This window comes from Salmo salar, chromosome 10, assembly GCF_965601325.2.
Source record: "Salmo salar chromosome 10, fSalSal1, whole genome shotgun sequence".
NCBI classification, from domain to species: Eukaryota; Metazoa; Chordata; class Actinopteri; order Salmoniformes; family Salmonidae; genus Salmo; species Salmo salar.
Genome location: NC_138300.1, coordinates 52,622,822 through 52,694,910, shown reverse-complemented (window position 1 = coordinate 52,694,910; position 72,089 = coordinate 52,622,822). Strand labels below are relative to the sequence as shown.

The 72,089-nt window shown below is 45.2% G+C and overlaps 2 protein-coding genes across 4 annotated transcripts; both read right to left on the bottom strand.

The window, feature by feature from the left end:
- Window positions 1-41,422: 41,422 nt before the first annotated feature.
- LOC106560578 (prohibitin-2) lies at window positions 41,423-50,814 on the bottom strand. Its single transcript, XM_082957070.1, has 10 exons — window positions 50,667-50,814; window positions 49,648-49,780; window positions 49,473-49,557; window positions 47,846-47,925; window positions 46,733-46,917; window positions 46,222-46,351; window positions 45,926-46,029; window positions 43,922-43,999; window positions 43,491-43,567; window positions 41,423-42,282 (listed from the first exon to the last, which is right to left on the bottom strand). The coding sequence occupies exons 1-10, from the start codon at window positions 50,685-50,687 to the stop codon at window positions 42,261-42,263; spliced, it is 915 nt and encodes a 304-aa protein (XP_082813196.1). The 5' UTR covers window positions 50,688-50,814; the 3' UTR covers window positions 41,423-42,260.
- A 233-nt stretch (window positions 50,815-51,047) lies between these two features.
- Window positions 51,048-71,009, bottom strand: pde6d (phosphodiesterase 6D, cGMP-specific, rod, delta). 3 transcript variants are annotated; one of them, XR_006756969.2, is made up of 7 exons: window positions 70,619-70,949; window positions 55,446-55,534; window positions 53,571-53,696; window positions 51,979-52,084; window positions 51,606-51,666; window positions 51,338-51,437; window positions 51,048-51,227 (listed from the first exon to the last, which is right to left on the bottom strand). XR_006756969.2 is itself a non-coding variant. In XM_045687905.2 (6 exons), exons 2-6 carry the CDS (start codon window positions 70,684-70,686, stop codon window positions 51,585-51,587), a joined length of 471 nt encoding a protein of 156 aa, XP_045543861.1. In that variant the 5' UTR covers window positions 70,687-70,718; window positions 70,910-71,009; the 3' UTR covers window positions 51,338-51,584. The 3 variants fall into 3 exon arrangements, 2 of the variants coding, with proteins under 2 accessions (XP_045543861.1, XP_082813197.1); XM_045687905.2 differs by lacking the exon at window positions 51,048-51,227 and having other exon boundaries at window positions 51,338-51,666; window positions 70,619-70,718; window positions 70,910-71,009; XM_082957071.1 differs by lacking the exon at window positions 51,048-51,227 and having other exon boundaries at window positions 51,338-51,666.
- Between the last annotated feature and the right edge of the window lie 1,080 nt (window positions 71,010-72,089).

The following is a 72,089-nucleotide window of genomic DNA, read 5'->3' as shown; positions in this document are numbered from 1 at the left end:
GCTGCCTTGAGGTTGACTGTCATCTTGCACTGGTTCAAGCATAACTAAGTAGAGTTACAGGCTACTGATCCACACATTCAGTTCCAAGGTCCAAGTCAGACCCACTAAACTTAGAAAAAATTGTTCCAAAATGGTCCCTTTGGCTGTCCCCATAGGAGAACTCGTTTTGGTTGCAAGTAGAACACAATACAAAAAAATATATAAATAAATAAATAAAACAATGCATGAAATGAAATGTATGCATTCACTACTGTAAGTCGCTCTGGATAAGAGCGTCTGCTAAATGACTAAAAATGTACAAATGTAAAAAATGTAGAAACCTTTTGGGTTCCATGTAGAACCCTTTCTACAGGGGGTTCTACCAGGAACAAAAAAGGGTTCTTCTACCTGGAACCAAAAGCTTTCTCCTATGGAGACAGCCAAAGGGACCCTTTTGTAACCATTTTTTCTAAGTTTAGTGGGTCTGATGTTAACTTGATTTGGACCTTGAACTGAATGTGTTGATCAGTAGCCTGTAACGCTGTCCTTAGTTATCCTTCAACCAGTGCCAGATTTCAGTCAACCTCAAGGCAGCCGCTGAGTCCACCCCAAGTGCTCCTAATTTCCATTACAACTGTGCCATTTCACGTTTGGAGTGGAACCACCAACTGTGACCAAACAGCATCCCTAACGAGCTGTTGTGGTGTGGGATTATATTTCTGGACATTCATTCATTAAATGTTATATTTATTTAGTCAGGATAGTCCACTCAGTACCCCTAACAATTGCCACTGCTCTCCAGTGAGTCCTTCTTACCCATCAGTATCCACATATGGGCTATGCACATGACCTTGTTTTTTTTTTAAACATTTTTTTTTACAGTGAGTAGAGAACAGAGTTTATATCAGAGGTGAGGCTGCTGAACTCCCAGACCACATCAGACAACCGTCGTTTTTTTTCATCCAACAGTAGGCATTGGGTGTAATAAAGAGAGATAAGCTACTGTCTGTGTTGCCCGCCCCCCACCGACTCTCCCACACAAACTAGCCGGGCTGCTCGTGGTTTTGGGGGGAGAACCTCTGCAGTGCGTTGCACCCCCGCTGTCTTTGTCCTGAAGGGTTTCCTTCGCGTTTTTAACCGTAATGCACAGCTATTTATCGGATAATGACCGCATGTACACTAGGCTAGATAAACTAGACTAACTATCTGTAAACGGCGACAGATTCGTTCATATGGAGGCCTAATACATTATATTATAACATTATTTCAATGCGTGGTAACACGTGTGGAAAATAACTGTTAATATGCAGGTAAAACAGAAAAAAAATGCATTTCTTCTGAGACCGAATATGTGTAGGCTATTTTCAGACAGTCTCAAATACTGAATGTAATGCATTCTCTGATTTAAAATAATACAACAAATATATATATTTCGATTGTATAAAAATCTTTATTTGGGTGTGATTAGTTATCGGTTGTGTGAAAGTGCATAAAACAGATGCAAAATGTAAAGAAATCATATCCTAAATGTTATATTTCTCTTAAGAAGAAAGAGGAAAAGGCAGAACAAAATGGAGTTAGGTCCAGAGCGCAGCGCCACCAGTAGAAAGAGCTGCATCGTCACTTCTTCCTCTCCGCGGTAATAGTGCAACAAAGGCAATTCGTTGTTCCTCCATGACAGGGTGCAAGAACAGGCATCTTTAATGCGAAATGGCGGACGGTGGAGGAGGCAAGGACAGAAATTTGACACTGCGCATTCAAAGCTGCCTGGCGGCGAAAAAAAGACACGGAGCTGGATCCAACAGTGGATTCCGGACTGCCTCGCCGATGCTTGTTCAGTGTAGTCTGCAGTTCCTGAACTGCCCTTGCTAGTCCGTTTTTTCACTATTAGATAACAGTTTGAACATAAACTCAGCTGCCTTTATGTATATTTAAACAGCTACCACATAATGAAATACAGATGAGGTCAGGACATATATGAAAGCAATTCAATGGACACAAGACAACAAGACATTTTTCACAGCACTATACTCTATTAATGGTGACTGATTCTAACTGTATGTATTTACAGTGTTGTCATGCTTTATAGTCTGCTCTTCCCAGGGATGATAGGCATATGAATAGTCCTGTTAAGTAAAACTAACAAGCTGCTACTGTTGTGTTATAAATACTCTATGCACCATCGGGGACTGGGACCCATAGGTAGTCATGACAAAGGTGACCTTTACAATGTTATTAACACCACTGAACAAGAGGGGCAGCTGTTTGCTTTACACCTACGCACGCACGCACGCACGCACACACACACACACACACAGACACACACACACACACACACACACACACACACACACACACACACACACACACACACACACCACACACACACGAGAGTGGGAGTGAGAGAGAGTTGGGGTGGGAGTGAGAAAGTGAGTTGTGAAAGTGAGAGGAATGTGTGAGAGAGAGAGTGAGTTGTGGTGGGAGAGAGAGGAACGTGAGAGAGAGAGAGTTGTGGTGGGAGGGAGAGGAACATGAGAGAGAGAGAGTGAGGTGTGGTGGGAGGGAGAGGAATGTGAGAGAGAGTGAGTTGTGGTGGGAGAGAGAGGAACATGAGAGAGAGAGAGTGAGTTGTGGTGGGAGAGAGAGGAACTTGAGAGAGAGAGAGTGAGTTGTGGTGGGAGAGAGGGGAACGTGAGAGAGAGTGAGTTGTGGTGGGAGAGAGAGGAACTTGAGAGAGAGAGAGTGAGTTGTGGTGGGAGAGAGGGGAACGTGAGAGAGAGAGAGTGAGTTGTGGTGGGAGAGAGGGGAACGTGAGAGAGAGAGAGAATGAGTTGTGGTGGGAGAGAGAGGAACATGAGAGAGAGTGAGTTGTGGTGGGAGAGAGAGGAATGTGAGAGAGAGTGAGTTGTGGTGGGAGAGAGAGGAACGTGAGAGAGAGAGAGAGTGAGTTGTGGTGGGAGAGAGAGGAATGTGAGAGAGAGTGAGTTGTGGTGGGAGAGAGAGGAACGTGAGAGAGAGTGAGTTATGGTGGGAGAGAGAGGAATGTGAGAGAGAGTGAGTTGTGGTGGGAGAGAGAGGAACATGAGATAAAGAGTGAGTTGTGGTGGGAGAGAGAGGAACGTGAGAGAGAGAGAGAGTGAGTTGTGGTGGGAGAGAGAGGAATGTGAGAGAGAGAGAGAGTCAGTTGTGGTGGGAGAGAGAGGAACATGAGAGAGAGTGAGTTGTGGTGGGAGAGAGAGGAACTTGAGAGAGAGAGAGTGAGTTGTGGTGGGAGAGAGGGGAACGTGAGAGAGAGAGAGAATGAGTTGTGGTGGGAGAGAGAGGAACATGAGAGAGAGTGAGTTGTGGTGGGAGAGAGAGGAATGTGAGAGAGAGTGAGTTGTGGTGGGAGAGAGAGGAACGTGAGAGAGAGAGAGAGTGAGTTGTGGTGGGAGAGAGAGGAATGTGAGAGAGAGTGAGTTGTGGTGGGAGAGAGAGGAACGTGAGAGAGAGTGAGTTATGGTGGGAGAGAGAGGAATGTGAGAGAGAGTGAGTTGTGGTGGGAGAGAGAGGAACATGAGATAAAGAGTGAGTTGTGGTGGGAGAGAGAGGAACGTGAGAGAGAGAGAGAGTGAGTTGTGGTGGGAGAGAGAGGAATGTGTGAGAGAGAGAGAGAGTCAGTTGTGGTGGGAGAGAGAGGAACATGAGAGAGAGTGAGTTGTGGTGGGAGAGAGAGGAATGTGAGAGAGAGTGAGTTGTGGTGGGAGAGAGAGGAATGTGAGAGAGAGAGAGTGAGTTGTGGTGGGAGAGAGAGGAACGTGAGAGAGAGAGAGTGAGTTGTGGTGGGAAAGAGAGGGGAACGTGAGAGAGAGAGAGAATGAGTTGTGGTGGGAGAGAGAGGAACATGAGAGAGAGTGAGTTGTGGTGGGAGAGAGAGGAATGTGAGAGAGAGTGAGTTGTGGTGGGAGAGAGAGGAACGTGAGAGAGAGAGAGAGTGAGTTGTGGTGGGAGAGAGAGGAATGTGAGAGAGAGTGAGTTGTGGTGGGAGAGAGAGGAACGTGAGAGAGAGTGAGTTATGGTGGGAGAGAGAGGAATGTGAGAGAGAGTGAGTTGTGGTGGGAGAGAGAGGAACATGAGATAAAGAGTGAGTTGTGGTGGGAGAGAGAGGAACGTGAGAGAGAGAGAGAGTGAGTTGTGGTGGGAGAGAGAGGAATGTGAGAGAGAGAGAGAGTCAGTTGTGGTGGGAGAGAGAGGAACATGAGAGAGAGTGAGTTGTGGTGGGAGAGAGAGGAACTTGAGAGAGAGAGAGTGAGTTGTGGTGGGAGAGAGGGGAACGTGAGAGAGAGAGAGAATGAGTTGTGGTGGGAGAGAGAGGAACATGAGAGAGAGTGAGTTGTGGTGGGAGAGAGAGGAATGTGAGAGAGAGTGAGTTGTGGTGGGAGAGAGAGGAACGTGAGAGAGAGAGAGAGTGAGTTGTGGTGGGAGAGAGAGGAATGTGAGAGAGAGTGAGTTGTGGTGGGAGAGAGAGGAACGTGAGAGAGAGTGAGTTATGGTGGGAGAGAGAGGAATGTGAGAGAGAGTGAGTTGTGGTGGGAGAGAGAGGAACATGAGATAAAGAGTGAGTTGTGGTGGGAGAGAGAGGAACGTGAGAGAGAGAGAGAGTGAGTTGTGGTGGGAGAGAGAGGAATGTGAGAGAGAGAGAGAGTCAGTTGTGGTGGGAGAGAGAGGAACATGAGAGAGAGTGAGTTGTGGTGGGAGAGAGAGGAATGTGAGAGAGAGTGAGTTGTGGTGGGAGAGAGAGGAATGTGAGAGAGAGAGAGTGAGTTGTGGTGGGAGAGAGAGGAACGTGAGAGAGAGAGAGTGAGTTGTGGTGGGAAAGAGAGGAATGTGAGAGAGAGAATGAGTGAGTTGTGGTGGGAGAGAGAGGAACGTGAGAGAGAGAGAGTGAGTTGTGGTGGGAGAGAGAGGAATGTGAGAGAGAGAGAGAGAGAGAGAGTGAGTTGTGGTGGGAGGGAGAGGAACGTGAGAGAGAGAGAGTGAGTTGTGGTGGGAGAGAGAGGAATGTGAGAGAGAGTGAGTGAGTTGTGGTGGGAGAGAGAGGAACGTGAGAGAGAGAGAGTGAGTTGTGGTGGGAGAGAGAGGAATGTGAGAGAGAGAGAGTGAGTTGTGGTGGGAGAGAGAGGAACATGAGAGAGAGTGAGTTGTGGTGGGAGAGAGAGGAATGTGAGAGAGAGTGAGTGAGTTGTGGTGGGTGAGAGAGGAATGTGAGAGAGAGAGAGTGAGTTGTGGTGGGAGAGAGAGGAACATGAGAGAGAGTGAGTTGTGGTGGGAGAGAGAGGAATGTGAGAGAGAGTGAGTGAGTTGTGGTGGGTGAGAGAGGAATGTGAGAGAGAGAGAGTCAGTTGTGGTGGGAGAGAGAGGAACGTGAGAGAGAGAGAGTGAGTTGTGGTGGGAGAGAGAGGAACTTGTGAGAGAGAGTGAGTGAGTTGTGGTGGGAGAGAGAGGAACGTGAGAGAGAGTGAGTTGTGGTGGGAGAGAGAGGAATGTGAGAGAGAGTGAGTTTTGGTGGGAGAGAGAGGAACTTGAGAGAGAGAGTGAGTTGTGGTGGGAGAGAGGAATGTGAGAGAGAGTGAGTTGTGGTGGGAGAGAGAGGAATGTGAGAGAGAGAGAGTCAGTTGTGGTGGGAGAGAGAGGAACTTGTGAGAGAGAGTGAGTGAGTTGTGGTGGGAGAGAGAGGAACGTGAGAGAGAGTGAGTTGTGGTGGGAGAGAGAGGAACGTGAGAGAGAGTGAGTTGTGGTGGGAGAGAGAGGAACTTGAGAGAGAGAGTGAGTTGTGGTGGGAGAGAGGAATGTGAGAGAGAGTGAGTGAGTTGTGGTGGGAGAGAGAGGAATGTGAGCTGTAGTTTCACTCATGTCCATACAAGTCGTGTTTTCCTGATAAGAGCAGAACTGTGGCACTGCTGATTTCCTGTGAAAATGAGCTTCCTCTAAACAGAGTACAAATAAGACATTCTAAATGGAGAGGCGTGCCTTATCCCCGGGGGCGACGTGTGATGATAGCCTTCTGTTTACTTACTTCAACACAGTTGGTCAAAGTTAATTGTAAAGTGAGGTAGCCCTACTCATGTGAATGCATCCTACTCCTACTGCACACACATGCATAGGCTAAGACATTGTTGTGTGACAGAAATCTCATGAACAGCACACAGCTTGTCTGTCTCCATCGCTGTCTCTCATCTAAGCACACTCCTTCGTCTCACGCCTTTCTCACTCCTTCTTTCAGTAAATAGTTGTTCTCAAGTTAATTTGGTCACCGGGGCCTACTCCCATACAGCTAGCCTTGTCCTCCCCCTCCCATCCAGCCTGTATACGTCCCTGACCATACATGGGCCTTGCTGAGAGAGAGAGAGAGAGAGAGAGAGAGAGAGAGAGAGAGAGAGAGAGAGAGAGAGAGAGAGAGGAGTGAAGGAGGCAACTACAAGAGAAAGTGAGAGAGAGAGAAAGGAGGGAGGGACTGAGAGTCAAACAGGGCTTCACAGGGCGAGGACTGTAGTACTGTACCACCACCACAGGACTGTTGTACTGTACCCCACCACAGGACTGTACCACCACCACAGGATTGTACCACCACCACAGGACTGGAGGACTGTACCACCACCACAGGACTGTAGTACTGTACCACCACCACAGGACTGTAGGACATTACCACCACCACAGGACTGTACCACCACCACAGGACTGTAGGACATTACCACCACCACAGGACTGTACCACCACCACAGGACTGTACCACCACCACAGGAATGTAGTACTGTACCGCCACCACAGGACTGTACCACCACCACAGGACTGTAGGACTGTACCACCACCACAGGACTGTAGTACTGTACCACCACCATCGGACTGTAGGACTGTACCACCACCACAGGACTGTACCACCACCACAGGACTGTACCGCCACCACAGGACTGTAGGACTGTACCACCACCACAGGACTGTAGTACTGTACCACCACCATAGGACTGTAGTACTGTACCACCACCACAGGACTGTACCGCCACCACAGGACTGTAGGACTGTACCACCACCACAGGACTGTAGGACTTTACCACCACCACAGGAATGTAGTACTGTACCGCCACCACAGGACTGTAGGACTGTACCACCACCACAGGACTGTAGTACTGTACCACCACCACAGGACTGTAGGACTGTACCACCACCACAGGACTGTACCACCACCACAGGACTGTACCACCACCACAGAACTGTATGACTGTACCACCACCACAGGACTGTAGGACAGTACCACCACCACAGGACTGTACCACCACCACAGGACTGTAGGACTGTACCATCACCACAGGACTGTAGGACTGTACCACCACCACAGGACTGTACCACCACCACAGGACTGTAGGACTCTACCACCACCACAGGACTGTACCGCCACTACAGGACTGTAGGACTGTACCACCACACAGGACTGTACCACCACCACAGGACTGTACCACCACCACAGGACTGTACCACCACCACCACAGGACTGTAGGACTGTACCATCACCATAGGACTGTAGGACTCTACCACCACCACAGGACTGTACCACCACCACAGGACTGTAGGACTGTACTACCACCACAGGACTGTACCACAACCACAGGCATGTACCACCACCAAAGGACTGTAGGACTGTACCACCACCACATTACTGTACCACCACCACAGGACTGTAGGACTGTACCACCACCACAGGACTGTACCACCACCACAGGACTGTACCACCACCACAGGACTGTAGGACTGTACCACCACCACAGGACTGTACCACCACCACAGGACTGTACACGCACCACAGGACTGTAGGACTGTAACACCACCACAGGACTGTACCACCACCACAGGACTGTAGGACTGTACCACCACCACAGGACTGTAGGACTGTACCACCACAGGACTGTACCACCACCACAGGACTGTACCACCACCACAGGACTGTACCACCACCACAGGACTGTACCACCACCACAAGAATGAACAGTTTGAACTCCTGTCAGAGAGAGAGAGAGAGAAAGTTGCGGGTGGGCCGCACAAACCCAAGACAGATTGTGTAAAACTATATTTTACAGTGTAACATGTTGGCCAATTGTAATAATTCCTTATTACACTGTACTACACTGTACTAGCATTCCTGATAACTTTTCAACTCAGCAATAGAGTACCAATATAATACTAATATCTCCCACATAACACTGCGGCAACACCTGCAGCGAAACAACAACAGAAAACATCAGAGGGAAAGGTTCTTCGTTGGAGGGCTCAATGCCAATATTCTAAATGTGAACGGCTGAACACTGAACAATACCTGTGATGGCAACACTTTGTGAACAGTCTTTAAATGTCACTTTGAAGAAGATAAAAAAACGTTTCACGGAAAAAACATTTGTAAGCGGTTTTAAGGTTTAGGGATATCACACAGTGCCTTTAGCCTAAGCTTCCTGTTGTAAATAAAAGTAAAAAACCTTTGACCTTTGCAGTATTTCCTTCATTGTTTTCATCAATTGAATGGAGATAACAGAAAACACCAATATTTGTTTTTCCATTTGCAACATGATACACAATGTATTCTATTGTGCACATTTTTAATTTCGTCACATAATTTAAGGACTTATGTCTCTATTGTCCCATAGGGCGGCGCACAATTGTCCCACGTCGTCCGGGTTTGGTCGGGGTAGGCCGTCATTGTAAATAAGAATTTGTTCTTAACTGACTTGCCAAGTTAAATAAAGGGCAGCAAGGTAGACTAGTGGTTAGAGCGTTGGGCCAGTAACCGCAAGGTTGCTAGATCAAATCCTCGAGCTGACAAGGTAAAAATAAGTCTTTCTGCCCCTGAACAAGGCAGTTAACCCACTGTTCCTAGGCTGTCATTATAAATAAGAATTTGTTCTTAACTGACTTTCCTAGTTAAATAAAGGTTCAATAATAAAAAATGTTACACACTGGAAGTTGACCCAGTTGGACTGTTTCTAAAGCAGAGCAACACAGCTGGGTAAAGGTAAAATCCTCTTTCTTTTCAACTGTGTTTTTTCAGGCTGCTGATTCATAGATGAAGAATGTGTGTTTTCTCCACCCTGTGAAGATAGAGTGGAAGATTAAACATCAAGAGTGAAACATAACTGACATTCACGAATTGGATTAAAATATACAAAACACTATCACGTAAAAAGTAACAGTTGAATAAGTATATTACATTAATTGATGCCAAAGTAGACTCCATTTACCCTGATTTACTGTTTCTCATATGATAGAGGAGGGATTAATGCTTTTTTAAATTTTTACCTTTATTTAAACTAGGAAAGTCAATTAAGAACAAATTCTTATTTTCAATGACAGCCTACCAAAAGGCAAAAGATCTCCCGCAGGGACGGGGGCTGGGATTTAAAAAATGAAATAAAAAAATGAATAACACATACAGTTGAAGTCAGAAGTTTACATACACCTCACCAAATACATTTAAACTCAGTTTCACAATTCCTGACATTTAATCATAGTACAAATTCCCTGTCTTAGGTCACTTAGGATCACCACTTTATTTTAAGAATGTGAAATGTCAGAATAAGAGTAGAGAGAGTGATTTATTTCAGATTTTATTTCTTTCATCACATTCCCAGTGGGTCAGAAGTTTACATACACTCAATTAGTATTTGGTAGCATTACCTTTAAATTGTTTAACTTGGGTCAAACGTTTCGGTTAGCCTTCCACAAGCTTCCCACAATAAGTTTGGTGAATTTTGGCCCATTCCTCCTGACAGAGCTGGTGTAACTGAGTCAGGTTTGGAGGCCTCTTTGCTCGCACACACTATTTCAGTTCTGCCCACACATTTTCTATAGGATTGAGGTCAGGGCTTTATGATGGCCATTCCAATACCTTGACTTTGCTGTCTTTAAGCCACTTTGCCACAACTTTGGAAGTATGCTTGGGGTCATTGTCCATTTGGAAGACCCATTTGCGACCAAGTTTTAACTTCCTGACTGTCTTGAGATGTTGCTTCAATATATCCAGATAATTTTCCTCCCTCATGATGCCATCTTTTGTGAAGTGCACCAGTCCCTTCTGCAGCAAAGCACCCCCACAACATGATGCTGCCACCCCGTGCTTCACGGTTGGGATGGTGTTCTTCAACTTGCAAGCATCCCCCTTTTTCCTGCAAACATAACAATGGTCATTATGGCCAAACAGTTCTATTTTTGTTTCATCAGAACAGAGGACATTTCTCCAAAAAGTATGATCTTTGTCCTCATGTGCAGTTGCAAACCGTAGTCTGGCTTTTTTATGGCAGATTTGGAGCAGTGGCTTCTTCCTTGCTGAGCGGCTTTTCAGGTTATGTCGATATAGGACTCATTCTACTGTGGATATAGATACTTTGTACCTTTTTTCCTCCAGCATCTTCACAACGTCCTTTGCTGTTGTTCTGGGATTGATTTGCACTTTTCGCACCAAAGTACGTTCATCTCTAGGAGACAGAACGCCTCTCCTTCATGAGCGGTATGACGGCTGCATGGTCCCATGGTGTTTATACTTGCGTACTATTGTTTGTACAGATGAACGTGGTACCTTCAGGCGTTTGGAAATTGCTCCCAAGGATGAACCGGAGTTGTGGAGGTCTACAATTTCTTTTTCTGAGGTATTGGCTGATTTCTTTTGATTTTCCCATGATGTCAAGCAAAGAGGCACTGAGTTTGAAGGTAGGCCTTGAAATACATCCACAGGTACACCTCCAATTGACTCAAATGATTTCAATTAGCCTATCAGAAGCTTCTAAAGCCATGACATCATTTTCTGGAATTTTCCAAGCTGTTTAAAGACACAGTCCATTTAGTGTATGTAAACTTCTGACCCACTGGAATTGTGATACAGTGAATTATAAGTGAAATAATCTGTCTATAAACAATTGTTGGAAAAATGTATTGTGTCATGCACAAAGTAGAAGTCCTAACCGTCTTACCAAAACTATAGTTTGTTAACAAGAAATGTATGGAGTGGTTGAAAAACGAGTTTAAATGACTCCAACCTAAGTGTATGTCAACTTCTGACTTCAGCATGTAAATGTAGGACAAAACACACATCACAACAAGAGAGACATCACAACACTACATAATGAGAGACCTAAGACAACAACATAGCAAGGCAGCAACACATGACAACACAGCATGGTAGCAACACAACATGGTAGAAACACAGCATGGTAGAAACACAGCATGGTAGAAACACAACATGGTAGAAACACAGCGTGGTAGAAACACAGCATGGTAGAAACACAACATGGTAGGAACACAGCATGGTAGAAACACAACATGGTAGGAACACAGCATGGTAGAAACACAACATGGTAGAAACACAACATGGTAGAAACAGAGCATGGTAGAAACACAGCATGGTAGAAACACAGCATGGTAGAAACACAACATGGTAGGAACACAGCATGGTAGAAACACAACATGGTAGAAACACAGCATGGTAGAAACACAACATGGTAGAAACACAACATGGTAGCAACAGAGCATGGTAGAACACAGCATGGTAGAAAAACAACATGGTAGCAACACAACATGGTAGAAACACAGCATGGTAGAAACACAACATGGTAGCAACACAGCATGGTAGCAACATAACATGGTAGAAGCACAGCATGGTAGAAACACAACATGGTAGCAGCATAACATGGTAGAAACACAGCATGGTATAAACACAACATGGTAGAAACACAACATGGTAGAGGCACAGCATGGTAGAAACACAGCATGGTAGTAGAACAGCATGGTAGCAACACAGCATGGTAGAAACACAACATGGTAGAAGCACAGCATGGTAGAAACACAACATGGTAGCAACACAACATGGTAGAAACACAGCATGGTAGAAACACAACATGGTAGAAACACAACATGGTAGAAACACAGCATGGTAGAAACACAACATGGTAGAAACACAACATGGTAGAAACACAGCATGGTAGCAACACAGCATGGTAGCAACACAACATGACAACAGGAGGGTTACACACAGTGGGTTGCACAGAAATAGTACAATACAACTAAAGAGGAATTTCAAGGTTTTTCAAGGCCCTCCACCTAAAAAAATAATAATATCACTACTCTGGCTATAGGCCTGCTCTCTGTCTAGGCTCAAAACAAAGGCTTGTGAAACCATGATGCAGTGAGCAGGAAGAGGACTGGAGCAGGAGGAGGAGGAGTGCAGGAGCAGGAAATGCCGCTGAGAGGTTAAGTCAGCTCAGCTAATGCTCCTTTTAGCCTGTCTAATTGACCTTTGTTGCCCTTGGATTTTCTCCCTGGGAAGAATACAGTACTGTAGCTACAGTAGCTGTGCTACCATACTGCAGCAGCCGGGGGAACCACGGTAAACTTCATCGGAGGCTAGTGTGATGGATGATGCGTTGTGCTTATTGGCCGGCTCTGTGATGAATCGATTTAGTCCTGATATGAGGGATCACATGACCAGCCTCTCAGAGACGCCTTCCCCTTGTCTCTTTATCAACCCCGCTCTCCCCCTTGTCTCTTTATCAACCCCTCTCTCCCCCTTGTCTCTTTATCAACCCCTCTCTCCCCCTTGTCTCTTTATCAACCCCTCTCTCCCCCTTGTCTCTTTATCAACCCCTCTCTCCCCCTTGTCTCTTTATCAACCCCTCTCTCCCCCTTGTCTCTTTATCAACCCCTCTCTCCCCCTTGTCTCTTTATCAACCCCTCTCTCCCCCTTGTCTCTTTATCAACCCCTCTCTCCCCTTGTCTCTTTATCAACCCCGCTCTCCCCCTTGTCTCTTTATCAACCCCTCTCTCCCCCTTGTCTCTTTATCAACCCCTCTCTCCCCCTTGTCTCTTTATCAACCCCTCTCTCCCCCTTGTCTCTTTATCAACCCCTCTCTCCCCCTTGTCTCTTTATCAACCCCTCTCTCCCCCTTGTCTCTTTATCAACCCCTCTCTCCCCCTTGTCTCTTTATCAACCCCTCTCTCCCCCTTGTCTCTTTATCAACCCCTCTCTCCCCCTTGTCTCTTTATCAACCCCTCTCTCCCCCTTGTCTCTTTATCAACCCCTCTCTCCCCTTGTCTCTTTATCAACCCCTCTCTCCCCCTTGTCTCTTTATCAACCCCTCTCTCCCCCTTGTCTCTTTATCAACCCCTCTCTCCCCCTTGTCTCTTTATCAACCCCTCTCTCCCCCTTGTCTCTTTATCAACCCCTCTCTCCCCCTTGTCTCTTTATCAACCCCTCTCTCCCCCTTGTCTCTTTATCAACCCCTCTCTCCCCCTTGTCTCTTTATCAACCCCTCTCTCCCCCTTGTCTCTTTATCAACCCCTCTCTCCCCCTTGTCTCTTTATCAACCCCGCTCTCCCCCTTGTCTCTTTATCAACCCCGCTCTCCCCCTTGTCTCTTTATCAACCCCTCTCTCCCCCTTGTCTCTTTATCAACCCCGCTCTCCCCCTTGTCTCTTTATCAACCCCTCCTCCCCCTTGTCTCTTTATCAACCCCGCTCTCCCCCTTGTCTCTTTATCAACCCCTCTCCCCCTTGTCTCTTTATCAACCCCTCTCTCCCCCTTGTCTCTTTATCAACCCCTCTCTCCACCTTGTCTCTTTATCAACCCCGCTCTCCCCCTTGTCTCTTTATCAACCCCTCTCTCCCCCTTGTCTCTTTATCAACCCCGCTCTCCCCCTTGTCTCTTTATCAACCCCTCCTCCCCCTTGTCTCTTTATCAACCCCGCTCTCCCCCTTGTCTCTTTATCAACCCCTCCTCCCCCTTGTCTCTTTATCAACCCCTCTCTCCCCCTTGTCTCTTTATCAACCCCTCTCTCCACCTTGTCTCTTTATCAACCCCGCTCTCCCCCTTGTCTCTTTATCAACCCCTCCTCCCCCATGTCTCTTTATCAACCCCTCTCTCCCCCCTTGTCTCTTTATCAACCCCTCTCTCCCCCTTGTCTCTTTATCAACCCCTCTCTCCCCCTTGTCTCTTTATCAACCCCTCTCTCCCCCTTGTCTCTTTATCAACCCCTTCTCCCCCTTGTCTCTTTATCAACCCCTCTCTCCCCCTTGCCTCTTTATCAACCCCTCTCTCCCCCTTGTCTCTTTATCAACCCCTCTCTCCCCCTTGTCTCTTTATCAACCCCTCTCTCCCCCTTGTCTCTTTATCAACCCCTCTCTCCCCCTTGTCTCTTTATCAACCCCTCTCTCCCCCTTGTCTCTTTATCAACCCCTCTCTCCCCCTTGTCTCTTTATCAACCCCTCTCTCCCCTTGTCTCTTTATCAACCCCTCTCTCCCCCTTGTCTCTTTATCAACCCCTCCTCCCCCTTGTCTCTTTATCAACCCCTCTCTCCCCCTTGTCTCTTTATCAACCCATCTCTCCCCCTTGTCTCTTTATTAACCCCTCTGTCCCCCTTGTCTCTTTATCAACACCTCTCTCCCCTTGTCTCTTTATCAACCCCTCTCTCCCCTCTTGTCTCTTTATCAACCCCTCTCTCCCCCTTGTCTCTTTATCAACCCCTCTCTCCCCCTTGTCTCTTTATCAACCCCTATTTCCCCCTTGTCTCTTTATCAACCCCGCTCTCCCCCTTGTCTCTTTATCAACCCCTATCTCCCCCTTGTCTCTTTATCAACACCTCTCTCCCCTTGTCTCTTTATCAACCCCTCTCTCCCCTCTTGTCTCTTTATCAACCCCTCTCTCCCCCTTGTCTCTTTAACTCTCTCCTCTTGTCTCTTTATCAACCCCTATCTCCCCCTTGTCTCTTTATCAACACCTCTCTCCCCTTGTCTCTTTATCAACCCCTCTCTCCCCCCTTGTCTCTTTAACAACCCCTCTCTCCCCCTTGTCTCTTTATCAACCCCTCTCTCCCCCTTGTCTCTTTATCAACCCCTCTCTCCCCCTTGTCTCTTTAATTCGCCCCCTTGTCTCTTAATCAACCCCTCTCTCCCCCCTTGTCTCTTTAACAACCCCTCTCTCCCCCTTGTCTCTTTATCAACCCCTCTCTCCCCCTTGTCTCTTAAATTCGCCCCCTTGTCTCTTTATCAACCCCTCTCTTCTCTTTTTCTCTTTCTCTTCATGCCTTACAGTACGTTTGTAGAGAAAATGGAATGTGTAAAAAACATTTTAAGAAAAATCGATTTTGGTGTGTATAACTTACTGTACAGTACCAGCAATTATCCTGGCTAAATAAATCAAATGAAAATCCAGGCCTGCCGTTATGGTTTCTCTCAGTAAATCCAGGCCTATCCTCATGGTTTCTCTCAGTAAATCCAGGCCTATCGTCATGGTTTCTCTCAGTAAATCCAGGCCTATCCTTATGGTTTCTGTCAGTAAATCCAGGCCTATCCTCATGGTTTCTCTCAGTAAATCCAGGCCTATCGTTATGGTTTCTCTCAGTAAATCCAGGCCTATCGTCATGGTTTCTCTCAGTAAATCCAGGCCTATCGTCATGGTTTCTCTCAGTAAATCCAGGCCTATCGTTATGGTTTCTCTCAGTAAATCCAGGCCTATCGTCATGGTTTCTCTCAGTAAATCCAGGCCTATCGTCATGGTTTCTCTCAGTAAATCCAGGCCTATCGTCATGGTTTCTCTCAGTAAATCCAGGCCTATCGTCATGGTTTCTCTCACTAAATCCAGGCCTATCCTCATGGTTTCTCCCAGTAAATCCAGGCCTATCCTTATGGTTTCTCTCACTAAATCCAGGCCTATCCTCATGGTTTCTCTCAATAAATCCAGGCCTATCCTCATGGTTTCTCCCAGTAAATCCAGGCCTATCCTTATGGTTTCTCTCAGTAAATCCAGGCCTATCCTTATGGTTTCTCTCAATAAATCCAGGCCTATCGTCATGGTTTCTCTCACTAAATCCAGGCCTATCCTCATGGTTTCTCCCAGTAAATCCAGGCCTATCCTTATGGTTTCTCTCAGTAAATCCAGGCCTATCCTTATGGTTTCTCTCAGTAAATCCAGGCCTATCGTCATGGTTTCTCTCACTAAATCCAGGCCTATCCTCATGGTTTCTCCCAGTAAATCCAGGCCTATCCTTATGGTTTCTCTCAGTAAATCCAGGCCTATCCTTATGGTTTCTCTCAATAAATCCAGGCCTATCCTCATGGTTTCTCCCAGTAAATCCAGGCCTATCCTCATGGTTTCTCTCAGTAAATCCAGGCCTATCGTTATGGTTTCTCTCAGTAAATCCAGGCCTATCCTTATGGTTTCTCTCACTAAATCCAGGCCTGTCGTTATGGTTTCTCTCCAGATAATCCTTTCTCTGTATTAGTACGATGACCCACATCCACTCTCATTAATATGTGTCACACAGGCTGTAAATGTGTGTGTGTGTGTGAGAGAGAGAAAGAGATAGAGAGCGGGCCTGCTTTATGCATAGTATGACAATGCCAAGTGTATATGTTTGAATCTGCCATCTCAGATTCGTTGTGCTATAGTAGACGTATAAATGAATATTATGTCAGTTCCAGTATCGTGGGGCATTATTTAATAAACAATCCCTCCTTTACGGTTAAGATGTCATATTGATTCTAGATATTTATTGCTCATCGCAGCAGGAATTTGTTGTTTTTCTACTGTATCAGTAAAGTTTGTATATTTTTTTTATACTAATACTTCACGCCACAAACTGATACAAAAGTCTGTGATAGTATTGCAGTAGAGTCTATAAAGTAATTTATTCAGTTTCACAGCGTTTTCTTCCAGTGTAATGCACAAACCGTGGCATAAGGAAGTGAAACTGAAATTACTTGACATCCCACAATTTTATGTTCATTACAGACTATTACAATTAACTTTTAATTTTTTTAATTTAAATTTAAATACATCATCCAATAAAACAGGCGATGTAGGCCTTGTGACTCGTACACAGCCTTTTCTCTTAATGTGCTATTATCAGTCATTCACATGGCAGAGTACAACACACAGAGAATGGTACTTCCTGTTCATTTAGAGAAGAGTGAACAAAGACCTGGGGAACTGTAGCCTGCCATTAACCTCATCCGTCCACAGTCTAACGGCACTTTCTGGCTTCGTATTTGAAACATGCGTTCGGTCCATTTTCTTTCCAATTGTACATATTCTAAACAATGCAGCCTCTCTCTGCTTGCAGTATGTCTAATAGTATAGTTAACTATGGACCTCCAGTTTAAGGCATATAGTGAGAGTATGCAGCTGTCTAACTGGCATTCATGCTGTAGGCCTGTGAAGGGGAAGTAATCAATAGGCCAAAGGGAATTTAAAGAGGCAGAATCTACCCTAAAGAAAGCCCCAGAAATGTTCTGAAAATAGAAATCCCTAGAACAGGGGTATTCAACTCTTACACTACGAGGTACGGAGCCTGCTGGTTTTTCTGTTTTACCTGATAATTAATTTCACACACCTGGCATCCCAGGTCTAAATCAGTCTCTGATTAAAGGGGAACGATGAGAAAAAAATGCAGTGGAACTGGCTTGGATGTCCAGAGTTGAGTATGAGGGGTCTAGAAGGTAGAAAGTTCAGGTTTAATTTTCTTTCGACCTCAGTTCATAGAAAGTACATTGTCTCTGACTATACTGTGATATATTAGTAAGCTGAGCTTTGAGCATGCATACAACTGCATACAATTGTATCACTCTCACTTCCATTTTCAGTATGACAGCAGAGGAATTCTAAAGAGCTCTTTTATGTGTTAATGTCTATGAGACTAACGGCTAAACCGTGACACTTCTGTATCAGGGAATTTCTACTGATAATCACCTTGACTTCCACTCACTTCCTCAGAACGTAAAGAAAAAAAACCGGCTTGCATTACTTTGAGGTAAATTTGTGGATGAAAGGATGTATTGTCTATCTAGTCTAAACCCATGTTTTGTACCCACCCAAGGCATGCTTTAAACAGCATGTCGTTTACAGAGAGCACCTATATATTGTGATATGTATGATATTTATGTCACATCAGCTGCTGCAGGAAGAGAACTGGTGTGTGACACAGGAAGAGTGCTTGTCTGCAGCCTGCTGGGTGCATCTCAGAGACGCAGCATCTCACAGACGCAGCCTAGTGATTCAGCCTAGTGATTCAGCCTAGTGGAACCTAGTAAACATGCTTCAGTGGGCTTTCAGAGGCCATCTTCACATCACTGTGACAAGCACACTGACAGCTGGAACAGAGAGGAGAGGGAGAGAGGAGAGAAAGAGAGGAGAGAAACAAGAGGGGAAGAGGGGAGAGATGAGAAGAAGAAGAGACAAGAGAAGAGACGAAGAGAGGAGAGAGAGAGGATGACAGAGGAGGAGAGAGGAAAGAGATAGGATCATAGAGGAGTTGAGAGGGGGACAAAGAGAGGGTAGACAGAGAGAGAGGGTATTCAGAGAGGGTTGACAGAGAGAGAGGGTAGACAGGGAGACATCACTGTGACAAGCACACTGACAGCTGGAACAGAGAGGAGAGGAGAGAGGAGAGAAAGAGAGGAGAGAAACGAGAGGGGAAGAGGGGAGAGATGAGAAGAAGAAGAGACAAGAGAAGAGACGAAGAGAGGAGAGAGAGAGGATGACAGAGGAGGAGAGAGGAAAGAGATAGGATGATAGAGGAGTTGAGAGGGGGACAAAGAGAGGGTAGACAGAGAGAGAGGGTATTCAGAGAGAGAGGGTAGACAGAGAGAGAGAGGGTAGACAAAGAGAGGGTAGACAAAGCGAGGATAGACAGAGAGAGAGGGTAGACAGAGAGAGAGGGTAGACAGAGAGAGAGGGTAGACAGGGAGAGAGGGTAGACAAAGAGAGAGGGTAGACAGAGAGAGAGGGTAGACAGAGAGAGAGGGTAGACAGGGAGAGAGGGTAGACAAAGAGAGAGGGTAGACAGAGAGAGAGGGTAGACAGAGAGAGAGGGTAGACAGAGAGAGAGGGTAGATAGAGAGGGAGGGTAGACAGAGAGAGAGGGTAGACAGAGATGGAGGGTAGACAGAGAGAGAGGGTAGACAGAGAGAGAGGGTAGACAGAGATGGAGGGTAGACAGAGAGAGAGAGAGAGAGAGAGAGAGAGGGTAGACAGAGAGAGAGGGTAGACAGAGAGGGTTGACAGAGAGAGAGGGTCGACAGAGAGAGAGGGTAGACAAAGAGAGAGGGTAGACAGAGAGAGAGGGTAGACAAAGAGAGAGGGTAGACAGAGAGAGAGGGTAGACAGAGAGAGAGGGTAGACAGGGAGAGAGGGTAGACAAAGAGAGAGGGTAGACAGAGAGAGAGGGTAGACAGAGAGAGAGGGTAGACAGAGAGAGAGGGTAGATAGAGAGGGAGGGTAGACAGAGAGAGAGGGTAGACAGAGATGGAGGGTAGACAGAGAGAGAGGGTAGACAGAGAGAGAGGGTAGACAGAGATGGAGGGTAGACAGAGAGAGAGAGAGAGAGAGAGAGAGAGGGTAGACAGAGAGAGAGGGTAGACAGAGAGGGTTGACAGAGAGAGAGGGTCGACAGAGAGAGAGGGTAGACAAAGAGAGAGGGTAGACAGAGAGAGAGGGTAGACAGAGAGAGAGGGTAGACAGGGAGAGAGGGTAGACAAAGAGAGAGGGTAGACAGAGAGAGAGGGTAGACAGAGAGAGAGGGTAGATAGAGAGGGAGGGTAGACAGAGAGAGAGGGTAGACAGAGATGGAGGGTAGACAGAGAGAGAGGGTAGACAGAGATGGAGGGTAGACAGAGAGAGAGAGAGAGAGAGAGAGAGAGGGTAGACAGAGAGAGAGGGTAGACAGAGAGGGTTGACAGAGAGAGAGGGTCGACAGAGAGAGAGAGGGTTGACAGAGAGAGAGAGGGTAGACAGAGAGAGAGGGTAGACAGAGAGAGAGGGTAGACAAAGAGAGGATAGACAGAGAGAGAGGGTAGACAGGGAGAGAGGGTAGACAGAGATGGAGGGTAGACAGAGAGAGAGGGTAGACAGAGAGAGAGGGTAGACAGAGATGGAGGGTAGACAAAGAGAGAGGGTAGACAAAGAGAGAGGGTAGACAGGGAGAGAGGGTAGACAGAGATGGAGGATAGACAGAGAGAGAGGGTAGACAGAGAGAGAGGGTAGACAGGGAGAGAGGGTAGACAAAGAGAGAGGGTAGACAGAGAGAGAGGGTAGACAGAGAGAGAGGGTAGACAGAGAGAGAGGGTAGATAGAGAGGGAGGGTAGACAGAGAGAGAGGGTAGACAGAGATGGAGGGTAGACAGAGAGAGAGGGTAGACAGAGAGAGAGGGTAGACAGAGATGGAGGGTAGACAGAGAGAGAGAGAGAGAGGAGAGAGAGAGAGAGAGAGAGAGAGGGTAGACAGAGAGAGAGGGTAGACAGAGAGGGTTGACAGAGAGAGAGGGTCGACAGAGAGAGAGAGGGTTGACAGAGAGAGAGAGGGTAGACAGAGAGAGAGGGTAGACAAAGAGAGGATAGACAGAGAGAGAGGGTAGACAGAGAGAGAGGGTAGACAGGGAGAGAGGGTAGACAGAGAGAGAGGGTAGACAGAGAGAGAAGGTAGACAAAGAGAGAGGGTAGACAGAGAGAGAGAGGGTAGACAGAGAGAGAGAGAGGGTAGACAGAGAGAGAGAGGGTAGACAAAGAGAGAGGGTAGACAGAGAGAGAGGGTAGACAGAGAGAGAGGGTATTCAGAGAGGGTTGACAGAGAGAGAGGGTAGACAGGGAGAGAGGGTAGACAGAGAGAGAGGGTATCTGACAGGGAGAGAGGGTAGACAGAGAGAGAGGGTAGACAAAGAGAGAGGGTAGACAAAGAGAGAGGGTAGACAGAGAGAGATGGAGGGTAGACAGAGAGAGAGAGGGTGGACAGGGAGAGAGGGTAGACAGAGATGGAGGGTAGACAGAGAGAGAGGGTAGACAGAGACAGAGGGTAGACAGAGAGAGAGGGTAGACAGAGAGAGGGTAGACAGAGAGAGATGGAGGGTAGACAGAGAGAGAGAGGGTGGACAGAGATGGAGGGTAGACAGAGATGGAGGGTAGACAGAGAGAGAGGGTAGACAGAGAGAGAGGGTAGACAGAGAGAGAGGGTGGACAGAGAGAGAGGGTAGACAGAGATGGAGGGTAGACAGAGAGAGAGAGTAGACAGCGAGAGAGGGTAGACAGAGAGAGGGTGGACAGAGAGAGAGAGGGTAGACAGAGAGAGAGGGTAGACAGAGATGGAGGGTAGACAGAGAGAGAGGATAGACAGAGAGAGAGGGTAGACAGAGATGGAGGGTAGACAGAGAGAGAGGATAGACAGAGAGAGAGGGTAGACAGAGAGAGAGGGTAGACAGAGATGGAGGGTAGACAGAGAGAGAGAGTAGACAGAGAGAGAGGGTAGACAGAGATGGAGGGTAGACAGAGATGGAGGGTAGACAGAGAGAGAGGGTAGACAGAGAGAGAGGGTAGACAGAGAGGGAGGGTAGACAGAGAGGGAGGGTAGACAGAGAGAGAGGGTAGAGAGAGAGAGAGGGTAGACAGAGATGGAGGGTAGACAGAGAGGGAGGGTAGACAGAGAGGGAGGGTAGACAGAGAGGGAGGGTAGACAGAGAGAGAAAGTGAGATGGAAGATGGAGAGCGAAAGAGAGGGAGGGTAGACAGAGAGAGGAAGTGAGATGGAAGATGGAGAGAGAAAGAGAGGGAGGGTAGACAGAGAGAGGAAGTGAGATGGAAGATGGAGAGAGAAAGAGAGGGAGGGTAGACAGAGAGAGGAAGTGAGATGGAAGATGGAGAGAGACAGAGAGGGAGGGTAGACAGAGAGAGAAAGTGAGATGGAAGATGGAGAGAGAAAGAGAGGGAGGGTAGACAGAGAGAGGAAGTGAGATGGAAGATGGAGAGAGAAAGAGAGGGAGGGTAGACAGAGAGAGGAAGTGAGATGGAAGATGGAGAGAGAAAGAGAGGGAGGGTAGACAGAGAGAGGAAGTGAGATGGAAGATGGAGAGAGACAGAGAGGGAGGGTAGACAGAGAGAGAAAGTGAGATGGAAGATGGAGAGAGACAGAGAGGGAGGGTAGACAGAGAGAGAAAGTGAGATGGAAGATGGAGAGAGACAGAGAGGGAGGGTAGACAGAGAGAGAAAGTGAGATGGAAGATGGAGAGAGAAAGAGAGGGAGGGTAGACAGAGAGAGAAAGTGAGATGGAAGATGGAGAGAGAAAGAGAGTAGCAGCCAGTAATATTAGAGCCTCCAGAAGAGAAGACTGATATCAATTTCAATTCAATTCCATTTTAGGGCTTTTTTGTCATGGGAAACATATGTTCACATCGCCAAAACAAGTGAAATAGATAATAAACAAAAGTGATCAGAAATTAACAGTAAACATTGAATTCACAAAAATGTCAAAGGTCATATTATGGCTATGTACAGTGTCTTCCCTTCTCTCTTTCTACCTTCTCTCTGTCTACCCTCTCTCTTTGTCTACCCTTTCTCTCTGTCTACCCTCTCTCTTGTCTACCCTTTCACTTTGTCTACCCTTTCTCTCTTTCTACCTTCTCTCTGTCTACCCTCTCTCTTTGTCTACCCTTTCTCTCTGTCTACCCTTTCACTTTGTCTACCCTTTCACTTTGTCTACCCTTTCTCTCTTTCTACCCTCTCTCTGTCTACCCTCTCTCTTTGTCTACCCTTTCTCTCTGTCTAACCTCTTTCTTTGTCTAACCTCTGTCTCTGTCTAACCTCTCTCTCTGTCTACTCTGGCCTCCACCCTTCCCCCTCCACCATTCCCCCTTCCCCCTTCCTCCTCCTCCACCCTATAGCCTCCACCCTTCCTCCTCCACCCTCCACCCTTCCCCCTCCAGTCTCCACCCTTCCCCCTCCACCCTTCCTCCTCCACCCTACAGCCTCCACTCTCCCCATTCCTCCTCCACCCTCCACCCTTCCCCCTCCAGCCTCCACCCTTCCCCCTCCACCATCCACCCCCTCTCCTCATTGATCTCCATCAGATGACCTGTCCGTCTCAGCTCATCTCTGAAAGGGGCTTTCCCACTGGACTCAGACGTCAATGAACTGAAATGACATGGAAACAGCGCTGATTCAAGAAGAGGGTTATGATGGAACCATCTGAAATTACACATCCTAGGGTCCCCTCTATGTAACAACCACACTGGCAAGTCAAACAAAGGGAGGTAGTGGAAGGTTGAATTTGTATTTACATTTTCATAGAAGTAAAAAGGAATCTCTATTGTCATGGCTCTGTGATGTGGTGAAGGTTTTTCTGACACAAAATGGCTGCCGTGGTGGGTGAATGAGGTGGACTAGCTAGCCCAATGCATGTAAAGGGCTTTGACATGGAGTGAAAAAGCTTTATAAGTACAATACATTATCAAATTGATTACATGAAAAGCAATATCAGTCTACATTAAATGGAAGAGTGATGTCTCTCATCTTCCCCTCCTCCTTCTCCTACATCCCCCCTCGCTCCATCCCTCCTAGTCTATCTTCTCTCCTCCCTCCTACTCCCGTCTATCAGTCCCTTCCTCCCCCCTTCTCCTCCCGCCCTCCCCCGGTCTCCATCCATAAAGCCCTAGTGCTTACCTCTCAGTTAGCCCCGGGGCAGGGCAGGAGGGAGGAAGGGACTGATGGAGGGGTAAGCAAAAAAGTGTTAAACAAATGAAAATACATTTTATATTTGAGATTCTTCAAAGTAGCCACCCACAGCTTGGAATTCTCTCAACCAGCTTCACCTGGAATTATTTTCCAACAGTCTTGAAGGAGTTCCCATATATGCTGAGCACTTGTTGGCTCCTTTTCATTCACTTTGTGGTCCAACTCATCCCAAACCATCTCAATTGGGTTGAGGTCGGGTGATTGTGGAGGCCAGGTCATCTGATGCAGCACACCATCACTCTCCTCCTTGTTCAAATTGCCCTTACACAGCCTGGAGGTGTGTTGGGTCATTGTCCTGTTGAAAAACAAATGATAGTCCCACTAAGCCCAAACCAGATGGGTTGGAGTATCACTGCAGAATGCTGTGGTAGTCATGCTGGTTAAGTGTGCCTTGAATTCTAAATAAATCACAGACAGTATCACCGTCAAAGCACCCCCACACCATCACACCTCCTCCTCCATGCTTCACAGTGGGAACCACACATGCGGAGATCATCCGTTCACCTACTCTACATCTCCAAAGACAGCGACTGGAACCAAAAATCTAAAATTTGGACTCATCAGACCAAAGGATAGATTTCCACTGGTATAATGTCCATTGCTTGTGTTTCTTGGCCCAAGCAAATCTCTTCTTATTATTGGGGTCCTTTAGTAGTGGTTTCTTTGCAGCATTTCGACCATGAAGGCCTGATTCATGCAATCTCCTCTGAACAGTTGATATTGAGATGTCTATTACTTGAACTCTGTGAAGCATTTTTTGGGGCTGCAATTTCTGAGGCTGGTAACTCTAATGAACTTATCCTCTGCCGCAGCGGTAACTCTGGCTCTTCCTTTCCTGTGGCAGTCTTCATGAGAGCCAGTTTCATCATAGCGCTTGATGGTTTTTGCGACTGCACTTGAAACTTTCAAAGTTCTTGACATTTTCTGTATTGACTGACCTTCATGTCTTAAAGTAATGATGGACTGTCATTTCTCTTTGCTAATTTAAGCTGTTCTTGCCATAATATGGAGTGCCTTCCTGAAGACAAACAATGTATATGAAACGCTCAGTCTGGTTTTAGACCCCATCGTTGCACTGAGACTGCACTCGTGAAGGTGGTAAATTACCTTTTAATGGCGTCAGACCGAGGCTCCGCATCTGACCTTGTGCTCCTAGACCTTAGTGCTGCTTTTGATACCATCGATCACCACATTATTTTTGAGAGATTGGAAACCCAAATTGGTCTACACGGACAAGTTCTGGCCTGGTTTAGATCTTATCTGTCGGAAAGATATCAGTTTGTCTCTGTGGATGGTTTGTCTTCTGTCTTCTTCGGTGTAACTCAAGGTTCCATTTTAGGACCACTATTGCGTTCACTATATATTTTACCTCTTGGCGATGTCATTCGGAAACATAATGTTAACACTCACTGCTATGCGGATGACACACAGCTGTACATTTCAATTAAACATGGTGGAGCCCCAAAACTGCCCTCCCTGGAAGTCCGTGTTTCAGACATAAGGAAGTGGATGGCGGCAAATGTTTTACTTTTAAACTCGGACAAAGCAGAGATGCTAGTTCTAGGTCCCAAGAAACAAAGAGATCTTCTGTTGATCTTGATGGTTGCACAGTCGTCTCAAATAAAACTGTGAAGGACCTCGGCGTTACTCTGGACTCTGATCTCTCTTTTGACGAACATATGAAGAATATTTCAAGGACAGCTTTTTTTCCCATCTTCATAACATTGCAAAAATCTGAAACTTTCTGTCCAAAAATGTATCCATGGTTTTGTCACTTCTAGATTAGACTACTTCAATGCTCTACTTTCCGGCTACCTGGATAAAGCAGTAAATAAACTTCAGTTAGTGCTAAACATGGCTGCTAGAACCTTGACTAGAACCAAAAAATGTGAACATATTACTCCAGTGCTAGCCTCCCTATGATTTCAAGGTTTGACTGCTAACCTACAAGCATTACATGGACTTGCTCCTACCTATCTTTCTGATGTGGTCCTGCCGTACATACCTACACATATGCTACGGTCACAAGACGCAGGCCTCCTTACTGTCCCTAGAATTTCTAAGCAAACAGCTGGAGGCAGGGCTTTCTCCTATAGGGCTCAATTTTTATGAAATGGTCTGCCTATGAGAGACGCAGACTTGGTCTCGACTTTTAAGTCTTTATTGAAGACCCATCTCTTCAGTAGGTCCCATGATTGAGTGTAGTCTGGCCCAAGAGTGTGAAGGTGAACGGAAAGGCACTGGAGCAACGAACCGCCCTTGCTGTCTCTGCCTGGCCAGTTCCCCTCTCTCCACTGGGATTCTCTGCCTCTAACCCTATTACAGGGGCTGAGTCACTGGCTTACTGGTGCTCTTCCATGCCGTCCGTACCTAGGAGGGGTGCGCCACTTGAGTGGGTTGAGTCACTGATGTGATCTTCCTGTCCGTGTTGGTGCCCCCCTCGGGTTCGTGCCGTGGGGGAGGTCTTTGTGGGCTATACTCGGCCTTGAAGATAACCCTCTAGTGGTGTGGGGGCTGTGCCTTGGAAAAGTGGGTGCGGTTATATCCTGCCTGTTTGGCCCTGTCCGGGTGTATCGTCAGACAGGGCTACAGTGTCTCCCGAACCCTCCTGTCTCAGCCTCCAGTATTTATGCTGCAATAGTTTGTGTGTTGGGGGGCTAGGGTCAGTCTGTTATATCTGTGTGAATTTAAGTATGCTCCCTCCAATTCTCTCTATCTCTCTCTCTCTCAGGACCTGAGCCCTGTTTTGGACTCTCTCTCTTCCTCTGTCCAGTGTCTGTGTTCTTTTGCCCATCTTAATCTTTTGTTTTTATTGGCCAGTCTGAGATATGGCTTTTTCTTTGCAACTCTGCTTAGAAGGCCAGCATCTCGGGGTCGCCTCTTCACTGTTGAAGTTGAGACTGGTGTTTTGTGGGTACTATTTAATGACCGTGCCAGTTGAGGACTTGTGAGGCGTCTGTTTCTCAAACTAGACACTCGAATGTACTTGTCCTCTTGCTCAGTTGTGCACCGGGGCTTCCCACTCCTCTTTCTCTTCTGGTTAGAGCCAGTTTGCGCTGTTCTGTGAAGGGAGTAGTACATAGCATCACTAGCGGTTCTGGGGGGGGGGGGGGGGGGGGGGGCAGTGCCCCTGTGACAACAATTTTGGACCCCCTTGTGGCCCCCCTAAATGTGAAGTATGAAATCATTTTTACATAGCAAAAATGTGTTATCGTTCTTTTTTTACATCCGTTATTAGACAGTGGCAACTAGGAACACTAATTTAACCCACACATTTTCTAGAGGGACGGCTTTAGAGGGAACACAACAGTATCATATCACATGCATCTGCATTATGAACATTGCCTGCTAATGCCTGCAATGCAGTGAAGAAAACGATATGACAACAATAACGTCTAATGTAACCGGCCCCTCTAACAGTACAACTGCCCCCAGCTTGGCCCCCCCAGTTGAAATGGTCTAGAACCCCCACTGCACAACATTATATGAGATTTTCAATTTCTTGGCAATTTCTCACATGGAATAGCCTTCATTTCTCAGAACAAGAATAGACTGACAAGATTCAGAAGAATGTTTCTGGCCATTTTGAGCCTGTAATCAAACCCACAAATGCTGATACTCCAGATACTCAACTAGTCTAAAGAAGGCCAGTTTTATTGCTTCTTTAATCAGGACAACCGTTTTCAGCTGTGCTAACATAATTGCAAAAGGGTTTTCTAATGATCAATTAGCCTTTTAAAATGATAAACTTGGATTAGCTAACACAACGTGCCATTTGAACACAGGAGTGATGGTTGCTGATAATGGGCCTCTGTACGCCTATGTAGATATTCCATTAAAGAAATATGCTGTTTCCAGCTACAATAGTCATTTACAACATTAGCAATGTCTATACTGTATTTCTGATCAATTTGATGTTATTTTAATGGACAAAAATTTAACTTTTCTTACAAAAACAAGGACATTTCTGAGTGACCCCAAACTTTTGAACGGTTGTGTGTGTATATATCTATTATATATACACACTGAACAAAAGTATAAACACAACATGCAACAATTTCACTGAGTTACAGTTCACATAAATTCATTAGGCCCTAATCTATGGATTTCACATGACTGGGCACAGCCTTGCTCCCAAGTGTGTGGGCCTATGCCTGTGCCCCTGCCCAGTCATGTGAAATCCATAGATTAGGGCCTAATGAATCTCTCTCTCTCTCTCTCTCTCTCTCTCTCTCTCTCTCTCTCTCTCGGCATTTTCCATAATGAGCAGAAATATATTGTATAGAGTATTTATATATTTTACAGAAGAGCTGTAAAACCAGCATTGCAGTGTGCCCCCTTCACGCTGATCCCAGACCAGAACCATGTTTGCACATGTCGGGAGATCAAGAAGGAGAGACACAGGAGACACAGGGCTGTCCAGCAGATGTTTCACATTCAACACGTGCAGTGAGAGACAGCTGCAGCTGTATCCTAAATCATGTATGCAAATATTCCCAAATTAAGTTCAAGAATGCAGCGAGGGTTCACCCAGAGTTTGTGACGATGTAGCTCCATAAAACATAAATCAATGTTGCAAACATAGACATAAATCAATTTCTATAGTTTAATACGTTATTAGTTGGTTATTGGGCAAATGCCTCAAGTAACATGATGGAGGGATGCTTTCATTCACACAACACTGTACAAGAAACAGTGACGTCAATCTATATAGTCCTGTGTAGTTCAGTTGGTAGCACATGACACTTGCAATGTCAGGGTTGTGGGTTCGATTCCCATGGGGACCAGTATGAAAATGTATGCACTCGTTAAACTGGAAGTTGTTCTAGATCTGTGTGTCTGCTAAATGTGTATAATACATAGTTGTTTTAATTAACTTGCTTTCAATGGCTAAGATATATTATTATTGACAAAGACCTTTTGAAGTGCATTGCCCACATGTTCTTTTGGCCAACACTCCAAAAAAATACTTCCTTTATTAGTCAAGAACATCAAAACCACAAAAAGCCAGACCACATGTGATGCCATTTGGCACACGCTCTCTCCTGACTGACTTCATCACACGTATTATGTCTGTGTGTGTGGCGTTCAGGGTCTGTGTTGAATCGGGGAGATAGCCTTACCTTGTATGCCACCTGACAAAGCAGACACAACATGAGAGAATGGGGACTACAGTTAATAAAAACTGTTAACAAAGAAGAAGGGTGGGGGGGCAGACCTGAATGAAATCAGTGAAATGTAAATGGAGAGAAGAAGAGTCACAGAAAAGAGGGAGATAGGGACTAAAAGAGAGGTGTCAACAAACAATAAATATGAATGTTTTCTTACAGTACCTCTGTGTGCTGTATTTACATATTCAGCCTGAACCAATGCACACGGGAGATACCATTATGGGAGGAATAGAGGAGTGCAAGAAGGCTTAGGAATGTGCACCCATTGGCCAGTGGTGACCTTCGAAGGCCTTCAGTATAGCAGAATAATGGTTCCCGAGTGGCGCAGCAGTCTAAGGCATTACATCACAGACCCTGGTTTGATCCCAGGCTGTATCACATTTTACACATTTAGTAGACGCTCTTATCCAGAGCGACTTACAGTAGTGAATGCATACATTTCATAATTTTTTTTCCCGTACTGGTCACCCATGGGAATCGAACCCACAACCCTGGCGTTGCAAACACCATGCTCTACCAACTGAGCCACACGGGCCATACACAACCGACCGTGAATGTGAGTCCCATAGGGCGGTGCACAATTGGCCCAGCGTCGTCCGGGTTTGACTGGTGTAGGCCATCATTGTAAATAAGAATTTGTTCTTAACTGACTTGCCTAGTTAAATAAAGGTTAGAAAAGAACATATGCTTGTTTCCCCTCTAATCAGGGACTGATTTAGACAAGGGACACCAGGTGGGTGCAATTAATTATCAGGTAGAATAGAAAACTAGCAGTTCTCCAGACCTCATAGGTTCAGAGTTAAATAGCCCTGACATACTGGTTCTCTACTGGTGCATCAGGAACCACTGGTTGGTCAGGGCCAGTCCCTCTTGGGTCACGACTAAAGGAACATGGCTTAGTGTATCTATTGGGTCATTTAAGCCTGTTCGGCTGTAGGTGGGTCACTCATAATGCAAGAATTCTAGGCAGCTGCCAATGATATAAGCAGCATCAGCACCTTATTACTAAATACCTCCAGACAGACATTCCTTCATTCCCCTCATGATCACTGTTCTGGCATTAGGTCAGCTCTCTCTCACCCTGCCAGCAGACAACATCTCATTCAGGCTGACTGTTCTCTGTGGCAGGTATACTACAGCTCTTTTGTGGCGTACCAGGGGCTCAGAGTTTAAGGATCTTTTGAGAAGAAACATGAGGCTGCAGATTATTCATTCACTCTGAACAGGAATTCCCATTCTATCATTCACAGTTCGCTCTGATTTGGAGCCAGACAGATATGATACTTCATGAGACATTTACGTCATTTAGCAGACACTCTTATCCATGTCTATACAGGATGAAAGACCTTATAAGCACTGAAGAACGGACAGAAAAAAGGGCCATCTTGGATCAAATACCATTCACATGAAATCTCAACAGTTATTGTGCTGTACATATTTCATCCTGCAATTTTATTTCCAAATGGCCTGAGACATACTTGAGAATAATACCATAGAATAGACTCCATAAACTGTCTGTTCTTTCTCTGCTTTATGAAATCAATGAAATCAATCAAATGTATTTATAAAGCCCTTTTTACATCAACCGATGTCACAAAGTACTGTACAGAAACCCAGCCTAAAACCCCAAACAGTAAGCAATGCAGATGTAGAAGCACGGTGGCTAGGAAAAACTCCCAAGAAAGGCAGGAACCTAGGAAGAAACCCAGAGAGGAACCAGGCTGTGAGGGGTGACCGTAGAAGGTGACCATTGATGTGACCGTAGAAGATAACCATTGATGTGACCGTAGAAGATAACCATTGATGTGACCGTAGAAGGTAACCATTGATGTGACCGTAGAAGGTAACCATTGATGTGACCGTAGAAGGTAACCATTGATGTGACCGTAGAAGGTAACCATTGATGTGACCGTAGAAGGTAACCATTGATGTGACCGTAGAAGATAACCATTGATGTGACCGTAGAAGGTAACCATTGATGTGACCGTAGAAGGTAACCATTGATGTGACCGTAGAAGGTAACCATTGATGTGACCGTAGAAGGTAACCATTGATGTGACCGTAGAAGGTAACCATTGATGTGACCGTAGAAGGTAACCATTGATGTGACCGTAGAATGTAACCATTGATGTGACCGTAGAAGATGACCATTGATGTGACCGTAGAAGGTGACCATTGATGTGACCGTAGAAGATAACCATTGATGTGACCGTAGAAGGTGACCATTGATGTGACCGTAGAAGGTAACCATTGATGTGACCGTAGAAGATAACCATTGATGTGACCGTAGAAGGTAACCATTGATGTGACCGTAGAAGGTAACCATTGATGTGACCGTAGAAGGTAACCATTGATGTGACCGTAGAAGGTAACCATTGATGTGACCGTAGAAGATAACCATTGATGTGACCGTAGAAGGTAACCATTGATGTGACCGTAGAAGATAACCATTGATGTGACCGTAGAAGGTAACCATTGATGTGACCGTAGAAGGTAACCATTGATGTGACCGTAGAAGGTAACCATTGATGTGACCATAGAAGATAACCATTGATGTGACCGTAGAAGATAACCATTTAAGCACTGTGAGTCTTTTATCCCTCTTCTTGTTCCTATCTAAATGATAGAGAGGAACAAATGTACCCTGCAGCCCTCTTCAGTTCAAATGATATACTGCAACTTCACCACCAAGCTGTTCACTCCTGTCCTTAAGCACATATCTAGGATCAGCTTATCCTGTCCAGTCCCTAACCTTAACCACAAGGGAGACAAAAATAACAACTGACATTAGATCAGAGTCTAGGGGCAACGTCACCACACGGCCTCTTAGCATTCTCAGCCAGGAACATAGGTTTTAATGGTGACATTCATTTCAAACAAAGGGAATTAATTGGAAAGGGTATCACACAGCCACTCTCATCTCCTTCAGCAGTTTGCGTCATTCTTGCTTCAGGATGCATTTCAGATTCGCATAGACCACGAAGATAAACCCTCCCCCCCCCCAAAAAAAAATCATCCCAGGGCACATTTTTTCATTACTAATGAAAGAATAACAATATCGATGACAACAACAAAGTATCTTGAACGCAGCTCTTAATTGAAGTCTGTATCAACAGGGCCTCTTGGCAGTTGGTTTAATGGTGGTAGACTTCGTGCCCATTGAATACAGAGAACTCAAGCTAAAACAGCTGATTTAAGAAACCCTTGGAAGTGAATATGGCACATTTATCAAACAGAATAATCACATTTGAAAGCAGACATAAGGTTAACTTTACACTCACAGATTAATTTATTTAATAATATTACATTTAACCTTTTATTTATCTAGGCAAGTCAGTTAAGAACCAAATTATTATTTACAATGACGGCCTACACCGGCGAAATCCTAACGACGCTGGGCCAATTGTGCGCCGCCAAATGGGACTCCCAATCACGGGCCCGGTTGTGATGTAGCCTGGAATCAAACCAGGGTCTGTAGTGACGCCTCTAGCACTGAGATGCAGTGCCTTAGACCTTTGCACCACTCGGGAGCCCTACTGTTGATGACCTGATAAAATACTGCCCTGCTCTTGTTAACTCTGATCAGACCCACACCAGTTGTCCTGTGGTACACAAGTCCTCATTTAGCCTGCTTCCTTCAGCTCTGTACAAAAATACCTCTATTGTGAGGACTCTCCCTTAATGTTTCCTGCAGGGTGTCTGTTCGAGTCAGACACAGTAGAATCCACAGAGAGGTCTTGTAGTTTAGGAGAACACACAGGAAATAGGTGGTTCAATTTGATCTCTGCTTATAGGCATTCCGGTTTTTAAAGTCAGTTCCCTACTGAGCTGACATATGCAGAACAATCGTATTTATGGAAATGAAGGCTGTTCTGACAGGCATGTTTGTGGCTAGATATGTACCTGGGGCACACTTCCTCCTAGGTAGAACAGGATGCAGTGGTTCATCAAAACAGCTAAGTACAGCAGAGCAGACAGAGAGGTTGGGTTGGGCTGCTCTGAACACACAACTTGGAGAACGTTGCTAGATCATTTATTGATCTAACTAAACCTACTCAAATCTGTCTCATACTACACTAAGTTTGGCACCCTATTCCAGAACGACCCTGATTGTCTTTCTCAGTTATCAGATCCACAGGGGGGGAACCAGGTTGAAACCAGATGCTGCGAGGTGTGCCCGGATGCTGGGACGGACCACGTGAGTGAGGAAGGAACTGAACCAACCCGCCAGTCAGCAGCCAGGCCGCACCATCCGTAATGAAACCTAATTTACCATAATGACCTGCACGCTCAGAAAGCAGGTTAATCTCTAGCCTCTAGCTTGCTCACACACTAAGGAACAAGACCCATGTACGACTGCCTGTCTCTGCCTGACCACCTGGTTGAAAAACAGAGATCTGCTGCAGTGCATGAGTGATGACAGACAGAGAGGCTGGCTGCACTGGAGGTGATTACTGTACTCCGTGGAGACTGCAAAAAAATACATTCAAAAATGTCACAAACGCACCACACAATTTTACAAAAGCACACAGTCATTTTTTGGGAACACACACAACAACACACACAACACTCAGGAGAACATAGGCACTCACCACAAACACACAGAACACTCAGGAGAACATAGGCACTCACCACAAACACACACAACACTCAGGAGAACATAGGCACTCACCACAAACACACAGAACACTCAGGAGAACATAGGCACTCACCACAAACACACACAACACTCAGGAGAACATAGGCACTCACCACAAACACACACAACACTCAGGAGAACATAGGCACTCACCACAAACACACACAACACTCAGGAGAACATAGGCACTCACCACAAACACACAGAACACTCAGGAGAACATAGGCACTCACCACAAACACACACAACACTCAGGAGAACATAGGCACTCACCACAAACACACAGAACACTCAGGAGAACATAGGCACTCACCACAAACACACACAACACTCAGGAGAACATAGGCACTCACCACAAACACACAGAACACTCAGGAGAACATAGGCACTCACCACAAACACACACAACACTCAGGAGAACATAGGCACTCACCACAAACACACACAACACTCAGGAGAACATAGGCACTCACCACAAACACACACAACACTCAGGAGAACATAGGCACTCACCACAAACACACAGAACACTCAGGAGAACATAGGCACTCACCACAAACACACACAACACTCAGGAGAACATAGGCACTCACCACAAACACACAGAACACTCAGGAGAACATAGGCACTCACCACAAACACACACAACACTCAGGAGAACATAGGCACTCACCACAAACACACAGAACACTCAGGAGAACATAGGCACTCACCACAAACACACACATTACATTTGAATCATTTAGCAGACACTCTTACCCAGAGCGACTTACCCCAGTGTGAGTACATACATTTTGGTACTAATGTCATAATACCCTTAATACAGGTCCCTGTATACCCAAATCTTTATAATGAGCAGTTACTAAACGTCTTGTAATTCTATGAAAACACAGGATCAAAATGGGCCACATGATAGAGCAGATCTGTCTTTAAGGTTCCTACCTGCTGTGTGGCCTAGTAAATAAAACACAAAATACATGTGTTCATATGGAGAAACACTCTGAATGGTAAAACTGACCAGAGAACAGAGGAGTTTAATGACAGTGTAGAGTATACAGTAGAGAGACGGAAGCGTGTCCGCGTGCGCACGCACACACACAAGAGAGGCTAAAGAGAGTACATAGAGATTGTAATGTAAAGCTAGCAGCATCTCCGGATTACCCTCAGAGCTGATAATCCTGTGTGTCCTTGGAGCCCTGTGCAGCCCTCTCAATGACACTGAGCACACACACAGCACATTTACCCTCAGCCATAGACAACCAGATGCTATGACACACACACACACACACACACACACACACACACACACACACACACACACACACACACACACACACACACACACACACACACACACACACACACACACACACACACTTACCCTCATTCGCTCTACCAGACACACAGACGCTCCAATAGACAGTAGCTGATGTAATGGGGATACAGTCCAGACAGTGATTGTATATTCCCATTACATCTGCGTTACTGTGGTCGTACATAGTACGTACACCTATAAATGAGAGACGGGCAACCACTGTCAGAACACAGATCCTTTCCTGCATGTAGGCTACTGCACTCTGCAGCACACGCAGCCAAGGACAGAATGAGAACACAGAACACAATATGGCGCTGTGTAAAAACTGGAACATTGTAATAAGGCTCAAAGACTAGGACTGAAATAGCTGCTGCTGAGCCGGTAGGTGTGGTATCATGGCAACTAGAGGCTCAGGTTTGATGTCACAGCAGATCACCATGGCAACCGGCCCAGATCGCCTGTCACAGCGTGAGGTCAGTGTTTCTATGGAAACACACCAGCTGAGCAGTAAGCTGCTGCACCCCCCCCCCCCCCCCCCTTTTGCTCTGAGTGAGCGAATGAACAGGAAAGGGGACAGGAAGAGAGAGTGAAAGAGGGGGGATGGGGAGGGAGATAGAGAAAAGGGGAGGGAGAGAGCAGGAGAGGGAAAGGGAGTGAAAAAGGGGAGGGAGAGAGAGGGGGAGGGGATAGGGAGTCAAGAAGGGGAGGGAGAGAGAGTAAGAGAAAGATGCATATTCGGAACTGCCTGTAATAGTAGTCTACTCACAGGAACAGGCAGCCAGCAAACAGGCAGCCAGTGCACAGGAACAGGCAGCCAGCACACAGGCAGCCAACACACAGGCAGCCAGCACACAGGCAGCCAGCACACAGGCAGCCAGCACACAGGAACAGGCAGCCAGCGCACAGGAACAGGCAGCCAGCGCACAGGAACAGGCAGCCAGCGCACAGGAACAGGCAGCCAGCGCACAGGAACAGGCAGCCAGCGCACAGGAACAGGCAGCCAGCGCACAGGAACAGGCAGCCAGCGCACAGGAACAGGCAGCCAGTGCACAGGAACAGGCAGCCAGTGCACAGGAACAGGCAGCCAGCACACAGGCAGCCAGCACACAGGCAGTCAGCACACAGGCAGTCAGCACACAGGAACAGGCAGCCAGCGCACAGGAACAGGCAGCCAGCGCACAGGAACAGGCAGCCAGCGCACAGGAACAGGCAGCCAGCGCACAGGAACAGGCAGCCAGCGCACAGGAACAGGCAGCCGGCACACAGGAACAGGCAGCCAGCACACAGGAACAGGCAGCCAGCACACAGGAACAGGTGCCGCCTGTGGTCAAAACTAACCCATTAAACAGAGAATTACCTCTAAACCACTCCTGCATGCAGTACGTCTACAAGCATCCTGGCAAACACACATGCAGAAACATAACCTTCATTGCACACAGACTGCACAACACATAATCATTCACGGCAGTGCACATTCACAGCAGCAGCATGTCTGTGTTATGACTTACAAACCTGCATTGTTAAATTATGTCATGGGATTGCATGAAGCCCGAAAATTATTACATTATAAGATTTGATCAAATAACGGCCATGGCTTCTCTGCAGTGTCCCTAGATTATATCAAGGTTTAAGGAGTTCCATAGCTTTGCAAGGGGCGCCATCAGGTGGGGAAAAGGTGGAACTACCTGGACACGTTGTAACTGCACCACGTCATAGAGCAAGGACTTGTCGTTGGAGAACGCACGGCTCTCGGCCTTGGTTTGTCCTGAGTCCGTACGAGAGTTGCAACTATGAGACAAGACTGAACTACCGATTGGAAAATTGGGGGAGGAAAAAAAAAGGGGTAAAAACAATAGAATTATTACCCACCCCTACTCTACAATGTTCAGTTAGTTTTAGCATGTTGAGCAAAAGCAGACACCCTTCCAAAAATACCACTTCCCATGTTTTCCTTACGATTTACGCAACTCATTGGTGCCCTTTAAAGAATGCAAATACAAATAAACTAATGGGAGAGCAGTACGTGATTACATCTTGCTGGGGGACAGTAGAATGGATTGTGTCATAACGGAGTACTTTATTAAAAATACCCCCCCCACCACTGATATAAGGTTAGTTTTGCATTCCCCCTAGTAGTAAAGATTAGAAATAGGGGAGGCCAGGGTAAGATGGTCCTAGATCTGTGCCTAAGGGAAACTTCTTATATACAACATAAAGTAAATATACTATAGATGACTTCTCTCCCTGTAGGGGCACATAACCACAACCAGATTAATAGTGATGTTATTTAGGCCACAGAGGAAGAACAGTGGGCCCAGATTCAGAGGCTGAGGTTATTTAGGCCACAGAGGAAGAACAGTGGGCCCAGATTCAGAAGCTGAGGTTATTTAGGCCACAGAGGAAGAACAGTGGGCCCAGATTCAGAGGCTGATGTTATTTAGGCCACAGAGGAAGCACAGTGGGCCCAGATTCAGAGGCTGAGGTTATTTTGGCCACAGAGGAAGAACAGTGGGCCCAGATTCAGAGGCTGATGTTATTTAGGCCACAGAGGAAGAACAGTGGGCCCAGATTCAGAGGCTGATGTTATTTAGGCCACAGAGGAAGAACAGTGGGCCCAGATTCAGAGGCTGATGTTATTTAGGCCACAGAGGAACAACAGTGGGCCCAGATTCAGAGGCTGATGTTATTTAGGCCACAGAGGAAGAACAGTGGGCCCAGATTCAGAAGCTGATGTTATTTAGGCCACAGAGGAAGAACAGTGGGCCCAGATTCAGAGGCTGATGTTATTTAGGCCACAGAGGAAGAACAGTGGGCCCAGATTCAGAGGCTGAGGTTATTTAGGCCACAGAGGAAGAACAGTGGGCCCAGATTCAGAGGCTGCTGTTATTTAGGCCACAGAGGAAGAACAGTGGGCCCAGATTCAGAGGCTGCTGTTATTTAGGCCACAGAGGAAGAACAGTGGGCCCAGATTCAGAGGCTGATGTTATTTAGGCCAGAGAGGAAGAACAGTGGGTCCAGATTCAGAGCCTGATGTTATTTAGGCCACAGAGGAAGAACAGTGGGCCCAGATTCAGAGGCTGATGTTATTTAGGCCACAGAGGAAGAACAGTGGGCCCAGATTCAGAAGCTGATGTTATTTAGGCCACAGAGGAAGAACAGTGGGCCCAGATTCAGAGGCTGATGTTATTTAGGCCACAGAGGAAGAACAGTGGGCCCAGATTCAGAGGCTGAGATTATTTTGGCCACAGAGGAAGAACAGTGGGCCCAGATTCAGAGGCTGATGTTATTTAGGCCACAGAGGAAGAACAACAGTGGGCCCAGATTCAGAGGCTGATGTTATTTAGGCCACAGAGGAAGAACAGTGGGCCCAGATTCAGAGGCTGATGTTATTTAGGCCACAGAGGAAGAACAGTGGGCCCAGATTCAGAGGCTGCTGTTATTTAGGCCACAGAGGAAGAACAGTGGGCCCAGATTCAGGGGCTGATGTTATTTAGGCCACAGAAGAACAACAGTGGGCCCAGATTCAGAGGCTGATGTTATTTAGGCCACAGAGGAAGAACAGTGGGCCCAGATTCAGAAGCTGATGTTATCGGGTAGAGATGGAGGGGAAAAAAACGACAATAAACTTGAAATTGTGCTCAGGTGCATTATGTTTCCATTGATCATCCTTAAAATGTTTCTACAACTTGGAGTCCACCTGTGGTAAATTCAATTGATTGGACATGTTTTGGAAAGGCACACACCTGTCCATATAAAGGTCCCACAGTTGACAGTGGATGCCAGAGCAAAAACCAAGCCATGAGTTCGAAGGAATTGTCCGTAGAGCTCCGAGACAGGATTGTGTCGAGGCACAGATCTGGGGAAGGGTACCAAAACATTTTTGCAGCATTGAAGGTCCCTAAGAACACAGTGGCCTCCATCATTCTTAAATGGAAGACGTTTGGAACCACCAATACTCTTCCTAGCGGTGGCTGCCCACTCAAACTGAGCAATCAGGGGAGAAGGGCCTTGGTCAGGGAGGTGACCAAGAACTCGATGGTCACTCTGACAGAGCTCCAGAGTTCCTCTGTGGAGATGGGAGAACTGTCCAGACAGAAGCCACTCCTCAATAAAAGGCACATGACAGCCTGCTTGAAGTTTGCCAAAAGGCACCTAAAGGACTCTCAGACCATGAGAAACAAGATTCTCTGGTCTGATGAAACCAAGATTGAACTTTTTGGCCTGAATGCCAAGCGTCACGTCTGGAAGAAAGAGGGCACGGGTCATCATCTGCCCAATATCATTCCTACGGTGAAGCATGGTGGTGGCAGCATCATGCTGTGGGGATGTTTTTTAGCGGTAGGGACTGGGAGACTAGTCAGGATCGAGGGAAAGATTAACGGAGCAAAGTACTGAGAGATCCTTGATGAAAACCTGTTCCAGAGCGCTCAGGACCTCAGACTGGAGCAAAGGTTCACCTTCCAACAGGACAACAACTCTAATCACACAGCCAAGAGGGCTTTGTGACAAGTCTCTGAATGTCCTTGAGAGGCTCAGCCAGAGCCCGGACTTGAACCTGATCAAACATCTCTGGAGAGACCTGAAAGTAGCTGAGCAGCAAAGCTCCCCATCCAACCAGACATAGCTTGAGATGATCTGCAGAGAAGAATCTGAGAAACTCCCCAAATACAGGTGTGCCAAGTTTGTAGAGTCATACCAAAGAAGCCTCGAGGCTGTAATCGCTGCCAAAGGTGCTTCAACAAAGTACTGTGTAAAGGGTCTGAATACTTATGTGATCAGTTTCACTGCTTCTCCACTGGGATTCTCTGCCTCAAACCCTTTTACAGGGGCTGAGTCACTGGCTTACTGGTGCTCTTCCATGCCGTACCTAGGAGGGGTGCGTCACTTGAGTGGGTTGAGTCACTGACGTGATCTTCCTGTCCAGGTTGGTGCCCCCCCTTGGGTTCGTGCCGTGGGGGAGATCTTCGTGGGCTATACTCAGCCTTGTCTCAGGATAGTAAGTTGGTGATTGAAGTTATCCCTCTAGTGGTGTTGGGGCTGTGCTTTGGCAATGGGGGTTGGGTTATATCTTGCCTGTTTGGCCCTGTCCGGGGGTATCGTCGAACAGGGCCAGAATGTGTCCCGACCCCTCCCGTCTCAGCCTCCAGTAGTTATGCTGCAGTAGTTTGTGTTGGGGGGCTAGGGTCAGTCTGTTATATCTGGACTATTTCTCCTGTCTAATCCGCTGTCCTGTGTGAATTTAAGTATGCTCTCTCTAATTTTCTTTCTCTCGGAGGACCTGAGCCCGAGGACCATGCCTCAGGACTACCTGGCCTGATGACTCCTCGCTGACCCCAGTCCACCTGGTCGTGCTGCTGCTCCAGTTTCAACTGTTCTGCCTGCGGCTATGGGACCCTGACCTGTTCACAGGACGTGCCACCTGTCCCAGACCTGCTGTTTTCAACTCTCTAGAGATAGCATGAGCGGTAGAGATACTCTGAATGATGAGCTATGAAAAGCCAACTGACATTTTACTCCTGAGGTGCTGACCTGTTGCACCCTCTACAACCACTGTGATTATTATTATTTGACACTGCTGGTCATCTATGAACATTTGAGCATCTTGTCCATGTTCTGTTATCTCCACCCAGCACAGCCAGAAGAGAACTGGCCACCCCTCATAGCTTGGTTCCTCTCTAGGTTTCTTCCTAGGTTCCAGCCTTTCTCAGGAGTTTTTCCTAGCCACTGTGCTTCTAAACCTGGATTGTTTGGTGTCTTAGGCTGGGTTTCTGTACAGCACTTTGTGACATCAGCTGATGTAAGAAGGGCTTTATAAATTTGAGTTTGTCTAAATATGTTTATTTTTCATTATGGGGTGTTGTGTAGACTGAAGTGGAAAAAAACAATTTAATCAATTTTAGAGTAAGGCTGTAATGTACCAAAATGTGGCTAAAGTGAAGGGGTGTGAATATTTTCCTAATACCATGTATATCCCATCTCAAAAAAAAATGGTGCACCAGTTGGCTGAACATGGACCAGAACTCCAGGATTTTTCCTTCAGTTTGTTCTCCATCTTTTTAAATAGGAAGCCAATTCGGTTTCAGCACTTATTTCCATGACTAAACTAATTTTCTCATGGCTCTCTTGTCCCTCTGCAGCAGACATAGAGTAAGAAATAGGTTTGGAACACCGAATCACAATAAATAAATAAAAATCCCAGGTTTGAATAACAATACATATCTTACCGTGAGGTCCCCACCCCTACTATATGGCCCACATTCAGAGACTGATGTCATACAGGCCAGAGGCAGAAAGCAAAAACTATTTAAGCGGGACAAAATTTGTCTATATGTAGGCTACTTGTGCATTTGGAACGTTCGTGGTTCCATTTTGAAAATGTTCCTTCTTGTTTATGCCCAATGAACACAGCCCAGGATTAAACATAAGTGCATTTGTTAGTCAACAAGTATTTATATGTTCGATTCCCCTCCCTAGGGGAGGATACGGCAACAACACATTCAATCCATTAAAGGAAAGTCATGTAGCGGCTTTAACCCCACTGCAGAAGTACAGCTAAAGATCTCCCTAGTACAATAACAGGCTGTACTGTTATCCAATACGTCTGTTTCAGTCATGGGATCATTTCGTTTCTCAGAAAACCTGAATGTGGAGAATAGCAAGCAATTTTGCAATAGTACTTACATAATGTGTGTTTTTTCCAAAACAAACATGCACTTGCACACACACACGAACATGTAAAAAGATCTTGAAATAAAACATATACTGTGCAGTCCCTGTTTATTTTTAGTCACGTCAACAGTGAACAATGTAATAACACTTAGAAGGGCAAAGCCTTTCTGTCAGCTCCAAACTAGTGGATGGAATCATTTTGGCAGACCCTTGATCGCCACGAGGAGTAGTACTGTCCAACAGCAGAGGTGTATCAGATAATATGGTCGTCATTTAACACAATGAGAGAGGGCAGCTAGTCCCAGCAGTAGTTTCATAGAAAAGAGAGGACTTAGGTCATTAGTACACATCTGGTGCACCAAGGCTGAGTTTAGAACAGCAGCCCAATTCAGATATTTTGTCTACCAATTGGTCTTTTGACCAATCACACCAGATTATTTTCAGAGCTGATCTGATTAATCAAAAGACCAATTAGTAAAAAATAAAAATAGATCAGAATTGGGCTGCCTGTCTAAACGCAGCCCAAGAGCCTAGTCCTGCTGTTCTCAACAACACATGTACATAAACACATCTAGGGCTAGACAGAACAAGTAGGATTCCTAAAGCATCATCTATAGAGCTTATTGTTAACAAAGCAGCTGATTATGTTGTTATAGGCTAGTGCCATTTGGTTTGATTCCACAAAACACTATTGATTCCAAATCCCATTATGATATCATCCTTGCAGGTTCCATCTGCACCTAGCCATGTCAGATATACACCACTAGTCCCATAGGTTGACTGTACAGAGCCAGCCAAAGCTTTAGAGTGTTCTTCAGCGAGATGGTAAACCACTTGGATACAATCAGATTAATAGGCAGGTGGACAGACAGGTCTTAGCAGTAGATGTAGCCTCAGACAGGTGGAATGCTAGAGGCTTTCTCAAAAGCCTACTTCTTTCCCAGTGATAGACTGAAACGGAAGCAGAGAGGGGGATGCACGTGTTAATGATACATACATACATACTATTCTTTATATTCCTTCTCTAAAACCAAAGAGGATTCACAATAAGGCAATCATAAGGGGAACACATAACAGCAATTTTTTTTTTTTTTAAGATTTGGTTAAAATGTTATTTAAAAGTGCTCTAAAAAGTGTTGGATGACACAAAATGGTGACGTGAGATTTAGTCATGAGCAAGAAAAAGAAAATCAGTATTTTTCAGCATTTCTTCAAGGCTTTGACAAGACACTAACTTCAGTAAACATGTCAACACACATGATGGACAGGGTTGAAGACATGTTTCTGAATATATCTCATTACGTTTGTCTTGCCATTATTGTCAACTGTATAATATACAACATGTATATGAGTTATGAATGACAGGCGTTTCTGCACCAGGCGGTGTCTCTGTTTCTGCACCAGGCGGTGTCTCTGTTTCTGCACCAGGCGGTGTCTCTGTTTCTGCACCAGGCGGTGTCTCTGTTTCTGTGAACAGCTACACATGGACACTAAAGATCCTTGGCAGCATTAAGATAAGAGGAGAATTATTTCAGTGTGGCACAGACAGTCTGGTCAGAGTCATTCTCATTCCAGTGACCAGGCAAAGCAGTGAGATGGAGAGCAAAGACCAGGGTCGTGTTCAATTAGCGGACACCGTAACAAAACATGTTCATGTTTTGTAAGGAAAACAGCGTTTGTTGGATAGCCCTTCCCTGTTTTCAGCCTGTCTTCCATTTTCGTGCCTAATGAACACTCCTGGTGGTCATAGGTCAAAGCTGTGAAAATGACACGACATGCACACTGGAGGGAATGTGAGAAGAGCATTCATAACTATCATGGTTTTGCTAAAAATCATGTTCTCTTTGAGCTAGTATAGAGCCACTTCACAAAACAATCCAGAGCATCTTTAGGGAATTTCTACATTTCCCACAGGTAACGTGATAGAGAAGGAATGTATTTTTCCCCAATATTGCCATCGATTTTCCCCAGCACCTGTAATGCACTACACAGTGTGCAAAAGTGTGGATGTGAACACTCATGTCAGAGCTAACCCTGCTTGAGGAAACTAAAACAAACCATCTGGGTAGTGTTGAGCCATGCAAGAAAGGACAGAGCCAGGCGAGGACATGATGTTGTGGAAGTGAAGCTAAGAGAGACTGAAGCTAAGACAAACATACTTGTTAAAAGAGTCGTCTTGAAGGTTGAGGACCAGGTTGTCGGCGGAAAGGTACACCTTGTTCTGGGACGTTGCCACCTGAGACAACATAACAGACAAAACACCCAGGTGAAAACACAGCATCACAGAGCTAGTCTTGTAGCAGCTCAGTATGAGGGTAAACAACCCTCCTTCAGTCCTATTGGCTCAGAAAATAATGGAAGATACCGATATAACCAGCTAACTGCACTGTGGGTTACCATAGCAATGAGAACCAAACAGCCACAACAAGAACAGGCTGCTAAAATGAATGACCCCATTCTGACTGGAACAATAAGATCAAAAGTCGAGTACCGATATCCTCCTAAATGAATTAATAAAGTAGTTATGAGGACATAACGCCATTGCTCTCCAATTCCTTTATACAGGAACAAGGACATGATTACAACTCACCGTCTTAGCTATGGCCTGGGCAGCTCTGATTCGTCGAAGCTTCAGGTATCCAGGATTCTTTGTCACTGCTTGCCCCAACTACAACACAAACACATAAGAGCCATAATGAAGAATACTTAATGAAATTCACATATGTCAGAAGTATTACAATGTCAATTTAGTTTTAATCCGTCTGTCTGCATATTTCAAGACATGGCATATGAAGGTGCAGTGAGATACCCGATGGATTGGACGATACTTTTCTCGTCAATAATCTTGGGAAAACGTGTACTTAAGTGGAAATCAACCAATCCTCCATCGTTAACACAACGGAAAGGTCACATGCTTTATTATCTAAATGTTGAAAGTTTGTGGGCGACGGAGAGAAACAAAATGGTGCAGTTTGAGGTCATGTGGCGGAGAGTGATACAGGAGGTGGGTCTGGGCAGGGTGTGAGCAGGTGGGTCTGGGCAGGGGGTGATGTAGTTGATGAGGGGGGGGGGGGGGTGAGCAGGTGGGTCTGGGCAGGGTGTGAGCAGGTGGGTCTGGGCAGGGGTGATGTAGTTGATGGGGGTGGTGAGCAGGTGGGTCTGGGCAGGCTGTGAGCAGGTGGGTCTGGGCAGGCTGTGAGCAGGTGGGTCTGGGCAGGCTGTGAGCAGGTGGGTCTGGGCAGGGGTGATGTAGTTGATGGAAGGGGGTGTGAGCAGGTGGGTCTGGGCAGGCTGTGAGCAGGTGGGTCTGGGCAGGCTGTGAGCAGGTGGGTCTGGGCAGGCTGTGAGAGCAGGTGGGTCTGGGCAGGCTGTGAGAGCAGGTGGGTCTGGGCAGGGGTGATGTAGTTGATGGAAGGGGGTGTGAGCAGGTGGGTCTGGGCAGGCTGTGAGCAGGTGGGTCTGGGCAGGCTGTGAGCAGGTGGGTCTGGGCAGGCTGTGAGCAGGTGGGTCTGGGCAGGCTGTGAGCAGGTGGGTCTGGGCAGGCTGTGAGCAGGTGGGTCTGGGCAGGGGTGATGTAGTTGATGGAAGGGGGTGTGAGCAGGTGGGTCTGGGCAGGCTGTGAGAGCAGGTGGGTCTGGGCAGGCTGTGAGAGCAGGTGGGTCTGGGCAGGCTGTGAGAGCAGGTGGGTCTGGGCAGGCTGTGAGAGCAGGTGGGTCTGGGCAGGCTGTGAGAGCAGGTGGGTCTGGGCAGGCTGTGAGAGCAGGTGGGTCTGGGCAGGCTGTGAGAGCAGGTGGGTCTGGGCAGGCTGTGAGAGCAGGTGGGTCTGGGCAGGCTGTGAGAGCAGGTGGGTCTGGGCAGGCTGTGAGAGCAGGTGGGTCTGGGCAGGCTGTGAGAGCAGGTGGGTCTGGGCAGGGTGTGAGCAGGTGGGTCTGGGCAGGGGTGATGTAGTTGATGGGGGGGTGAGCAGGTGGGTCTGGGCAGGGTGTGAGCAGGTGGGTCTGGGCAGGGTGTGAGCAGGTGGGTCTGGGCAGGGTGTGAGCAGGTGGGTCTGGGCAGGGTGTGAGCAGGTGGGTCTGGGCAGGGTGTGAGCAGGTGGGTCTGGGCAGGGTGTGAGCAGGTGGGTCTGGGCAGGGTGTGAGCAGGTGGGTCTGGGCAGGGTGTGAGCAGGTGGGTCTGGGCAGGGTGTGAGCAGGTGGGTCTGGGCAGGGTGTGAGCAGGTGGGTCTGGGCAGGGTGTGAGCAGGTGGGTCTGGGCAGGGTGTGATGTAGTTGATGGAAGGGGGTGTGAGCAGGTGGGTCTGGGCAATACGTTAAGAGTCAATAAAAAAACAATTTTAGACCAGAATAATCCGGTTTTGAAGTCATGTGAGGAGGAGGGCGCAGATTGTCTAGAGAGGTTGTGGTGAAGTTAATGTGTTACCATCTTGGCAGGTTGTGGTGAAGTTAATGTGTTACCATCTTGGCAGGTTGTGGTGAAGTTAATGTGTTACCATCTTGGCAGGTTGTGGTGAAGTTAATGTGTTACCATCTTGGCAGGTTGTGGTGAAGTTAATGTGTTACCATCTTGGCAGGTTGTGGTGAAGTTAATGTGTTACCATCTTGGCAGCCTCTGCCTCTCCCTCCGCCTGAATAATCTTGTGTCTCTGGTCCTGTTTGGCTTTCTCCACGTAGAACTGGGCTCTCTGGGCCTCCTGTTGGGCTGGAAAGACACACAGGCTGTTTCAACCCAATGCATGTTCTCACACACACGTTAGCGTACTGAGAACCCCCCCACACATATGCAGACAACCTAACACATACAAGTACGCATCCACACACACACACACACACACACACACACACACACACACACACACACACACACACACACACACACACAATGGGTACGTACCAACTTGTTTGGCCTCTACGGCAGCAGTGTACTCCCTGCTGAAGCTCAGCTCTGTGATGGCCACATCGTCCAGGATGATGTTGAAGTCTTTGGCTCTCTCAAACAGCTCCCGGCGAATTAACAAGGACACCTACAGTAGAGCCAGGAACACGGCAGACTCATAAAACACCTTCAGGGAAAAGGCTGAACATATGCAGGAGTTCACGTGTCAATCTAATGTATGACCATTTTTTAAGCAGAGACCGGCAAAGTACACAACCTTGGTCCCATATAATCCATCACTTCTGTGTGGTAGTTCCTGTGCTCTCTGAGATGAACTGTAGGCTACCTTACCTGTGCTCTCTGAGATGAACTGTAGGCTACCTTACCTGTGCTCTCTGAGATGAGCTGTAGGCTACCTGTGTGAGAGTCCCTGTGCTCTCTGAGATGAACTGTAGCCTACCTGTGTGGCAGTTCCTGTGCTCTCTGAGATGAACTGTAGGCTACCTGTGTGGGAGTCCCTGTGCCGTACCTGTGCTCTCTGAGTAATGAGCTGTGAGGCATTGAACTTGGCCACCACGCTCTTTAGCACCTCGTTGACGATGGAGGGTAGTACTCTCTCGTCATAGTCTTTCCCCAGCTGCTGGTACATGGCAGGCAGGTTGGCGGCCACGGGACGAGACAGCACACGCAGACCAATGTTTATCATCTGCAGATCTACACAAGGGAAACAGAGACAGGGAAACAGAGACAGGGAAACAGAGACAGAGACACAGAGACAGGGAAACAGAGACAGGGAAACAGAGACAGGGAAACAGAGACAGGGAAACAGAGACAGGGAAACAGAGACAGAGACAGGGAAACAGAGACAGAGACAGGGAAACAGAGACAGGGAAACAGAGACAGAGACAGGGAAACAGAGGCAGAGACAGGGAAACAGAGGCAGAGACAGGGAAACAGAGGCAGAGACAGGGAAACAGAGACAGAGACAGGGAAACAGAGACAGGGAAACAGAGACAGGGAAACAGAGACAGGGAAACAGAGACAGGGAAACAGAGACAGAGACAGGGAAACAGAGACAGAGACAGGGAAACAGAGACAGAGACAGGGAAACAGAGACAGGGAAACAGAGAAACAGAGACAGGGAAACAGAGACAGAGACAGGGAAACAGAGACAGGGAAATAGAGACAGAGACAGGGAAACAGAGACAGGGAAACAGAGACAGAGACAGGGAAACAGAGACAGAGAAACAGAGACAGGGAAACAGAGAAACAGAGACAGGGAAACAGAGACAGAGACAGGGAAACAGAGACAGGGAAACAGAGAAAGGGAAACAGAGACAGGGAAACAGAGAAACAGAGACAGGGAAACAGAGACAGGGAAACAGAGAAACAGAGACAGGGAAACAGAGACAGGGAAACAGAGAAACAGAGACAGGGAAACAGAGACAGGGCTGTATCACAACAGGCACAGCGTCGTCCGGGTTTGGCCGGGGTAGGCCGTCATTGGAAATAAGAATTTGTTCTTAACTGACTTGCCTATTTAAATAAAAGGTTCAAAAAAAGACATCACATCTTTACTGATCTGCTGGACAAAATGTATTGGTCTACATGTGTCCATCCCTCCATTTCTGCCATCATGTACCTTTACTTCCAGTTAGTGAAGCGATCTTCCTGGGCCTGGCTCTGATGTCATAGATGATTGGGTACTGGATCCATGGTAACCTGAAGAACAACAAAAACTGTTCACTTACAATATGGTCCTGTTAAGGCAAGGGCTGACTTCAAGGTGTTACTGCTAACCTACAAAGCATTACATGAGCTTGCTCCTACTCATCTTTCCGATTTGGTCCTCCCGTACATACCTACACGTACGCTACGGTCACAAGACGCAGGCCTCCTTACTGTCCCTAGAATTTCTAAGCAAACAGCTGGAGGCAGGGCTTTCTCCTATAGAGCTCCATTTTTATGGAATGGTCTGCCTATCCATGTGAGAGACGAAGACTCGGTCTCAACCTTTAAGTCTTTACTGAAGACTTATCTCTTCAGTAGGTCCTATGATTGAGTGTAGTCTGGCCCAGGAGTGTGAAGGTGAACGGAAAGGCACTGGAGCAACGAACCGCCCTTGCTGTCTCTGCCTGGCCGGTTCCCCTCTCTCCACTGGGATTCTCTGCGTCTAACCCTATTACAGGGGCTGAATCACTGGCTTACTGGTGCTCTTCCATGCTGTCCCTAGGAGGGGTGCGTCACTTGAGTTGGTTGAGTCACTGACGTGGTCTTCCTGTCTGGGTTGGCGTCCACCCTTGGATTGTGCCGTGGCGGAGATTTATGGGCTATACTCAGCCTTGTCTCAGGATGGTAAGTTGGTGGTTGAAGGTATCCCTCTAGTGGTGTGGGGGCTGTGCTTTGGCAAAGTGGGTGGGTTTATATCCTGCCTGTTTGGCCCTGTCCGGGGGTATCGTTGGATTGGGCCAGTGTCTCCTGACCCCTCCTGTCTCAGCCTCCAGTATTTATGCTGCAGTAGTTTGTGTCGGGGGGCTAGGGTCAGTCTGTTATATCTGGAGTATTCCTCCTGTCTTATCCGCTGTCCTGTGTGAATTGAAGTATGCTCTCTCTCGGAGAACCTGAGCCCGAGGACCATGCCTCAGGACTACCTGGCATGATGACTCCTTGCTGTCCCCAGTCCACCTGGCCGTGCTGCTGCTCTAGTTTCAACTGTCCTGCCTGCAGCTATGGAACCCTGACCTGTTCACCGGATGTGTTACCTGTCCCAGTCCTGCTGTTTTCAACTCTCTAGAGACAGCAGGAGCGGTAGAGATATTCTGAATGATCGGCTATGAAAAGCCAACTGATACTTACTCCTGAGGTGCTGACCTGTTGCACCCTCTACAACCACTGTGATTATTATTATTTGACCATGCGGGTCATTTATGAACATCTTGGCCATGCTCTGTTATAATCTCCACCCGGCACAGCCAGAAGAGGACTGGCCACCCCTCATAGCCTGGTTCCGCTCTAGGTTTCTTCCTAGGTTTTGGCCTTTCTAGGGAGTTTTTCCCTAGCCACTGTGCTTCTACACCTGCATTGCTTGCTGTTTGGGATTTTAGGCTGGGTTTCTGTACAGCACTTTGAGATATCAGCTGATGTAAGAAGGGCTATATAAATAAATGTGATTTTGATTTGATGTGAATTTAGTTTTGTTTCAAGTTGGAGCCTACCGAACATGACGACCCTGGCTTTATGATAAACCCCCGAGACAGAGTCCAGCGTACCTGAAGTGCAGTCCCTCAGCCAGCACTGTGTCCATCTGCATCCCCCCAATTCTGTTGAAGATGATCGCTCTCTGACCTCCATCCACTGGGAACAAATCATTTCACACAACATTAGAGGGGTGCACTCATGATTGTGATAAGTGTTACCCATTCCACTGCCAGAGGTTAAGCCTACCTGTGAATGTAGCCTCTTTGACACCATAGGCCAGAGCTCCAGCACCAATGAGCAGCTTGATACCTATCCCTGCTCCCTTGCCCCCCGCGCCAGACATACGACCGGCCAGGTCCCGCAGATGTGTCAGGAAGCGCTGGGAAGACAGAACAAGGACGTGATGTTAGGTATCTGACAGAGAGCCTTTCTCCACAATTACTACATGGCTTCCTCCACAGTTGTTCATTTATTAGGCCAGTAATACATTGGGCGATTTGGAGGGCTTCTTGTTATGGTCCAGCTAGTTAACACCACTCCCCCATCTGGTGGTCTTGAGGGGTACTTGTGTCCAGGACAATGCCTGCCATTCATATTCACCTCGAATATTCTTGACCATTTATAACAGAACTGGATTGTGCAGGTCAATGAGTAATGAATGTGCATGTAAACTAGTCACGTTTACGTTTAAGCAGCACTTAAATCCACGTAGAAACGGGTAGGCAAATTATCTGTATGTGTGATGACATTGAATGAATGACTTGGAATGGGTTGGTTCTGCTAACTAGTTATATTTTGCTAACTGCCTGTTAGGCTCGTCTGTTAATCCAAATACCAATATTTGCCCATACTTCAGAAAGAACTAACTAGCAAATATTATCAAAGACATTTAAGTTAGCTAGCTAATTAGCATCTGATGCATGAGAACTGGCCTGTTTCTAGCTTTTTAGCTAAAATTGGCATTGGCAAACCTTAGCTTCTATATGGAATTAAAAAAAATACTTGCTCTATTTGATAGCTAGTTGTCAAGCATTGCAGAGGATATGAGTCTTAACTAGCACAGGTTAGCTAATAACTAACGTTAGTTATGGTTAACTGGCTAGCTACGCTGGTAGTTCTCTCTCTCCTCTCAAGCATAGCCTGTAAGTCATAATATATAACACACGTGTCTGAAATACAAACAGCGTCTACAAGCTGACACTATAACAAGTATTTCTTCCCTATGTCTATAGTAAGTATGGTTGGTAGTTATTTTAAATACTCACGTTGGGCTCTTTATTCGCCATGCTTGCAGTGCAGTCGATATCCAAGGTCGTCACAGACAACTTTCCTCATTCAGGCGAAAGGCTTTCTGGGACTTGAAGTTCACTGCAGCTAAAATTACATAGCTGATCTGTGGTGGGCTAGGCTAGTCTGTATTTTAGGAAACTAGCTTGCATTCAATGGAGTACAATCAAAGTTAACTGCCCACGGGTTTATTGAAGTGTTGAGTAGCTTAGTCAAAATATGCATGAATGTTTAGTTCTAATTTGCATATAGGTGCCCCATGCCTCATACACTAGCCAAGTTTGGGATCCTAGGAGACAAAATATCTTGCATGAACCACATATTCTGTTGCAGTTAAACTTCATCAACTACAAAAAAAATGTAGTGAACATATTTTAATCCGTAATTCGTGTAGTAATAAACACAGTCTATTTTACAAGATTAGTAACAGCTAAAAAAAATCCAAACAATGACAATATCAGCAACCACAACATCAACTGGAAGCAAACATCGAAAACACAAGGTGACAATGGAGCAGTGTACATCGCAGGGTGACATTTCTGGAATGACAAGGAAAAAAATGAATGTACAAATAAAATAATTTTTAAAATTTCTTGCCATGAGCATCATCTTTGCCCACATATATATATATATATATATATTTACATACAAAAAGTCTTGTCTGCCAAGAAGCCAGTGTGATCTTGATGACTTGGTTGGATGTTGGTTTCTTCCTGCACTGTTCCCTTTAGTGCTGCCGTCACCCGTCACTGTAAAGAGAAATGCACTCCGTCGAACTCGGCTTCCAGTGACCATTGGATAACAACAATCAGTTGTGTATGCATGGTCCTGTTTTTTTCCCCCACCCTCACTTCAAGGATTAATAGAAAATAAAAAAGTAAGTTGTTCGTTCTTCTTCAGACATAGAAAAGTCGTACTCGCGAGGTGCTGACGTGAAGATCGTCATCAAAGAACTTGGTCTCTATAACAACATTTCCACTGAAAAGGAGAAAAACATTACAATTCAGCAAACACTAATCTCTAGCTGCAAAATATGAGACAAAGCCACCCCCATAACAAGGACATTGCAGTTTACTGGAAGTTTGATGTAGATTAGATAAAGTGTGGAGGAATATTTGGCTGTAGCCTCATTACTTATTCAAGATGCAGCCTAGTGAGTGACAGTTCTATATTACCTACAAACAATTGCACAACCCACATGTAGGACAATGACCAAAAGACCCAACAACACATGCAGATAAATGCAAAAAAGGCTTAAATAGTTTATCAAAAATATATATTAACTCTTACGTTAAAACATTTGCGGGCATCATCTGCGACTCTGGAGCCGCCTCTATCAAAGACTGCCATGTGTTTGTGGAGTTGGGAATCACAAAGCCAAACTCAAAGAACCATTCTGCAGGTAGAGGAGAGAGCCATCCAAAATACATTCAATGAGTGTTTATTCACTATGCACGGATATTGTATTCTTTAGTACATACAGGCAGAAAGGAAGAGGCGAAGCGAGAGGGATAACTGAGCCCAAAATCTGTCTTCTCCAGCAGGTGGGTGGTGTTTAAAAAATGTTTTTTTTTGCTCACCAAGCAAAGAGTTTTTGATTGGAGGTCAATTAGTGTCGAATTTGGTTAACCAAAAATGTAATGGCTTATTTGCTATGCGTGGCTCATTAGACCGAATATAAGTTTCGTAATGATTAGGTTGTTACGAGTGTACTGATATAAGTAGGACACATGAAATCCCGGCAACTTGTGGTAACCGTTGTGCCTGTTGTTCACATGCGTATCTGCCCTCTCATTGGCTAGAACGGTCCAACCGGCTCTTGCCTCCTCCAGACTACCTTCCATTTTTGAAGACATTTATTTTACTTGTTAGAGCGGCCACTACAGTATCAGGTCAATAAAATGGATAATCTGTGATACAGGTAACTGCCAAAATAAAGGAAAAACTTGAGTAAATGAGGCATACAAAGTATATTGAACAAACATGTAAACGCAACATGTAAGTTGTTGTTCCCGTGTTTGCAGAGCTGAAATAAAAGATCCCAGGAATGTTCCATAAGCACAAAAAGCTTTATATCCTTGTTACTGAGCATTTCTCCTTCGTAAAGATAAGCCATGTCTCAAGTTGAGGGAGCGTGCAATTGTCATGCTGACTGCAGGAATGTCCAAAAGAGCTGTTGCCAGAGAAATTAATGTTAATTTCTCTACCATAAGCCGCCTCCAACATCATTTTAGAGAATTTGGCAGTACGTCCAACCGGTCTCAAAACAGCAGACCACGTGTAACCACGCCAGCCCAGGACCTCCACGGCTTCTTTACCTATGGGATCGTCTGAGGGTGGTGGGGATGCTGAGGATTATTTCTGTCTGTAATGGGTGTGTGTGTGTGTGTCTCTGTCACCAGATCTCAACCCAATTACATTTTACATTTTACATTTTAGTCATTTAGCAGACGCTCTTATCCAGAGCGACTTACAGTAGTGAATGCATACATTTCATACAATTTCATACATTTTTTTATTTTTCTGTGCTGGCCCCCCGTGGGAATCGAACCCACAACCCTGGTGTTGCAAACACCATGCTCTACCAACTGAGCTACAGGGAAGGCTAATTAAACACTTATGGGAGATTCTGGAGCGGCGCCTGAGACAACGTTTTCCACCACCATCAACAAAACATTTATTTATTGTGGACGAATGGTGTCGCATCCCTCCAACAGAGTTCCAGACAGTTCTAGAATCTATGCCAAGGCGCATTGAATATGTTCTGGCAGCTCGTGGTGGTCCAATACCCTATTAAGACACTATGATGGTGTTTCCTTTATTTTGGCTGTTACCTGTATATAAAAAGCATGATTATTGAAACAGATAAAAGAGACTAGTACCTTCTAAGCACTGGCCTTTGAAGAAAACCTTCTGCTCAAGGCGGAACTTTTCCAGTTTTTCTGATGAAGAGAAATTTAGCTCTCTGGACACAGCTTTGCACTTGAGAATTTTCTTGGGGACTCGAGCTGCAAGGAAATAAAAATGGACGGTCAAACTACTAATTAGGAGAGAAGAAATGTAGTCACAACACAAACAACATCCTGGGGTCTCATTTATAAACTGTGCGTATATACAAAATATACCCCAAAATGTGTGTGTGCCAGTTCACGCTAAAGTTGGCATTTAAAAAAAATGTACTTGATGTGAGAATGTGCTTACATCCCTGCCAACTTTAGATCATGCGTATGCACATCTGCTTGTGATTGAAATATTGTATTGCAAGCTGGCAAGTAAGTCATTTGTGCAAATCGCAGATTCATAAAAAACTAAAAACAGTAAAAAATAAAAGAATGCAGCCATTTACCATTACCGAGAGGATCCATTTTTCTTTTAGAATCTAAAATAATTACAAATAGGAATCTTTTTCCTATATATTTTATAACCATTGCAGAATATATTCATTACCTTTTCTGGTCTTGATTAGGTTTATATTCCTGAAGGAGCCATACAACAACTTACCATGCGCATCTCTCATTTAATTGGACCTAGTAGCCTAGTAAATAGATAGGTTATATGTATTTCAAGTTTTGCAATATCATAGGCAGCACGGTTTATAATACCGTTATGCAGTCGAATTTAGGCCATTGATCTTTTAGTGATTTAGGCCTCAGTAAGCTACTGTAAGTAAGTTACTGGAATTCCATTTTTTTTGTATCCTGCCTTAGACAATGTTTCACAATTAGCAAGGCAGTCCATATTTAGGTCGGGGGGAAAGTCAATGCAAAACATTGTTGAATTCAAATGTTCTGCAGACATGTCCACAACAATTTGGCATTTTTTTATTTTTATCTTTCAGTAACTGACAGTCCTTTTCCAGATACAGCATAAATTACTGAAAAAGATTAAAACATCCTGCCCAAACAGTAAATAGCTTTATGTAAAATATTTGACAGTTTGGGTAAACTTAGGCTACAGTATTGCTGTGTGATAGGTGGCGACGTCAATGCCAATTTAAGCTCATAGTCTATACCAAGGTAGGACATAGAAACCCAATAATATATTGATTAACTAAATATTGAACGTCTTTTGCATGCTGTGGCATAATGCCAATAGTTTAAAATTATACCTCAAATAAAAAGGGTGTTATTGTCACCACAAAAGGTGAATGGAGAGCGTTTTTCAGGTGGAGTACTTTTTTATTTATTTAACTAGGCAAGTCAGTTAAGAACACATTTTTATTTTCAATGACGGCCTAGGAACAGTGGGTTAACTGCCTTGTTCAGGGGCAGCTTGGGGGTTCGATCTTGCATCCTTTCGGTTACAAGTCCAACGCTCTAACCACTAGGCTACCTGCCGCCCCACTAATGCACGTTCACGCACACAGTTTTATGACAGGTTTGATTTATAAACGAGAAACATGCTTATGTATGGCGTGCGCCAAGTTTATAAATCTCTCTATTTTTGTACATGCGCACTTTTCAGAAATGGCGAATGAAGAAATGATAGATTTATAAATTAGGCCCCTAATGTTTACCTAGAGCTAGGCTACTTTCTCACATAAAATACATGTTCCCTTTTTCTATTGATTACAATATACACAACATTGAACATTTTGGGTATTTTGACATTGGTTCAGGGGTTCAAGCTCGTAAGGAAAAACTGACTGCTGGGATGGTTAGAACCGAGTGGTCATCTTGGTAGTGGTTGGAATATAAGGCCTAAAAATACAGGTTTACTCCAGGAGGGAAGCAAGATGACAGTAAACCTGCCAGTACCTTCATGTTCGACCCCAGGAAGAGACAGGTCCTCCGTTCCCTGCCACAGCACCTTCCCAGTCTCAGCATCACGCAGGTTCATCCAGTTTCTGGCAGAGGGAGTCGAGGAACACTACGGACACAGCCATGTACTTCCATCAGGCAACAGTAGCCTTGTCTAGGTTCTGGTTTCTGGTCTGTACTGTTTGTGTCTGCAGCTTGTGGCAAACCTTAGAATTTTCTCTCAGAGCCAGGGATCAATTAAGTAACGCCAATATTCCTCAAGGTGGCACCCAGGATAACAGGAAACCCATCAAGTTACGATAGTTTAGTGGAAGCCAACTGATAGACAATTCAAACAGTAGCCAAGCCCAATCAAAAGGAGGTAAATACAAAACGATATAGAACCTTTGATCTCTCGGAACCAACAGGTAATCCAGAAGTATGCAAAAGATGTTCAACTCAGTCTCTGAAAAAAAAGAAGCTAACCAACGGACACAGGTCTTCTTGATAATGCAACTAGTGGGCACGAGTTAAAGCCAAAAAAGAAACTGTCTAGGTCTATTTTTATACTTCCAAACCTCTTAGAGTGCTGACGTTTGTGGCTGTAGTTATGTACACCAGCTCTCACACAATGTTATTTTATTGGAGTGGCCAATAAAGCCACCCATGATTATGTAGCTGCTACTATCTAACCTCTTCTAATAGGTCAAGTGGTGCAAGCCGAGGCAAGTGTGTCACGTAAGAGTTCTCCAGCTGGTGCTAACAGAACAAAGAGTTTCTGACTCGGCTCTGGAAGCCGACCTGAAGATGTGGCTCGTGTGTCAACTAGAGGGTACTCCATGTCAGAAGCACCTGAACCCTTGTGTCAAGACCATCTGTGCTGCTGCACCCCCCCCCCAACAGGGTGTCAGCAGCAGCCTGCACAGCGCCAGCCCTCCTCAGGACACAATGCCATTCAGTTGACATCACTATTTCATGACTAAGGGCTTCAAACAGCGAAACGGAATTAAATCGGAGGAGCAAAGTGTCTGTCGAGCCATTCAGCACACGGGATCAATTCTTTCAAACTAATAATAAGAATCTAAATATAGAATGACCAAACTTCAAAAACAGCAGGTAGGAAAATAACAGTTGATGTCAAGTGAAAACAGAAACATGACGCAACCAACTCCAACGCGGAGCTTAGCTAGCTAGCTGCTGTGGAGCTAGGACTGTCTTAGCGAGATGAAACGTGTGGTGCTTTGAATCAGTTAATCCTTTCAAAGTCTGACAGACTGCAGCCCAGCAACATTGGGTAGCTCAGTCACCAACCACCCAGCAGCTTCCCACATCCTCCTAGACTGATACTCAAGTCTACAGTACGTGGCTCTGTCATCTCAATAGAAACTTCCTCAGAAAACATAGGTAATCAGTCTGGTGTACACCAGGCTACAGTTTTACCCCTTCATTCAAACTCTGTACATGACTGGGATGCTTTGTGTGAAGCGGGTTTGTTAGGTACTATTTTGGCTGTGGACTTTGTGCCGTCTGTCTCCAACATCATTTAATTGATTTGAACACAGTTGTCAGTCCTGCTGGACAATGACTGGGGGACAGAGTAACTTAGCAGCGCCTACCCATCTAACGTTTTATGAATGGATTAGAATACGATCTGTCCTGCTGCTGCTTCACTGTGAATTATATATATATATTTTAAATTAAGCTCATTAACTGGCTGCAGAGAACAATTCCGGAAAATGTTTCCAGTACATTCTAAGGTCATAGACTAGGGCCTAGACAACACAAAGTTCTTCATAATAGGCCCGGATAGAGATGTCAGCTCAACGCAGTTATATTAGGCCCAGTGGGGAAACAGGTGACAGATGTCTCCAGGATCACACCTACTGAGATCCCTGGCTCTAAGCAGAGAAGATCCTCAGGGGGGATAGACCCTTGTTCCCCAATATACTCAAACAGGCTTTTAATTAGCCCCTAGGGGCATGCTAGCCTCACTTAAGCCCCATTCATTTTTAAAGAATAGCTTTAAAAATGGTCCATGTAAACTTTTTTCCCCCTTCTTCTCAATATCAAATTTGTTCTGGATAACAATTAAGTACCTTACTGTGATTGTTTTTCAATTCAAATGGTCAAAAAGAAACAAAAGTAACGTCTTAGCAAAAAAGCAATTTCTTCATGAACAATTTTGCTAAGACTGTCCGGGGGCATAAGTGAGGGGCATAATTGGAGGAGCCTAATGTGAGGGATATATAACCTGAAAACGAGCTATTAATGGAGGGCAAACTCTCTTTGTTATGGTCTTAACCAAATGAATCCAAGGTCACACCGTCTATAATACTGTAATAAGCTCATAGTTGCTGTCAAACTCTACACAGTTGTCACTGACTAGTTGGATATTGATTTCCCACAGAGCAAACAATTTCTGTATTTACAGCATTCAGAAATGCATTTTTATCAGACATTTTAGTTGTTGTTGAGATTTGTCAATAAAACTCATGAATGCAACTGTTTATGTCAAATTGCTTCGTGTTCTACTTGGAGCCGTGGTTGTCCTGAAAAGAACATGGTAAAACACTTCATTCTGAGACTAAATATAAAGGCTGGACATGCAGATAAATGAAAAGTCAGATAAATGAAAAGCCGATTTTCGCTGGCGTCTCGGGACTGATAGGGTTAACTTGTATCACCGGGTGATGTAGCCAAGTGGTCCAAAGAACCCACCCATGCAAACAAAGCTGACATTTCAAAAACCGGTCTTTTCAAACAGATCTTAGACTATCACAGAGTATTATTCCCACCTCATAGTGGGAATCTAAAACACAGGAAAATCACATTTGACTGCACATGCAATAAACACGAGATATAAAAGTCATGACGCATGCAATATTGCATAAACTGTCAAATGAAACCATTGCAAATGAATACATCTCAAAAAACTATTTTTTAACATACATCTTCAGAAATGCAATTGAGACAGTTTTACTTTTCTGAAGTCCAACAGTTCAAATATCCTACCACTAGACCAACTCAGACTTTCACTGTGAGGTTAGCCAGTCATTGTGTTCACACAGTTCTGTGAATCAGTTTGTTACAGGGACAGATTAAAATGCAAGTCAGGTCTACTCAGGGGAAGCAGAAGCTGGCTGCAGTGCACACTGCATTCTCCTCCGAGGCCAGCCTTTGCCTTTCCTTAGGGACATAACAGAGGCGATGTTGAAGCAGTGTTCCTGTACAAGCCAGGAAGCCCAATGCAGCAGCAGCATCATCATACATAAATCAGTCATGTAGCCAGTAGATTTTTAGTCTGAGATGTACATTTGTCTAATTAACCAAACTGCAGAGAGGTTTTTCAATACAATGAACTACTGTAGGGCGGCTTACTAAAATACTGTGGTGTTCTATGGAAAGGCAGGATTCTCAGCACGACTTGGGTAATCGGCTATAGCCTAGGCATAAGGCACACAGTACTGGGTTATTCATGGATGCAAGGCAGTTCCCAGGAATCAAAGTATCAAATAATCTGATTAGGCAGCACAAGGGAATAGCACACAAATCACATTTTCATAATTTCAGGTTATACCTACATTCATTACAGAATGTGAATATTATGCTAGACGTCAAAGTCTGCAAACAAGCAAATTGGTGATGAAGCTGAGTTGTAGCACGTCTTTTGTGCCTTCTTTGAATTATCCCTGCTGTGATACAACTTCTAGTGCTTTCTATAAATATCCTCATTGCATAAGACAATGACCTACTGGCCAAAAACCTGGTCATACTGGGGAAGACTTCCTAACCTCCTTAACCCGATAGTCACCACATGGCACACAAAGCGATTCACATCAAATAAATACACCACTTCTAGATTCATTTGATGGAAAAACCTTGAGAAATCTGTGTGAATGTAGCCTGTTTCTTGATGATGTTGTAATCACGATTAATCTGATGCTCGTTACGTAAAATTTTAAAGAGGGGGGAAGGAAGGAGTTTTTGGTTTTAGTTCAAAGATGGACAATTCCTCAGAGTACAGATTGATTGCTTGGTCTCAGGAGGATCAGCTTAAACTTCAAACAACTTGACTATCCTCTGTATAATCTTTTTGAAATAAAAGTGTAACCTTTATTTAACTAGACAAGTCATTTAAGAACAAATTCTTGGGCCAATTGTGTGCCACCTTATGGCACTCCCAATCAGAGCCTGGATTCAAATCAGGGACTGTAGTGATGCCTCTTGCACTGAGATGCAGTGCCTTAGACCACTGCGCCACTCGGGATTCTCTCGCAAGCCACAACAAAACAAAAATTCAAAGGCTAACCTCTTTTGCAAAGGTCCTAAAATCAGTTACACAATAGAGCCCCATAAAACCTAGCGGTCAAACACGGAAATTGGTCCTACATTTTTAAACCACCCATTTTAGAACCCTTTCATACAAGGTCTGTGTTTCATGTAGGCTTTCCCTGGCATGACGTTTTGATAACCATGTAAATCGCTCTAGGACAAGGTTACTTTTATCAATATAGTCAGCTCCATTTACTTTCAAATGTGAAAATGCTAATTACCATCAAAGTAGACTATAAATTCCTGCAGACTATAAATTCCTGCAGGCCATCTCTAGCGAACACCTTTGCTGTCAGCTAGCTAGCTACCTTGAAACAAAACAAAATATTTTGATTTACTGATCTATATTTTATTTAAAATAATATTTGTTAGCTTATTTATGCATTTGGTCTTGTACACAATACTATCAGTCAGATATTTACATTATGCCATGAATACTAAGCTACATATATTTTTTGCAAAGACGCTAGCTAGCTAGCTAACCTACCTAGATGATATTAGCAATTTAGCCTTATTTGACCAGATCCTCTTCTCCTTCAGCTGGTGGTCTACATTTAATCCCTTATTTCTGCCAACTATATGAACGAGGTGATATCTATTTCAATTAAATGGTGTCAGAATGCACTGCTGTATTAAAGCGATTCAGAACTAACTTGTTGACACGTTCTGTTGTAGATTCAAAGCCAGACTAATTCATAGTAGAATTTAACAGGTCATGAATGAATAGGCATATTTATTTGACAAGAATGCACCTAGTCACCGATCAATCACCTTAACTCCAATAATTACATAGTTTTAAAGAAATCTAAATAGTAAACAATGCATACATAAAATAAACATCTGACTTGAAGTAAAGCTTAAATTACTTATTCATCTGAGAGCGCACAGATTCTTCTGCTTTTCCATGATAGGAATTAGACCAGCACAAATAAAGCAAAATGTAAAACTGCATATTGTGATTTTTGGTGGGTGAGTTACAAATAGAGAAATAACTGGGATGTTGAAGGTAGGCTTAATACACGCTGAACAAAAATATAAACAAATATTTAGCCATTTTAGCAGATACTGTAAATTGCTCTGGATAAGAGTATGAGTGTATACATTTCCATACTTTTGTCACAGGTCCCCAGCGGGAATAGAACCCACAACCTTGGCGTTGCAAGCACCATGCTCTACCAACTGTGCCAAACAGGACTGTCGATCCCATGTTTTATGAGCTGAAATAAAAAAATCCCCAAAATGTTCCATATGCACAAAAAGCTTATTTCTCTCAAATTATGTGCACAAATTTGTTTACATCCCTATTAGTGAGTGTTTCTCCTTTGCCAATATCATCCATCCACCTGACAGGTGTGGCATATCAAAAAGCTGATTAAACAGCATGATCATTACACAGGTGTACCTTGTGCTGGGGACAATAACACAATGGCACAGATGTCTCAAGTTGAGGGAGCATGCAAGTGGCATGTTGACTTCAGGAATGCCCACCAGAGCCGCCTCCAACGTATGGCGCTGTGTGGGCGAGCGGTTTGCTGATGTCAACGTTGTGAACAGAGTGCCCCATGATGGCGGTGGGGTTATGGTATGGGCAGGCATAAGATACGGACAACGAACACAATTGCATTTCATCGATGGCAATTTGAATGCACAGAAATACCGTGATGAGATCCTGAGGCCCATTTCCTTTAAGGTATCTGTGAACAACAGTTGCATATCTGTATTTAAAATCATGTAAAATCCATAGAGTAGGGCCTAGTGAATTTATTTCAATTGACTGATTTCCTCAAATTTTATTTAACTAGGCAAGTCAGTTAAGAACAAATTCTTATTTACAATGACGGCCTACCAAAATGCCTCCTGCGGGGACGAGGGCTGGGATTTTTTTTTTAAACACACACAACGACAAGAGAGACACCACATAAAGATACCTAAGACAACATAGCATGGCAGCAACACATCATATGAACTGTAACTCAGTAAAATACTTGAAATGATTGCATGTTGTGTACATATTTTTGTTCAGTATAAAATACTAGGTAAACTCCAGTAGAATGAGAAATACTTCAGACAAAAAAAATAAGGAAGCCATGCCTAAATGCAGCTACAAAGCCTTCAGGAAGTATTCACACCCTTTGACTTCTTCCACATTTTGTTGTGTTACAAAGTGGGATTAAAATGGATGTCATTTTTTTGTAAAAAATTTAATTAAATAAAAATCTTCAAAGTGGAAGAATAATTAAATGGAAAATAACACATTTTTGATTAGAGAAGTGTTCAACCCCCCGCAAAGTTGACACAAATGATAAACTAAGCAATGTGAGAAACTACTACACATACAGTACATTCAGAAAGTATTCAGACCCCTTACATTGTTACGTTACAGGCTAATTCTAAAATTGAGCAAATATTTCAATCTACAAATAATATCCCATAATGGACAAAAAAATATATATATATAACAAATGGTTTTTAGGAATGTTTGGAAACATTTTTTTTAGAAGAGAAATACCTTATTTACATGAGTATTCAGACTACTTTGCTATGAGATCCGAAATTGAGCTCAGGTGCATCCTGTTTCCATTGATCATCATTGAGATGTTTCTACAACTTGATAGAGTCCACCTGTGGTAAATTAAATGGACATGATTTGGAAAGACACACACCTGTCTATATAAAAGGTCCCACAGTTGACAGTGCATGTCAGAGCAAAAACCAAGCCATTGGGTAGAAGGAATTGTCCGTAGAGCTCAGAGACAGGATTGTGTCAGGGCACAGATATTGGGAAGGGTACCAAAACATTTCTGCAGCATTGAATGTCCCCAAGAACACAGTGGCCTCAATCATTCTTAAATGGAAGACATTTGGAACTAACAAGACTCATAGAGCAATCGGGGGAGCATGGCCTTGCTCTGGGAGGTGACCAAGAACCCGATGGTCACTCTGACAGAGCTCCAAAAGGTTCTGTGGAGATGGGAGAATCTTCCAGAAGGACAACCATTTCTGCAGCACTCCACCAAATCAGGCCTTTATGGTAGAGTGGCCAGACGGAAGCCACTAAAAGGAACATGACAGTCCGCATGGAGTTTGCCAAAAGGCACCTAAAGGACTCTCAGAACATGAGAAATACAATTCTCTGGTCTGTTGAAACCAAGATTGAACTATTTGGCCTGAATGCAAAGTGTGACATCTGGAGGAAACCTGGCATCATCCCTACGGTGAAGCATGCTGGTGGCAACTTCATTCTGTGTTGATGTTTTTCAGCAGCAGGGAGACTAGTCAGGATCAAGGGAAAGATTAACGGAGCAAAGTACAGAGATCCTTGATTAAAAACCTGCTCCAGAGCGCTCAGGACCTCAGACTGGGGTGAAGGTTCACCTTCCAACAGCACAACAACCCTAAGCACACAGCCAAGACAATGCAGGAGTGGCATTGGGCCATGTCTCTGAACGTCCTTGAGTGGCCCAGCCAGAGCCCGGGCTTGAACCCGATCGAACCTCTCGAGAGACCTGAAAATAGCTGTGCAGCGACACTCCCATCCAACCTGACAGAGCTTAAGAGGATCTGCAGAGAATGGGAGAAACTACCCAAATACAGGTGTGCAAAGCTTGTAGCATCATACCCAAGGCTGTAATCACTGCCAAAGTTGCTTCAACATAGTACTGAGTAAAGGGTCTGAATACTTATGTAAATGTGATATCAGTTTATTTTTAATGAATTTGCACAAATTTCTAAACCTGTTTGTTTGTCATTATGGAGTATTGTGTTGATGGGGGTGGGGGGGGGGGGGAAATCAATTTTAGAATAAGGCTGTAACTTAAAAAGTTTCAGAATGCACTGTATGAAAGACTGTACAATAGCCTACACATGGAGAGGAACCTAAAGGCACATGCAGTACAAACCAATACTACTCATCCGACAGACAGGGCAGGTGTGGACCAGTGATGCCTTCTAGTTGCAACTGCTCCCTTAGCAGCTGCCAGCTTAGCAGCAGTCAACAAGTTCAACTTGAGTGTGACATGCATTATATATAGTAATACCATCTAAATTAATTCCCCTCCCCATGAAAAATGTGTACACATAGTATAGAATAATTACAGATCTGAATGGCAGGAGTATGTATAAGCTTTTGTTCCTGCCCAGCTCATATTGGAATACAAATCTTAGCTTACAACCGTGATTCATTATGTTGATTATTTAAGCCAGGTGTTAGAGCTGGGCTGGGACAAAACCCTTCATACACTCCAGCTCTTCAGGACTTCCTGCAACGACAAACAGACCAAAGCAGGAGAAAAGTGTTCCAGGTTGAAACAGCTTGCCTAGTTGAGAGGTGATGAGACTCCATCACACTCATTGGTTCTGGAATAGAGAAAGTGCAAATAAGGTATGCAATTAGGCATCAATAACATGACAGTAATTCTACCTAAAAAAGAAACATGTGAATACCAATTACTTTACAACCCACCATAGTAGGTCTGACTAAATAAGGTTACATAACTTTGCCTACTAGTGTAAATACAGGCAAATATATTGATAAAAGTCACCTTGTCCGGGGCCTCCTAAGTGGCACAGCGGTCTAAGGCACTGCATCACAGTGCTAAGGGTGTCACAGAGTCGGGTTCGATCCTGGAATGTATCACAACCAGCCACGATCGGGAGTCCTATAGGGTGGCGCACAATAGGCCGAGTGTAGTCTGCATTAGGCCAGGGGGGCTTTACTTGGCTTATCACGCTCTAGCAACTCCTTGTGGCGGGCTAGGTGCCTGCCGGCTGACCTCGGTTGTCAGGTAAACTGTGCTTCGTCCAACACATTAGTGCTGCAGGCTTCCGGGTTAAGTAGGCGTGTGTTAAGAAGCGCGGTTTGGCGGGTCATGTTTCAGAGGATGCATGACTCAACCTTCGCCTCTTCCGATGAGACAAGATCGAAATTGGGGAGAAAAAAGGGGGCAAACAAAATAAATAAAAAGTGGGACCTTGTCCGAGAGAGATTTGCACGGTTATCAAAACGTCACACCAGGTAAGCCTACACGAAACAGAGCTTCATTCAAGTGTTCCTATAATCACAAACAGGAAAAATGAACAGTGGAAAAAAACGATTGGAACCATTTCAGTGTTTCACTGCTAGGTTTTATGGGTATTATGACCTCGACTGTGGTACTCTAGGAGTATGCGGCCGGCTGTGGCTCCATGCAGTGCCTGGTAGCACGTTAAAAACTCAGTCACCAGGCCTGTTAGGAGGACCATAAGGCAGTAAATCCTTGTCCTTGCAAATCAAGGATTTAAGAATGAGAAGCCTAGAAAATGAAGCCTGCCTTGAATGTCATGAATACACAGCCTGCTACTTGAGCCACGATCCCTTACCTATTCAACACTGAATAGGCCTACCCTCAGTGCTACCAAGTCATGTTTAATGTACAGGGTGTAATTAAAGAACGATGGATCTTCAGTCTTGAAGCCGGTGGTAGTAGCGTAGGTGTGATTATTCTCGTCCGCATTACCGAGCCTATTTTGGGACCGTTGGCTTGTACTAGCCTATGTAAACCAGAATAAGGGCTTGTATCTGAGCTACAGTAGGAGAGATGCACAAAACATTACCCATTGAAGGGACATGGAAAGCTCCTCAAATGACCTCCTCCACTATGGTAGGATTAAACATGTTAGACATAGGGCAGGCTGTTGTAACTCATATCTACCACTGCCCTCCCTCTCTCCCAGACACTATTTGGATCGCACTGACTACCTGCAAAGACTCTATACCCATCCTCAGGTTTCTACCACACACACACACACACACACACACACACACACACACACTAACACATATGGAATCATGAAGTAACCAAAAAATAAAGTGTTAAAAAAACAATATACACTGCTCAAAAAAATAAAGGGAACACTTAAACAACACAATTTAACTCCAAGTCAATCACACTTCTGTGAAATTAAACTGTCCACTTAGGAAGCAACACTGACAATAAATTTCACATGCTGTTGTGCAAATGGAATAGACAACAGGTGGAAATTATAGGCAATTAGCAAGACACCCCCAATAAAGGAGTGGTTCTGCAGGTGGGGACCACAGACCACTTCTCAATTCCTATGCTTCCTGACTGATGTTTTGGTCACTTTTGAATGCTGGTGGTGCTTTCACTTTAGTGGTAGCATGAGACGGAGTCTACAACCCACACAAGTGGCTCAGGTAGTGCAGCTCATCCAGGATGGCACATCAATGCGAGCTGTGGCAAGAAGGTTTGCTGTGTCTGTTAGCGTAGTGTCCAGAGCATGGAGGCACTACCAGGAGACAGGCCACTACATCAGGAGACGTGGAGGAGGCCGTAGGAGGGCAACAACCCAGCAGCAGGACCGCTACCTCCGCCTTTGTGCAAGGAGGAGCAGGAGAAGCACTGCCAGAGCCCTGCAAAATGACCTCCAGCAGGCCACAAATGTGCATGTGTCTGCTCAAACGGTCAGAAACAGACTCCATGAGGGTGGTATGAGGGCCCGACGTCCACAGGTGGGGGTTGTGCTTACAGCCCAACACCGTGCAGGACGTTTGGCATTTGCCAGAGAACACCAAGATTGGAAAATTGGCGCCCTGTGCTCTTCACAGATGAAAGCAGGTTCACACTGAGCACGTGACAGAGTCTGGAGACGCCGTGGAGAACGTTCTGCTGCCTGCAACATCCTCCAGCATGACCGGTTTGGTGGTGGGTCAGTCATGGTGTGGGGTGGCATTTCTTTGGGGGGGCCGCACAGCCCTCCATGTGCTCGCCAGAGGTAGCCTGACTGCCATTAGGTACCGAGATGAGATCCTCAGACCCCTTGTGAGACCATATGCTGGTGCGGTTGGCCCTGGGTTCCTCCTAATGCAAGACAATGCTAGACCTCATGTGGCTGGAGTGTGTCAGCAGTTCCTGCAAGAGGAAGGCATTGATGCTATGGACTGGCCCGCTCGTTCCCCAGACCTGAATCCAATTGAGCACATCTGGAACATCATGTCTCGCTCCATCCACCAACGCCACGTTGCACCACAGACTGTCCAGGAGTTGGCGGATGCTTTAGTCCACGTCTGGGAGGAGATCCCTCAGGAGACCATCCGCCACCTCATCAGGAGCATGCCCAGGCGTTGTAGGGAGGTCATACAGGCACGTGGAGGCCACACACACACACACACTACTGAGCCTCATTTTGACTTGTTTTAAGGACATTACATCAAAATTGGATCAGCCTGTAGTGGTTTTCCACTTTAATTTTGAGTGTGACTCCAAATCCAGACCTCCATGGGTTGATAAATTGGATTTCCATTGATTATTTGTGTGATTTTGTTGTCAGCACATTCAACTATGTAAAGAAAAAAGTATTTAATAAGATTATTTCTTTCATTCAGATCTAGGATGTGTTGTTTAAGTGTTCCCTTTATTTTTTTGAGCAGTATATTTTGTGGTTTAGATTTTTCAAAGTTGCCACCCTTTGCCTTGATGACAGCTTTGCACACTCTTGGCATTCTCTCAACCAGCTTCACCTGGAATGCTTTTCCAACAGTGTTGAAGGAGTTCCCACATATGCTGAGCACTTGTTGGCTGCTTTTCCTTCACTCTGCGGTCAACTCATCCCAAACCATCTCAATTGGGTTGAGGTTGGGTGACTATGGAGGCCAGGACATCTGATGCAGCACTCCATCACTCTCCTTCTTGGTCAAATAGCCCTTACACAGCCTGGAGGTATGTTTTGGGTCATTGTCCTGTTGAAAAACAAAGGATAGTCCCACTAAGCCCAAACCAGATCGGATGACGTATCACTGCAGAATGCTGTGGTAGCCATGCTGGTTAAATGTGTCTTGCATTCTAAATAAATCACTGACAGTGTCAACAGCAAAGCACCCCTACACCTCCTCCATGCTTCACGGTGGGAACCACACATGTGGAGGTTATCTGTTCACCTACTCTGCGTCTCACAAAGACACAGCGGTTGGAACCAAAAATCTCAAATTTGGACTCAGACCAAAACGACAGATTTCCACCAGTCTAATGTCCATTGCTCGTGTTTCTTGGCCCAAGCAAGTCTCTTCTTATTGGTGTCCTTTAGTAGTGGTTTCTTTGCAGCAATTCGACCACGAAGGCCTGATTCACGCAGTCTCCTCTGAACAGTTGATGTTAAGATGTCTGTTACTTGAACTCCGTGAAGCAATTATTTGGACTGCAATTTCTGAGGCTGGTAACTCTAATCAACTTATCCTCTGCAACAGAGGTCCGCTCTGGGGAAATTTCAAGAACTCTGAACGTTTCTTCATGACAAAAAACATCCAGCGCTATGATGAATCTGGCTCTCATGAGGACCGCCACAGGAAAGGAAGACCGAGTTACCTCTACAGCAGAGGATAAGTTCATTAGAGTTACCAGCCTTAAAAATTGCAGCCCAACTAAATGCTTCACAGAGTTCAAGTAACAGATATCAACTGTTCAGAGGTGACTACGTGAATCAGGCTTCATGGTCAAATTGCTGCAAAGAAACCCCTACTAAAGGCTCCAGGCTGTGTAAGGGCTATTTGACTAAGATGGAGAGTGATGGAGTGCCAATGAGTGTGCAAAGCTGTCATCAAGACAAAGGGTGGTTACTTTGAAGAATCTCAAATATATTTTGATTTGTTTAACAGTTATTTTGTTACATGATTCCATATATGTGTTATTTCATAGTTGATGTCTTCACTATTATTCTACAATGTAGAAAATAAAGGAAAACCTTTGAATGAGTTGGCATGTCCAAACTTTTGACTGGTACTGTATATATGAAAGGACAATGCCATCGATCACGTGACACCATTCACTCCCATGTGAAGACTCAATAGCGCATTGTCTCATGGAGACATAACATGCACACAGCTACTCCAGGAAGAGACATTGCAGGCTCAGTGCTGCCCCCTCATTGAGTAACTCAAGTTGAAGGCTGACCAGGTTACTGCAAGCTGCCATTAGCAACTATATTATCCTTATAACTTTTTCTGTGTGCGATTTAAAAGTAAATTAGTTCAAGGACATACATCTAGTGTATTAGAAAGCAATTATGATTGTCTTCTAAACTTTATTACATGAACACCGATTTTTTTTCTTTCTTCCTTTCAGTATAATGGGGGGATCCTGCTTTCTGCTAATACACAATATTGCTGGAAGACCAAAGCTATCATAAAGTGACACTTTATGATAAGTCATAGTCGAACTCCGATTCGAACTATAGCTGAAATCTTTGTGAAAACTCCTGTCACAAGCACAGTATTCAGCAGGAGCAGGCTGTTGTGGAGTGGGTTGAGAACTTCAAGTTCCTTGTTGTCCACATCACTAAAGACTTAACGGGGTCCATACCCACGACGAGGGTACGGCTGCACCTCTTCTCCCTCAGGAGGCTGATAAGATTTGGCATGGGCCCTCGGATCCTCGAAAGTTCTACAGCTGCACCACCGGGAGCATCTTGAATGGCTGGTACGGAAAATGCACCACCCTTGACCGCAAAGCGCTACAGAGGGTTGTGCAGACAGCCCAGCACATCACTGGAGCAGAGTTCCCTGCCATCCAGTACCTCTATATTATGCCATGTCAGAGGAAGGCCTAAAAAAATTGGCAAAGACTCCAGCCACCCAAGCCATAGACTGTTCACTCTGCTACCGCCCGGCAAACAGTACCGGAACATTGGCTCTTGGACCAAAAGGCTCCGAGACAGCCACAAGACTGCTAAATAGTGAATTAATGATACACAAACTATATGCACCAAAATCTATCTTGCACTGAGGCACACTCACTAAATTATACACTGAGTGTACAAAACATTAGGAACACCTTTGGCCTTTAGAATAGCATCAATTCATCGGGGCAGGGACTCTACAAGGTGTCGAAAGCATTCCACAGGGATGCTGGACCACGTTGACTCCAATGCTTCCCCCAGTTGTGTCAAGTTGGCTGGCGGACCATTATTGATACACTCGGGAAACAGCGGAGAACTTAAATAATACAATAAATAATGCCATTTAGAAGACGCTTTTATGAAGAAAAAAACCCAACAGTGTTTCAGTTCTTGACACAAACCCGTGCACCTGGTACCTACTACCGTACCATGCCATATTCAAAGACACGTAAATATTTTGGTCTTGCTCATTCACCCTCTGAATGGCACATATACACAACTCCTGTCTGAAAATCTTTCCTCCCCTTCATCTACCATCATCCGAAAACTTGAAACTGATGCTGTAGGAAACGATGCTCTTGCACAAGTAATAGGCAATGCATGACAATTGGCCAATACTGTTCTGTATGTTCGAACAGCTAGCGCTACAGAGACTGAGCGGGAGCATCAGCAAACGACTACCCAAGTTTAGTGCTAGTCAGCTAACTAGCGACGGCAACAATTCAGCTAACCTATGTTTACATGTTCAATTAAATGCATATCTAAATAGCTTATCATTGTCCAATGTAACTTCTCCTCATCAACTTATCCGAAGTAATTGGCTAAAGTTAACCACCACATCTATGAGTTGAGTATATAACTAGATAAGATAGCGAGGCCTATTACTGTTAGCTAACGTTAAGCTAACTTGACAGCAAACTAACGTTAGATTCAGACCATGGCCAAGAAAGACACTAGCAGCACTAACGTTACCAGCTAGTTAGTTAATAAACCATCAACAGACTGAAAATATTATCTAACTTCGCTAACGTTACCTAGACTAGCCATCCACGAACTAGCTAACGACGTAACGGTAGCCAACGTGGTACAGCAAGGACAGGTAGCTAGCTAAGCCAGTTACGTTAACTGAAGACTGTAGCCAAATAGCTAGCTAAACAACCAAGCAAACCTCACTTAATTGAAAAGGATACAGCTTAAACCCCTTCAGAATCTCCTTGGCTCTGTCTTCGGTTGAAGACATTATGTCGGAGTCGGACATCTTCAATTTCGTGAGCGTAGAAAAAAAAACAGCTAAAAAAAACAAGAGGTTGCTTGTGATGTTACTGTACAGTAGCTAGCTAGTTAGCTTTACCAAGCTAATGTAAATGCACCTGAAAATGGCATAAAGTCCAAGGACTCTTGCAATATCACATTAACCTCTAGCAGACCCAGAATTAATCTCACTGGGAACTGCTACAGTACTGATCCCTTAATCAACCTACCCTAAATATATTTTGGTCGGAGATTGACAGCTAATTCGTCCGAACACCTTGCGCCGTAGCAAAGCAACACACAAAACAACAAATGAAACCGGGCGTCTAGGGAGGGATTTGGCTGGGGGAGACGCGTCACCAGTGGCAACGCCAAAAACGGAGTCAACGCCCCCTTTTCTTGCATGAGTGAATCTATACAAGATTAATCATACAGAGATATTAGAGGAGCACCGCTCAATTTGCAGACACAAAAGCTATGCATCTAGTGTAGGGGCTGTTGCACCTGTGCTTTAAATCAAATTGTCTAGATAGAACCATGAACAAATAGTATGATTACACAATCCTGAGTTTCCTTTTTTATCTGATAATTGTATTCTTAATATAAACCAATCAGGTTTTAGGCCTGGGCATAGTACTACCACAGCAACCACGCTAGTTGTTAATGATCTTGTCAATGTCTTGGATGCTAAAAAGAGCTGTGCTGCCTTGTTCATTGACCTGTCAAAGGCATTCGACACTGTTGATCATTCTGTTTTGCTGAAGAAATTATCAAGAGTAGGCCTGGGATATACAGCCTGTTTATTGTTTCAGAATTATCTTAGCGACAACTCAGGCCATCTGGATAGATGGGTTTAAATCTGAATTTCTTGATATTCCAAAAGGTGTTCCTCAGGGTTCGATTTTGGGTCCATGATTGTTCACTTTGTATATTACTGTCATAGGAAACACTGTTAATACTTGTACCATTCATCTCTATGCAGATGACACAGTTTTGTATTCCTGTGCCACCTCAGTGCAGCAGGCCATTCGTGATGACTTTGATTCAATAAATAAAACAGAATGCAGCTTTCTTCTTACAGACGGAGGTCCATCCCACATTTTTGTACAGACTACAATGATGAGTCCTAAAATTGTCCCCTGTGATAAAATGTATTGCTGAATGGTAGACTGCATCCAAGATTATATTTTTTATATATCAAAATGAATCATGCCTTAATATTAAAAATAAGAGAAAGATTGTTCAAACAACGCTTCTCCCTGTATTTGATTTTGGTGATATTGTTAACATGCATGCGGCAACCTCTGTTTTAAAACCCTTGGACACAGTCTACCATTCAGCAATAGGTTTTATCACAGGGGACAATTTTAGGACTCATCATTGTAGTCTGTATAAAATGTGTGATGGACC

Coding starts and splice junctions, on each gene's coding strand:
- LOC106560578 (XM_082957070.1), bottom strand. CDS start 50,687: ATGGCGAATAAAGAGCCCAAC. Junction 49,781..50,666: donor TGGCGAATAAAGAGCCCAAC/GTGAGTATTTAA, acceptor CTGTCTTCCCAG/CGCTTCCTGACACATCTGCG. Junction 46,030..46,221: donor CGTAGAGGCCAAACAAGTTG/GTACGTACCCAT, acceptor GTGTCTTTCCAG/CCCAACAGGAGGCCCAGAGA.
- pde6d (XM_045687905.2), bottom strand. CDS start 70,686: ATGTCCGACTCCGACATAATGTCTTCAACCGAAGACAGAGCCAAGGAG. Junction 53,697..55,445: donor TCCTGGGGTCGAACATGAAG/GTACTGGCAGGT, acceptor ATTTCCTTGCAG/CTCGAGTCCCCAAGAAAATT. Junction 52,085..53,570: donor CAAAGGCCAGTGCTTAGAAG/GTACTAGTCTCT, acceptor CTCTACCTGCAG/AATGGTTCTTTGAGTTTGGC.